Below are 70,786 nucleotides of genomic sequence, written 5' to 3'. Positions count from 1 at the left end.
ACTGGCCCTAGATTCAGGAGGACCTGAGTTCAAATCCAGCCTCGGACACTTGACACTTACTAGCTGTGTGACCCTGGGCAAGTCACTTAACCCTCGTTGCCCCACACACAAAAAAAAGAAAGAAAGAAAGAAAGAAAGAAAGAAAGAAAGAAAGAAAGAAAGAAAGGAAGGAAGGAAGGAAGGAAGGAAGGAAGGAAGGAAGGAAGGAAGGAAGGAAGGAAGGAAGGAAGGAAGGAAGGAAGGAAGGAAGGAAGGAAGGAAGGAAGAAAAAGAAAAGAAAAGAAAAGAAATCAGTAAACACGGGATGAAAGGGCCAGCTTTGAAGTTAGGAAGACCCAGGTTCAAGACCCACTTGTGATACATATGGGTTGTGAGACTATGGACAAGTTGTTTAATCTCTCCCTAGGCAAATGTTGAAGATTATTAGTTGCAGATTGGATGCACATATGCAGGAATTTCCATGCTGGAAATGCACTATACTCATGAAATCACAGATCTAGACCCTCAACGACCCCCATCTTCACCTCCCCTCCCAGAAAACGCCACAGAACCTTCTGGAGCTTTCAGTCTCATCGCTCTTGTCCGATTATCCCTGAGCCTCTCCTCAGGTCCTAATCCCTGAATCATGGAAGTCGTTGAGACTATGCAGGGTTAAACGTTATCACTGAGCCTCATAGCTATCTGATGTGCTACATGTATGAGCTATGTGAGTTGCTAGGTCTGCCAAGGTCACTTTGACCCTATATCTATGTTAGGGATCCTGGCAGATGGACCTAGAGACCCGGCCAAAGATTGCTTTAATCCCTTCAGAAGTGCTTGCAGGGCAGGGATGAATCCAGGACTCCTTGTACTCTTCTCTCAGACTGAGTAATCATAATAATCCATTGACCCATAGGGGAGGGGTCCTGGAAAAGAGAGAGAAAGAGAGAGACAGAGAGAGAGATAGAGAGAGACAGATCTTTGGGGCTCATTTCCACCACTGCTGGACTTGAGAAACCTCCAAAGTAGAGCTTAGGCTCTGCCTCCTGGCTGCATTTGAGTGAGGAGTGTTGTAAACCTCCAGGTTGGGAGAGAAACACACAGACAGACAGATAGACAGAAAGTCAGAGCCCTTGAACCTCTATCTCCCCATCCTGTTCACAACATTTTTGGAGTCTCTGTCATGTGGATTCTTTCCTACCCCAAATGCCTTAAACATCCAAGGCCATCTCCAGTAGTCCTGATCTATCTATCTATCTATCTATCTATCTATCTATCTATCTATCTATCTATCTATCTATCTATCTATCTATCTATATCTTGCTACTGGACCCAGATGGCTCTGGAGGAGACAGTGAGGTTGGTGATCTTGCACAGCCCTCCCTCACTTCAATCCAATTCACTGCAAGTCATGACATCACCTCCTGACATCATGGTCCTCTTCAAGAACAAAGGACAAACAACAACTCTAAGGTAAAGGAGTATTACACAAGGCTTCTACTTTGGAAGCTTTCAAATGTCACAAGATTGAACCCCCAAAGGTCTAGTAGCTGAAGTGCATCATTGTGTAGAAAGTCAAGCCCAGTGAGAAGTTCCAGCATCCTGAGTGATCTGTTTGGCCCAGCCCAGTAATACATCTAAGGCAACAAAGAAGCAGTGACAGTAGCTCATCTATGAGCTCTTCCGAATTTAAAATGAACTTGGCAGGGTAAAGGTATTACAGCAACCGCCTTAAAGGAAGGTTGAGCCCATTCTCCTCAAGGACCAAGGCAGTAGAGGGGAGAATGCACTACTAGGTGTTGGGGGATAATACTTTCTAAGTTCTGCTCTTGCTATATCTTCTCAGTAAATTTCCCTCTGTAATGTACAGCTTGTACATGTCAAGTATCTGAGGCCAAATTTGAACTCAGGTCCTCCTGAATCCAGGGCCAGTGCTTTATCCACTGTGCCACCTAACTGCACCCCCCTTTTTGTGAGGCAATTGGGGTTAAGTGACTTGCCCAGGGTCACACAGCTAGTAAATGTCATGTGTCTGAGGCCAGATTTGAATTCAGGTCCTCCTGAATCCAGGGCCAGTGCTCTATCCACTGTACCACCTAGCTGCCCCCCCTTTTTGTAAAAACTTCTTTTAAGTAAAACTTAGGCATAGTTTGTATCTGAGTCTTCACAAATGTGAATATCAAGGTTCCCATAAAGGCACTCCATGTAAAATATGGGTACTGGATATGTGACAGCCTATATTTCTTTTTTTTTTTTTTTTTACTTAGAATAAGGTGATAGTTTATTTAGGAGCAAGGGAAGGGAAGGGTGGGGGGAGGGAAACCATGAAAGAAATCCTTGGACTTCTCATGGGGAGATAGGCACAAAGCACATGGCTCAGGGGTACCAAATCTCCACGGTCTATATTTCTTGCCCACCAAAAATATATAAAATTCAAATGTCTCACAGGAGCTCATGAATCAATATATTGGGATTGGAATTTGGCCTAAGCCTGTGATTTAATTGCTCCAGATGCATATTAAACGTAATTGGGAAATATTTAATAAAATAAATAGAAATGCAGTAGAATGTGGACAATGCTAATATGTGGTTTTCTAAGTCTGCGACACATATGAGTTGAGTTTGACACCACCGCTCTGGAGAAATCCCAACTAAGGAATCCTCTTCAATCAGTGTAGGTCAGCAACCTTCTCTACAATGTTTAGTCTTAGAAACTTAGAAATTCAGAGTGCTGAGAGGTTAATTAAGAGGTGACTTGGGCAGGGTCAACAGCCAGTATTACACGTTAGAAACAAACTTTGTAAGTCTTCCTGGCTTGAAGACCAGCTCTCTATCCACACCCACACTATAACCCCACCTCTCATAGATACATAAAGCATTCAAATATTCCATTGGATCCCCCCAAAAGTAAACATACTGTGGGGGCTACTAAAAGAATCTCCCTTCGCCTTGGACATTTGTTGTCAAAGCAACTAACAGCAACAACAAGGAAGACTGATGAGGTCCAGACCTCCTTGGGTCTACCCCACCAAGCACTCTAGCTGCACGGGGCTATGTTAGCTTTCTAGTTGAAGAATCTATTTCCTTCTAGAAGGTCAATGCTGGGCCTCTCAAACCCAGGAAGTCTTGCACTTGGGTTTACCCATGAAGCAACTAGAAAAACTGGTAATTGTCCAAGCTATCCCCCTTCTCAGGCTAGAAGACCAGACTACAGGATCACGATGCCTAGGAAATTCAAAACATTCCCTCCTCTCTTCAGGACATTAGAACTCAGGAACAGTGTCCTCAAACTCCCCTCTCAGGTTTCATGCCAGCACCATATATTTCTGGAGAGTTGCTATTATTTCTCCTGGGAGTGAGGGAAGGGGGTGGGGAAGCAACGCTGGTCCTTCCCTCCGACATTGAAGGTCTACACAGTGTGCTCCAGTCTGGAAATCAGAGAGAGTAAGAGGGAACGCAAAAATTTTAGAGTACCCCTAGGGGACAGCAATCTGGACAACAGTCATTGGCTCCCCATCCCTCTCTCCTCGACTTTCAATCAACAATCATCATAGACAGTCCCAGTCTGGACACCCCCAGTTTGGAAACACCCTAAACCAAAGAGGGGAGTTCCTTATGCCCTCTCAACAAGGTACACCCAGCATGCATCTCCCTTAATAAGTCATGCCCTTCAGACAAAGGACCACACTCTGTAATGTCATCAAGTTAACCAGGGAATTCATCAATTTGCAGAGCACACTACCCTCTCCCTACCATTTCAATATCTTACATTTATAAAGAGCTTTCCGATTTGCAAAGCACTTAAATTTTTAAAATTCTGAACAAATACCAAATAAAATGACAATTTCCAGATACAATGTAGAACAGAGAAAAGATTATGCTTGAAAATATGAATCTCGGGGCAGCTAGGTGGCACAATGGATAAAACCCTGGCCCTGGCCAGATTCAGGAGGACCTGAGTTCAAATCCGCGCTCAGACACTTGACATTTACTAGCTGTGTGACCCTGGGCAAGTCACTTAGCCCTCGTTGCCCCGTCCCCCAAAAAAGGGAAAAAAGAAAATACGAATCTTTACTATGTAGGATTTTCTTTTCTTTTAAAGCATGTAAAATTTTTCATATATAACTTTCAAAGCTGCCCAGCTTGTCTGTGATTCCTTCTGGCCTTCCTTCTGTTCTCTTATCTTTTAGGGGTAGGGTGAAACGGGGGACTCTTCTTAACCCCCATCTTCATCCCCCCCATCTCTATCCCTAGCCCTCCTTAAAAAACGCCCTATGTACATATGCATGTATAATATTATTTGATCTTTTCATTAACAACCTTGTTGAACAGGCACTAATATAATTTCTTTCTTTACCAGTGAGGAAACTGAGGTTCGGATAGGTCAATGACTTGGTCAAGTTTGTAGGGCTCTTGAGTGATTGGCAGAATTCAGATCCAGGACTTCCTGACCGCAAGTCCAAGAAAACTGTCCGCTGAAGTGAGGCTCAGTACCTTCATTGCTCAAACAAATGTTCTGCTGAATGGAACGTAAGAACTTGCAGCCACTGACACAGACGAGGTGACATCTTCTAATCTAAATGTGGAATTCTGTGTGAGATATTTACAATCACCCCTCGACGCGATTCCAGAGGCACATGATTACCAAGGAAATCCAAAAACTGCTGATGTGGGCTACCTGCGGTAGTGAGCTCGGGTTTGTAGGAGTAAAAAAAAAAAAAAAAGGTTTGGGGGAGGCAGAGCAGTTTTTTGAGGTTCATAAGTCTCCTGGGAAATAGAATGTCTCTGCTTGAGACATATTTCCTCCTTTTGCCCTACTCCCCGCCCCCGGCCCACATTTTCTATAATTTTTCATGCTGGAAACTTCCAAGACCATATTGTATAGTAATGGGGGTCTGGAGCATGGGCAGACCTCGTCAGCTGGCTAAGGTAGTTTCTCCATGTGGAGGACACTAGGTAACTGCTTGTTTCTGGGAGAATACAGATGATGTGTGAGGGGAGTGCTTTGGAAAGATGGGAGCCTGCTTTGATGTTCTGTAACTGGTTCTGCTTGACTAACCACGTGGTGAAGAGGAGGCTCTTAATACGCTTTGTGATTGCAGCTACTCTCTCTTCACTTAAGTCATCTGAAGGAGCCCAGCCACTAGTGAAGCGGGTGGAGTCTATAACTTTGTAAATTCCAAAGACAAGCCCTGAAGAAGAAGGAGAAAAATCTTTGGGAGTGATCTTCAGGACACCAGTCCACCTGTACAGAGACACAGGCTCGGGCGTCGGTCATGCCACATCTGGATGTGAACTCGGTGGGACCGAGGCTTTGCAGAAACTAACCAATCTACTCCTGAGACTAAGATCGTGCGGGGGCGCGGGGTGTGGGGGGGTGGGGATTATGCCCCCAAGGTATTCGGAAGAAATGTGTTCCTATATCTCTGAAGGAAACATCACTTTGTAAAAAGTCTAGCTGATGTTATGTGATTAAATGGAAACGGAGGCGATAGTTACTAGCTCACCTCCCAACAAATGTGGGGAACACAGATGGTGAGAGCTTGTGCTGACAGTAGAAAAAAAGAAAAATCCACAAATCCCTCAGGGTACCCTCTGAAACTCTATAGGGTGATGTAGCCAGCCTAGCTCATGAAGAGCGGGGCTGGAGAACATTCACTACATATGTAACCAAGTCTAGCCGACCAATCCTTGGCTTCTCCCTGTGTGTAACATCAGAGCCAAGAAACCAATCAGATGCACCTCCTTGGCCAAGATCCTGCCCCATTCCCTATAAAAGGTCTGGCCCTAATCAAGGAAGAAGAGTTTCCTTGATGGATGAAGTGATGGATCACTCAGGCACCATGTCCCTCGGAACTCGAGGAAGTAACACTATTTGTATTTGTAAGAGAGCATATTGCAATGGGAACGGCGCTTGATTTGAGAGCTGAGGGAATTTGAGATCACTTGCTTCTCTGTGGAAGAAAAGTGGAAGGTTTCTAACGATCTCCAAGCTGCTACATTTGCTGACCTTTTTCCCAGTCCTCATTTTGCTCAACCTCTCTGCGGCTTTTGATACTGTTGCCTTTCCCTTCCTCCTTGGATATTCTCTTCTTCCTTTTTGCTCTTACATGGGTCTTTTCCTACTTACCTGACGCCTTCTCAGTCTCCTTTGTTGGATTCCCATTCATGTCCTAACCATTAACCTTCTACAAAGCGTTCTGCCCTTTTCTCTTCTCTATCTACATGAGGGTCTCAGATCTTTTGTTCTGGTTCATACCAAGTTGGACTAGGAAGCCTTTGAAGTTCCTGCCAACTCAGAGTGGAATCACATGAGTTTGGAGACATCAATCAACTCCATTGAGCCTCGTTTCCCCATCTCAAACAATCAATAAACATTTATTAAGCACCTACTAATGTGCAAGGCACATAAGTCCTGGGTATACAAAAAAAAGGTAAAAGACAGTGTCTGCCCTCAAAGAGCTTACAACCTAATGGGGGAGATAATAGCCAAACAAACATGTTCAAAGAAGCTATAGACAGGATAAACGGGAAATAAAAAAGGAAGGCACTAGCATTGAGGGGAAAGGCTTCTTTCAGAAGGAGGGATTTCAGCTGAGATCCAAGGAAGTCAGGCAAGCCAGAGAGCATTTCAGACATGGGGGAAAGTCAGAGAAAATGCCTCAAGTGGAGAGATGGAATGTTTTGTTTGAGGAACAGCAAGAAAGCCAGTGATGGGGAATACGATGTAAAAAGAGTGGAAATGTGGGAAAGGGGAGGGGCTAGGTTATGAAGGTCTTGGAAAGCCAAACAGAGCATTTTGTATTTTCTCCTGGAAGCAATAGGGAGCCAGTGAAGTTTATTGGGTAGGGAGGTGACATGACTGGACCTGCACTTTAGAAAAATCATTTTGGTGGCTGAGTGGTGGGTGGATTGGTGTGAAGAGAGACTTGAGGCAGGCAGACTATTGTAATAACCTAGACTTGAGCTGATGAGGTCTTGCACTAAAGTGGTGGGAGTGTCAGAGGAAAGAAGGGGAGAATTTGAAAGATATTGCAAAAGTGAAATGAAGACAATAACTAAAGCAGTTTATTGTGAGGAAAGTACTATGTAAATGCAAACTATAAGAATTTGCTAATTCATCAGATTCCTTAGCTCCAAGTAGTTTCTTTGGCACAAGTTTTCATGATATTTACAAGCACCTTTTCTAAGCTGAGAGGGAGTGACAGAAGGCCTTTTTATGTTCCCTTGGCTCTTCTCCCTGAAGAGGGAGGCAATCCATGTCCCCTCAAGGCGTACTTTCTCCTGAAGAATTTGTTTGCTAACTAAGGCAGTACAAAATATTTGATGCCCCGATAGGAAAGGGACCCACCCCGTCACTATGTAAGGGCTTCCCCAGTCTATGCCCCCCACCTTAGTTCAGGACCATATCACCTCTTGTCACCACTACAACAGCCTCTTAATTGGATTTCTGGCATCTAGCAACTTCTCTCTCCACATCATCCTCCGAATAGTCATCAAAATAATTTTCTTAAAGCAAAGCAAAGTATGACTATGTTATTCACTGGCTCAAGAATCTTCAGTGGCTCCCTTCTTCATTTTAGAATACAATACAAACAATTCAGTATGCCACTCCCAGTATGTCCTTGGTCTATGTTTCCAGATATATTTCCAGATAATCCCCCTTTGTGTACACTCCACTCCAGGCAAACTGACCTTTAGCTCTGAAGGGGAAACTGGACCCAAATGAATGCACCTATGAATTGGACCTCCATGCTCAGATACCCCTCATAAATAGGTGGACTCAAGCCTACCACTGTTGCTAAGGGTTTTCAGGCTGTGTTGTTTGAATTTCTTTTGAGGGAGCTCTGAAATGTGATAATTACATACTTGTTAACACTGTAAAATAACAAATCTGAAGCCTACATTCTGGAACCAATGGATTTCCTGCTGAAATCAGTTTAAGGGGTCCCCTTGCTGACTGGAGCCAAGGTTTTGCTGCAAAAGCCTTCCCAGGTCTTCAATTGAATTTAATGCTATTCCCTTAAGCTATTGTCTGATATCTCTCCTCCATTTCATAGGCAAACCTATAGAAAAAGCCTTCTACTTTTATTACTTCTACTCCCTCACCTCTCACTTCTTAGCTCCTCGCAGATCTGGCATCCAAACACATCCCCCACCCCTCCCAGGGGACAGAATCTGCTTTTTCCAAGGTTTTCAGTGATTTCTCAATTGCTGAATTTTCATCATGAAAGGGAGAAGAGAGTATCTGGGGGAGGGGACAATCAACAGTGTCCAAGGGAGACAAGAAAGCAAGTCAAGAAAGATGAAAGCTGGGAAAAGAGCAGAAAATTTAGTAATTAGGTTCTGTTCTTATCTATTTAATTGCTCCTTCTTTTGTCTCTTTTTCTAGTTGGCGACCTGTCTTGAAGACTCTATACTATGACTTTTTCTGTGTCTACACATTCTCTCTTGGAAATCACCAATCTATTTTGCCTGTGGCTCTGGTCTTGGAGTCAGAAAAATCTGGGTTCAGACCCTGCCTTTAGCACTTTCTGGCCCTGTGACCACTGACAAACCACTTAACCTTTCTGAGATTCAGTTTACTCATCTGTACAATGGTTACAATAATAGCACCTGCCTCACAGGGTTGTTGTGAGAGGCAAATTAAATCATATATATAAAATGTTTCCTAAACAGTTAAGTGTCTTATATCAGCTTTCTTTATTATTACTCCAAAATATTTTTTTAAACCCCACACCAAGGGTGGGGGGACAGCTAGGTGGCGCAGTGGGTAAGGCACTGGCCCTGTATTCAGGAGGACCTGAGTTCAAATCCAGCCTCAGACACTTGACACTTACTAGCTATGTGACCCTGGGCAAGTCACTTAACCCCCATTGCCCCACAAAAAAAAACAAAAACAAAAACAAAAAAACCCACACCAAAACACTAACCTCTAATCTTTACAAAGCCTTAATTTTTGTCTCCTGAGCTCCACATCATCAACTTCCTGCTGGACCTTTCCAACTACAAGTCCTTCAGGTGTGCATCTCAAACTCAAAATGTCCAAAACAGAACTAATTAACTCCCCTCCACCACTTGAACCTCTCCTCTAAACTCCATTCTTTCTGTTGTGGATACCACCCATCTTCTTGGTCACCTGGGTGTTATAATCTGGGAAAATCATCCTTGAAACTCATCATTCTTCCTCACCCCAGTGTATTAAATCAGTTGCTAACCTCATCAAATTACTACTCTACAATATCTCTTACATCAATCTCTACTCACATGGCCACCATCCTAATTCAGACCCTCACTGCCTCCTATTGCAATAGCTTTTTAATTGAATTTCAGACCTATATTATCTACCCATTCCAAAACCATCTTCCACACAACTGGAAAAAAATCTTCCTACAGCACAGGTCTCACCGTGTCATCCACAGACGAATCTTCAGCGGCTACTTACTGACATCTAGGATACATACAAACTCCTCATCTTGCCTTTCAAGGTCTGGCTTCAGTCTACATTTCCAAGCATATTTCACAATGTTCCGCTTTGGGTATTCTCTGTTCCAGTCTAGACAATCCACAAAGGAATAAATCAAACTCTGATGTGTAATATTTGCTTATTTCTGAGATAACACTGAAAATTTAACAATCAGGAACCTGGATAAGAAGATGCCAACATGGGCAGCTAGGTGGCGCAGTGGATAGAGCACCGGCCCTGGAGTCAGGAGTACCTGAATTCAAATCTAGGCTCAGACACTTAACACTTACTAGCTGTGTGACCCTGGGCAAGTCACTTAACCCCAATTGCCTCACTTAAAAAAAAAAAAAGAAAAGAAGATGCCAACATATCCTTGGTTGTTAGTACTCATTAGCACCCATTTATATTTCGTTTCTTTCTCTGTGTAAATGCATTACCCTAAATAAATTATAAGCTCCTTAAATGAGGGACTTTTTTTTTTCTGCTTTGTGTCATTGGTACAGTGCCTAGCTGTCAATAGGTGCTCAATTGTTTGTAGAATGTTGTTGAATTAGCTCCATTCCATCCCTTCAGTTGGCATGTACAGATAGAATTAATGAAACTACAACCCTAAATTTATAGACTGAAAAACTCTTAAGAGTCCATTCAACCCAAACTCCTTATTTTACAGATGAGGAAAATGAGGCTCAAGGTCACTTGCTTAGGGTCACACATATAAGTGGCAGGGCTTGGATTTGAACTAAGGTACCATAACTGCAGATTGAATGCATTAAACATTCTTTTCTACAGGAGCAGCTAGGTGGTGCAAGGGATAGAGTGCTGGGCCTGGAGTCAGGAAGATTCCTCTGGATTCAAATCCAGCCTCAGACACTTAACTAGCTGTGTGACTCCGGGCAAGTCACTTAACCCTGTTAGCCTCAGTTTCCTTATCTGTAAAATTAGCTGGAGAAGGAGCTTCAGAAGATACAAAAGACTTCATAGGAATGCATGAGCCATTTGCAGACACATCAAACACTCATTAGACTCTCAGAAGGTAAACACACTTTGGCTTCTGCTTAAACAAGTGATCCCGTTCACCTCGGGCCATTCTAATGAGGTGGCAAAGGCAGTCAGTCCAGACTTGCTGTCCAGAGGAATCTCAAAAGCCAGGATCCTCAGCTAATATTCTGTTCATTAAACTACCTCCTCCAACAAGAACAGAGCCCCAAAGCCTAAGTGGCAGCCTGGGCTGCCGGAGCTGTGGCCTCCCTAACCGAGGAGCAAAGTTTGTTTTATAGGATGAGGTAGAAGAGCCGGATCTGAAGATTTATTTACTCTTTCTGTGTCTGACCTTCCAGGAAGAATGTTCCTAATGGGAAATAAGCTACTTGGGTTTTCTAGACCAGATTTCCCAGGAGAATCTATTGAAGGTTTCAGCATCTGAACTGAATGGAGTGAGTGTAATACCAAGTACCTTCCCTTTGGAGGAGCCCAAAGCTATGAGTCTGCTTCCCTGATTCCCAAGATTTGGGGCAGAGAAGCCTATCCTAGCTTGAAAGTCAGGTTGTCCAGTTAGGAGAAATAGATTATATACTTAACTCTTAGAGACCCCCCGGGGAAGGGTGACTCAACCTCTTTGAACTTCAGTTTCCTCATCTGTAGAATGATTCATTAAAATTCTATGTAAGTAAAAAAAATAATTAAAAAAAATTCTATGTAAGTGTGAGTTATTAAGGTGAGGAAAAATAGAGAATGGACATTACTAAAAGAAGTTAAGAAAAAGAAATTTTTAAAAATAAATTTTGGGGCAAAATGTTTGAATCTGGGACAGCTAGGTGGCAGAGTGGATAAAGCACCGGCCCTGGATTCAGGAGGAACTGAGTTCAAATCTGACCTCAGACATTTAACACTAGCTGTGTGAGACTGGGCAAGTCACTTAATCCTCATTGCCCCGCCAAAAAACAACAACAACAACAACAACAAAAAGATAGCCAGAGGTAGCATTTCTAAAGCACTTCAAGGTGCGCCTTACAAATGTTCTCTCTTTTATCCTCACTGTAACCCTCGTAGGTAAATGATGAAGAAACAGAGGCAGGCAGAGGTTAAGTGACTTGCCTAGAGTCACATATAGTCGGCGTCTGAGAAAGGATTTGAATTTGTCTTGCTGGCTCCAGGTCCAATTGCTCAATTTACTCAATTAGTGTGGTATAGTGCCTGGTATTTTTATTCAAGTGAGAAGAAAGAAGCAATTACTTACATAATGATTACTTTAAGGATGTGAGTGGAGCAGCCAAGTCCCAGGACACTTAATGATTGGCTGAGATGGAGCTTTGGATTGTAGCATGAGGAATGAATGTCAAGCCAGTGAGCTCAAAAATCTGTTCAGAGGGCATCATTATGTGGTGAAGATAAACCCAAGTGATTTTAACTGGAGAGCAGCTTAGCAGGTTAGGCACATCACTCCATTTATGCCAGGTACAGTATTATTGGTGTTTTTTTTTAATTACCCACTTAGGGGGGCAGCTAGGTGGTGCAGTGGATAAAGCACCGACCCTGAATTCAGCAGGATCTGAGTTCAGATCCAGCCTCAGACACTTGACCCGTACTAGCTGTGTGACCCTGAGTGAGTCACTTAACCCTCATTGCCCTGCAAAAAAAAATTACCCACTTAGGGGGCAGCTTGGTGGCACAGTAGATAAAGCACCGACCTTGGATTCAGGAGGACCTGAGTTCAAATCTGGCCTCAGAAACTTGACACTTAATAGCTGTGTGACCCTGGGCAAGTCATTTAACCCTCATTGCCCCCCCAAAAAAAATCCACTTGTACCCACAAATGTATTCTTTTTTAAAAAAGATTTAATATATTTTATTTCCCCCAATTACGTTAAAACAATTTTAAACATTTTTTAAAGTCTTGAATTCCAAATTCTATTTCTCCCTCCCTTCCTCCCCATGATATTTTTACATATTACTCTCTCTCCTTGTGAATAAACCCTAGAAAAGATATATTTGTGGCCTGGAGTCCATGACAGCAAAAGGGCTAGTAAAATTAAATACTACTGGTATTGGTGTCCTAGTAATGTAGCATATACAGGGATGGGATCAGGGGTTCCATTCATTGAACTGGCTCCCCAGACCAATTGGACACACCAGATATCCTTTGGTAGCAAAGGTGGAAGAAGATGGGGGAAGGGGCAGCAGTATCAAGCAAGGGCCAGGGCTCCACCAAGGTCAGGGATCTCAGTGAACAAATCAGTGTTTAGAGATCAGTGGAATTAAGGGAGATGGCTCTGGGACCAAAAGCTGGACTTTCCAGGATCATCTTGAAGAAGATCCTGAAGGTCCCAAAAGACATTATGGTTGGCTCGTCACATGGGCCTGGGTGCATCCTTTCTAAAGAGTATTTTAGAAATTTAGGAAGGACTTCAAGAATTGCAAACCCTGGATTACTTGTTCTAATCAATCCACTCACCCCTCACCCCCACCTCATCTGAAGGAAAAACTAGGAATGTATTTTCATCTGTTGCAAATTAAGGGAAGTGGAGGTTAAGGGAGAATCTAGAAATTGAGGGTTATTTTCTCAACTTTGTGAGTCTCAGACCCAGAAGCCAGATTCTGTTCTATTCCCCATCCATTTGTATTGAGAAATTTTCTCCCTACCCCTACTTGGGTTTTTTTTTTTCTAGAATAGAAAACAGATATATTCATATAGGCAAAGACAATCATTCAATAAGCATTTATTAAGTGCCTACTTTGTGCCAGACAGTGTGCTAAGTAAGCACTGGGGACACAAAGAAAGGCAAAAGACAGTCCTTAACTTGGAGAGTTAAGTCTTGACCATTTAGCCAACCAGTCTAAATAATTCTTCTATTTTCTTCCACAATATGGTGCCTTTGCTATTATTGTACTCTGGTGTCTGAATGATCTGGATGCCAACTCCCTACTTTTCAGTGGACTTGGTTAGAGGATTGGACCTGGAGTCAGGAAGACCTGAGTTCAAATCCCACTCTTACTCGCTATGTGTCTTAGAGTAAGATACTTAATCAGTACCTACATCCTCAGGGTTGTTGTGAGAATAAAATGAGATAATATTTGTAAAGTGTTTAATAAATGAGAGCTATTATTATTACTATTTCTATAAATAATAATAATAATCACAGCTTGTCTTTTGTCACATAGAATTGAATTGAGAGAGGAGGAAGGGAGACCCAATATGTGGTTACTAATGTGGGATGTGTTTGATGGTCTTTTTCCTCCAAGGGCATTCTTCCACCTGACTGCACAAGAAGTCACTTCTTGTAGGCTCCCTGCTCTCTTCCCTGAGCCACCCATGGGAGATAATCTTTGAACAGAACTGGCTTTTTAGTTTAGTGTCAGTACAGGGCACCAAACAACCCCATGTACTTCTAGAGATGGAAAACCTTGGACTTCAGACTCCTTGCTGTGTGACGACCCTTTGCAAGTCTTTTTACTTCTCACAGCCTCAGTTTCCCTATCTATGTAACATAGCATTTCTCACAGGGTTGTTTTTATCAGGATCAAATGAGATAATAAATGTACAGCTCTTTGCAAACATTAAAGTGTTATATAAAGGTTAGGTATTCTGTAAAGTGCTTTGCAGACTTCAAAGTGCTTCATAAATGTCAGTTATCATTATCACCTTCTTTGGAAGTACTCTTTCCACAGACCTCAAAGCACTCAGTAGAAAAGAGCTCTTTTTTTTCTCAGGGAGAAAGATAGAATCTCTTTCAGCAGGGAAAACCGAAGCCAGAGTGCTTGATGAGGAGAGGTGGAATAGAGGATCTCTAAGCCTCCAAAGCCTCCCCTTGCTCTAAATCTCATCATCTATGAGTAACTGTCCTTCACTCCTGCACCCTTCTCCATCATGCACTAAATGAGTCATTCTACAAGTCAGTGGCACAGCTGAGAAGAGGATCCAGGAGTTAGCAGATGACTTTACTTCTTCAATGACCAGTAACGTCGGGAGATCCCTTCACATACTTCTTTACAACACACTATTTGGGCTCTCCACAATACAGCTGGGTCAGTAGCTGCCAGAGTGTAGTGTCTGCTAAGCCGAGGGACCAAATTAAATGGAACGGTTAACACCTGAGATGTTTTATTATCGAGACTGCCAGATGTGGGGAAAAGTTTTAAGAGAGTTTGTAAATTCATGCTGTTTCATAACCAGCTGGATTGAAATAGTTTATTAATCTAGTTACTGAAAACCATGTCTACACGGGCAGAGTGAAGTGGGGAGTTGACAGTTGTATGTAGACCATCCAGGTCTGTCTTTTATGTAGCAAATCCTGGGCCCAGCCACCCAAGTTAGCCTTTAAAGGTTTGAAGAGTAAAAGGACAAATAACAGCCTAGCATGGGAGGAGGGGAGACTGCTAGTGTCTAGAACCTCAAAGCTTCATATCCCTTGACAAACATGTTAGATTCAGATAGGGAAACAAACCAGCATCCAATTGGCTCCAAAAGGAACACAAGGAATCCTGGTGCCCAGCTCCCATCTCTGTATATTTTATAACACTTATTTGGGCATATGTCTTCGACTAGTTTTCATTTGCAAATTAACCTCTTCTCTTCAACTTTAATCTCATTAAAGGGTGAGAGCTTTGTTTTATATTCTGGTAACTCATTCTCTTTTTTTATTATTTAATTTTTTTTTATTTTTTTGTGAGCAATGGGGTTAAGTGACTTGCCACTTAGGGTCACACAGCTAGTAAGTGTTAAATATCTGAGGTCGGATTTGAACTCAGGTCCTCCTGAATCCAGGACTGGTGCTTTATCCACTGTGCCTGACTCATTCTCTTTTGCCTCAACCCCCACATTCCTAGAGATATTTTGTTCATTCAGCCCTGTGATTCCATTGCTGTAGAATTTGTGAACTTATGGACCTGCCTGGGTGCCCTAACAGGGTAAATGTCTTGCCCATGAGCACACAGCTAATATGTGTCAGAAGCAGGGCTGGAACTCAGGTCTTCTTAACTCCAAGTCCAGTCCCTATATCCATCACGAGATCCTGCCCTTTCATAGGGGGTTAGTAAGCTCAAAAATACTTCTATTAAAGAGGTACCCAGAGCCCACTCTCCTACACATTGTTGCCCAAAGCCCTAGTTATAGGGAAAAATAATCCATCTAAGCTTAATTGTCCAGAGGGATTCCAGGAACTAGGGTCACCTCCCAGAAAGAGAATTTTTTCTAGAAAAGAATGAGAAATCCAGAAAAAGAATTTAACTCCTATTCCAATTCTGATTCCCCTCCTGCGCTTTTTTTATTTTTCAAATGCATTTATTTAGAATTTTCCCACCTTACATGTAAAAAACAAATTGTAACATCAATTTTTAAAACTTTCTGTTCCAAATTCTCATCCTTCCTCCCTATCCCCACTTAAGAACTCAAGCAATTCAATATGTCATACATGTGCAGTCATGCAAATCATAGCAGACAAGAAAAACTTTAGAAAAAGGAACTAACAACGACAATGAAATATACTTCCATTTGTATTCAGATACCATCAATTCTCTCTCTGTAGATGGATTGGATTTTTCATAAGTCCTTCAAGTTGTCAAGTAATAACTGCCTTCTGTTCTGCTGGTTACCCAGCCTCACAGTCTGGGTGTTATCCTAAACTCCTTACTCTCCCATCCCACCACATCTAATCTGTTGTCAAGTGCTCCCTATCTATTCTACTTTCATAACATGCTCCCCTTCTCTACTCTGCAATTATTATCACCCTAGTTCAGGCACTTCACGCCTGGACAATTGCATTACCCTGCTGGTTAGTCTCCCTGACTCAAGTCTCTCCACACACCAATCCATCCTCAGCTCAGCTGTCAAATTATTCTTTCTAAAGTGCAGATCTGACCATGTCACCCCATTCAATCAACTTCCTGCTGCTTCCAGTATCAAATATGAAATATTTTGGCATTCAGAGTCCTTCCAAATCTGGTCCCTTCTCACCTTCCAGTCTTCTTATGCCTTATTCCCCACCCCTGGTGACACTGTCTTCCTTGCTATTCTTTGCACAAGATACTGTATCTAAGAACTCTGGGCATTTTCATTAACTGTCTCTCAAGCCTGAAATAGTCTTCCTCCTCATCTATGCTCATTTCTGATCTCCCTTAATTCTAGTGTTTTCCCTCTGTTCACTATCTACAATTTATCCTGTCCATATATTGTTTGTACATCATCAGTTTTTTTTCTCTGTCGTTTTCCCTATTGGACTGTGAGCGCCTCATGAGCAGGGGCTGTCTTTTGTCTTTCTTTGTATCTCCAACACTTAGCACAGAGCCCAACACATACTGTGTGTTTCATAAATACTTATGAACTAACTGACTCTATCCTGTAAGCCTCAGTTCCAAGTGCTAGTGTGGGTCTGCCACCCTGTGATTAGGGGCTCTAATGATGGTAATGCCTCTAACCCTGTTTAAACCAATAAGGCTTCAGAGAAGTCCTGGTATGTTTAATAATGGCTTAATGACTCAGTGAGGCTAGGGGCTTCTGGTTTCTATTTAGCTTTGATTTACAGCCCAGCCCTGGCTGAGGACAGCCAAGAAGCCCCCTTTAAGCCCACAGCGGAAGAAGGAGGTGTTCACAATTGAGCAAGACTTGATTTTCTTTAAGAAATGAGAATCAAACTGAAATACAATTTCTGCCTTTCCCCATCACTTTCCTTTAGTCTCTGGAGGCCTAGAAGCATTTCATTCTAAGCTAGATTTCAGTAAGGGAGTTGGAGCAATAAAGTCATTATCCCCTGGGGAGACTTCTGCCCAGTTGCTCTGGCTATTTGTAATTTTTTTTCCTCTGAAGAACCAAAAACATTGCCTGATTCTCCTCCTTAATTCTTTTTTTTTCTTTCTTTCCTTTTTTTTTTAGTGAGGCAATTGGGGTTAAGTGACTTGCCCAGGGTCACACAGCTAGTAAGTGTTAAATGTCTGAGGTCGGATTTGAACTCAGGTCCTCCTGACTCCAGGGCCGGTGCTCTATCCACTGCACCATCTGGCTGCCCCTCTTTTTTTTTTTTTTGCAAGGCAATGAGGGTTAAGTGACTTGCCCAGGGTCACACAGCTAGTAAGTGTCAAGTGTCTGAGTCCGGATTTGAACTCAGGTCCTCCTGAATCCAGGGCCAGTGCTTTATCCACTGTGCCACCTAGCTGCCCCCCTGCTTAATTCTTGCTATGGAGACAGCCATCCAGGGAAGAGCTTGCTTTGTTAGAATCACATTGACTCAACACTCTTCCAAAAGGAAAGGGAGATGCCTGGTGTAGGTGGAGAGGGCTCAGTATCCTGCAAGGTCCTCTTCTTCAGGGATAGACAAGCATTCCAGATCTTGTGGGCCCCCAGGTGAGTGGCCTTGCTCCTTTTAGCAAAGAAATAGCTGAGCTAGACCTCTCCACCTTTTCCAAGATAAATAGGAAAAATTGTGATCCAAACCCAGCTCCTCTGAACCCCAATCCGGTGCTCTTTTCACAACCCCAGCTACCATCATTACAATCCATATTTAGTCCGGAAGAGAAGGTATCCCCAGAATACCCTCAGTTCTTCTTTCACAGAGAAGCACACGCTCCCAAAGCATCGGAGACCTTTGGGCTAGGCTTCAGAGACTACTATAGTCTGAGGCTGGGGAGCTGCCTCCCTTAGCTGACCCCATCAGGGATGCAGAGGCAAGTAAGTACTGAGAGCCACGTCTTGCCTTTGCACAACATCGGTCACTCGCCTAGGGGTCTGTGTCTTTGTGGCGGCCAGGGACCGACTGACTTTTCTGCTTTCCCTGTGTTCTGGTTTGCCAGTGTCCCGTAGATCAGAGGCCAAGCCCTTCAGTAAGACGCGGCTCGTAGCAAGCAGTAAGCAAAGTTCTCTCGTGGTGCCCAGGGCTAGGACTGGAAGGCTGTCCTGCGAGGGGTGCTGGCTAGGCAGAGACTGAGGGCGGGGATGGAGTAGAAGGAAAAAAGACCCTTCCCGGACCAAGCGCACACGTTATACCTCCCACCCTACCTCCCATACACAGCTCCCGGCTCCAGCTAGAACCTGGGTAAGGGTCTTTCGGTCGTTCCCACACTCCGCCCACAAGCTGCGCTCACCTCGGAAAACTTGGGCGCAGGGTGGCTAGGGAAGGATGTATCCGGCCTCCGAGGGGTTAATCCCCGCGCGGGGCACCGCCGCACGTGACGTGGATAGTTAGTGGATTAAGTCAGGAGGAACACTGCCCCCCTCCCCCTCCGCCCCCCGCGGCGCGCGCCGCTCTCGGGGTCTCCGGGGCCCAGTTCCCAGGTCCCTCCCCCCTTGGCGCGCACAACCCGCTAGGGCAGCGCGAGCCCCAGAGCCGGCCGGCCCGGCAGCCAGTCCCTCGTAAGTGCATAGATTCCCCGGCCCCAGGCCCGGGCCCCCAGAAGGCCTGCATGGAGCCCGAGAGCTGCCTGCCTTATGGCGCGGGTCCCGGTGCTTACCCAGCGGCGGCCGACAAGCCCCCGGGACCTCCGCCTCACCTGCACCCAGCTCCGCTCCCCGGGCCCCGGATTGCTCGCTACGCGACGGCCTGCGGAACCCTGGAGCCCTATTCCCCGGAGGCGGCCAAGCCCCCCAAGTACCTGCAGGAGCCCGGGCCTGGGCCGACCCTCAACGGCAGGCGCTTTTACGAAGCCCCTGCGGAAGGTAACGCGGGGTGGGAGGCTACGGGCGGACGGGGAACAGAGATGACGCGGGGACTCCGGGCTAAGTTCTACGAATTCTCGGGGCAGCGAGAAAGCTAGGGACACCCGGGGTTCCTCTCTCCGCTCCTCTCCGGGGGCCTCCTTTTCTTTTCTTTCCTCAACCCTGGAAATCGCCCACATTTTCTCCCCGTTCAGGTTCCGATTCGGAGCCACCAGAAGGGATTGGTTCCCATCCCCTCACCCTCAGCATCCGTCGGACCTGGGTCCAGGAGAGCCCGGCCGGGGAGCCGAAATCTGCTGCCACGGGTCTGGTGGGGAGCTTTGAGGACCAAGACTGGGAGATTCTGGTGGGGCTGCCGGCGAAAGCCGCCCGAGGGGCCGATTGAGGCCGGCAGACTGAGAGAGACAAATTAGGCGGAGGGGAGTGGCGTGTAAACCGCCCAAGATCTCTGGATTTGGCTGGTCCTGTCCATTCCAGCCCAGCCAGGCCTGGTGCGAGATGACCCGGGCCAGGAGCAAGCAAGTCTTTTGTGTCTCGGTACTTCCTCTAGTCCCAGCTCCAGCTTTCCCTTTCTCTCTACCGGGGCGCGGGCCAGTCCTTCCGTGCCTTCTCCACTCTGCCTTGATTTCTTTTACCCTGGCCAGCATCAGAAGGGCCTGGTTTTCTAGATAAGCAGCGACATGGACTTGGCTCCTAGGGGCAATAGTCCAGTCGGGTTTTCGCTTATTTTCGCCCATACCATTGATGCTTTTTACCGTTCAGACACTGGCTAGCGGAGGTTAGAGTTACTGTCTTTCTGTTTCTACTTACAACTCAATCTAGGTCCAGGACCCGGGCTTTTCGAATTGGATAGAGAGAGAGAGATCCCAGTTTCTCCTCGGGCTATGCCCAGGGCCTGGGTTTTAGAGTCGCTTCTCGGTTACCGGCTTGTCCTTTCCCGGGAACTTGACTCTTTCTTGCGGCCGAGGAGGCTGTCGATCCGAGCCTCAGGGGTCGTATCTCAGGAGAGCAGAGCACAGAGCAGCCAAAGCCGGTACCTCTGGAGCCAGAGCTTCCAGCTCTGCGACCTCTGTCTGGGCCCAGGGAAATCTGACCCAAACAACCCTTTGTCTGAGTCCTGAGCTCTCGGAAGGCTCTGGCCTTTACTGTACTAGCGTTCGGCTCTCATCTGCAAGTAGATCTCCGCAGATCCTCTTGGATAACTCCTGTCTGTCTTGCGCTTTGCTGAAGGAGTCAATGAGGCCTGGATCCTCGGGCCCTGGATCCTGCCTGCTGCCAACCATAAGAGAGGAGAGGAAAGAATGACCCTCGGAGAGCGTCCTCATCCTCCAGAGCCTGTGGCCCAACCCGTATGAGCTGCTAAATTAGAATCTTGAGTTAGAGCTCCCAGGCCTACGAAGGTCCCCAGCCCAGGTCATCCTACCCAGGACAATCCCCTCGCCTTGCTCTTTGCTTACTTTCCCCAACCTGGGCTGAGCGCAAGACAGAAGAAGGGGGTTGGGGGTCAGCTGTAGGAAATGATTGACTCCTCGGTCCTTCATGTTTGCGTTCTTTGAAAGTGGCTCTCCTGATAAAAACCACAGTTGGGACTTAATGAAAAGCAGTTGGCCTGGCTCCTCAGATCCCCGAGCAGACAGAGGGGCCCGCCTGCTTTGTAAACAGTAGAGGTGGAACAGGTACAGCGGCCCGCACCGGGGTGGTAAAACCTGGCCTGATACAGCAAAGAGGGAGGGGGGCAGAGGACCCAGGAATTCCCCTCCCCTGGCTTTCCACCCTTGGCTACCCTCAATGGGGCTGCCTGCTTGGCCTCAGGGTCGGCGTTCACGCAGTGCTCCGGCCTGGGGAGCCCCTACGCTGTATGTGGATGATGCAGGGCCAGTGAAGGGACAGAGAAATGAGGGAACAATGCTGAGGTCACAGGCAACACCTGAGCAACTCAAAGACCTGAGCTCCAAGAACAGCAGGAAAAGTGGGGGAAGAATCGGTAGAAAACCAACTTCGAACAGCGAGGATGGGAGGAGATGAAGAGAATTTACAGCAAAAACGAAAATTAAAACAAGCAGAATAAAGATAGCGGAAACAGCGAGAATGTGGACAGAAAAAAAATTAAAGGCGAACACGAAAGAAGGAAGAGGAAACGAAAGGAAAGGAAAAGAAAAAAGAAAATTAAGAGAAAACAGCTGGGACGGAAGAAAAAGTAACAAAGCAGGAGAGGAAAGAAAAAAAGAAACGAATGAAAGAACGAAATAAACGGGAAGAAGAAAGGAAGAGAGAAACAGAGAACGAAAGAAAGATGAATAGAGAGGGCGCGTAGGGATGGAAGGAAAAGAAGAACGAAAAGACGAAAGAAAAAAGAATCAGAGAGGAAAGAAAACAGCGGGTTGGGTATAACGCTTAAGGAAGAGAGCGAGAAAGAAATACTTCAAAGAAAGATGACAAGAAGGATGGAAAAGTGTAAATAATGGGAAGCCTTGGATGGCCTCGGCGGACGCCTTTTTCGAGGCCGCGAGGATCTGATCTCCCCACGGTTTGGGTGCAGACCCGCAGGAGCCGGGAGTCGGCAGAGAGGGAGGCAAAGGGTCAGTCCCTAGTTCCGATGCTCGGTAGCCAGCCCGAGTCTGCGGCTGTGGCTCTTTTTGGAGTCCCAGTCCATTTGCTGGGTGGTGGAGAGAGATGGGGAAAGCCACCTCATTTCCCGAGCCTTTTAATAAGGGGCTCGAAATATTTCCAGTTCAGACCAGTAATTGTGCAGCTGTTCCCCATCTGGCCCAATTGGTGTCTTTACAAATCGGGTTAATTTCTCCAGAAAAATGACTCCGCTTCCCTCTGTCTCCGCCCGCGCCCGCGGCCGCGGCCGCTTCTTCCTGTTTCTCCCGTTCCCGGGTAGGTTTTTCCTTCTGCTCCCCTCTCTGGTCCGGCCCCGAGTCCTACTTTTGGCTCTGTTTTCCTCCTCCGGGTCTCGGATCCTCTCTATCTAGAGAACCATCTGGAGGAGGGTCAGGAAAAGGAAGGTGAGGAAACTGGCTTCTTGGTGAGACTTTTTTTGGGAACCAAAAAAGGTAGGAATCTTTACGCTACTTCTGCGTGCAGGCCCCCCAAAACGCCATGGACTGGACTCAGAGCTCGGGGATCAAGGCTCAGCTCCCCGGCCTCGAGGCTAGAATCCAATCCAGAGCTGGAAGATGAATTCCGGACCAAAGAAGACTAATCCGTGATCATTGTTTCTTCTTATTCCCAGCTCGGCCTCGGCCCCCGGCGGGTGGTTAAAAGGCTGGCCCAACTCTGGGGACACAAGGAACGAGGTTCTCCCTCTAAGACAGGAGTTCCTTACGTTTTCTTTGTCGCAGACGCCCCCCCCTTCAGAATATCATTTTCAAATAATTGAAGGAAATGCTAAATTCTAGTTAGAGGTTAGTGAAAATAAAGATGGAATTTTTTTCTCCGTCCAAGTTGAAGAACCCCCTGCAATCTGCCCACCGACACTGCTCTATGAAAATCTCGGTTTGGCTTTTCCTCCCTCGCTCGGCCCCCAGCGGAACATTTTCCCTTCCAGAGTGCTCTTTCCAGCCCCGAGTCCAGGCCCAGGTCGCCTCCTCCCAGCGCTCCTGCATTCTCTTCCTTCGAAACCTGCAAAATCGTGGCTCACAGTTGGGGTTGGACGGAAAGGGGTTTGCAGGGCACAAGAAGAGGTGAGGAAAGCCCCCGGGAAGAGAAAGCCCCCTCCACTGGGGCAGCACAAGGCGGAGTGGGGCGGGGGGGGGGGGAGAGGATGGAGTGGAAAGAAGAGAGCGAGACATGTCCGGGCCCTTTCGAGGGATTAAAGACAACCAGACCTCAGTCCCAGAACTGCGTCTTCTCTTTGCCAAACCCACTCCACAGGACACCACCTTCCCCAGCACACGTGCACACCCGACTCTCGTTCCACAGCTCACATCCAGCGTTCGATGTTCGCTGTCCTTCCTGAGCACCCCATCCAGAGCCGGTTCTGAGCTCGATGCCTTGTCGGGGCTGCCCTCCAGCCCTGCACTCCAAGGAGCACGTCCCCTCTGGCTCGGGATAAGTGTTCCCTCTTCCCTAACGGACCAACACTTCTGTGATCCACTCCTCAGTCCCTGTCCGAGTTCCTCTCCTAACCACCCCTGCACCCCCATATTCCCCTCCACACCGCAAAGGACGTGCTTACCCTCTTCCTCTGGGCCACTTCCCCCCTTTCCCAATCTCTTCTAGTTCCTTTCCGCGTACTCCCTGGGTTAGTGCGGGTTTGGAAGCGTGCAGCTAGTCCAGAAGGTAGGGGAAGAGACCTACCAGAGGTCTGCAGGAGACCTCATAGGTCATTTAATTAAGCGGTACCTGCCACACAAGCATCTCCTCTGCATCCTCCCGGCGCGGGGCCAGCCAGCTTTTGCTTCCTCACCTCCAATGAGAGGGGGCCCACTACGTCTCCTAGAAGTCTATTCCACTTTGGAACGGCGCTCCTTGTTAAGACTTTTACCCCCTTACATCAAGGCTATATTTGCGGCTTTGCAACGTCCACCCTGGAAACCGCGCTCCCCAGCCGCTGACCAGGAAGAGAAATTTGTTAAAGTGCCTTCCGAAAAGAGACAGGTCTGGAGCTGATGTTATGGGGAAACTGGGGCGCAAAAGGAGAGTGAAGAGGTTTAACCTTCAGGTTTAACACTGCGGAGCTGTAGGGTGCGAGCGGTACAGAATTCAAATATTGTAACTATACCTGCATCACCCCCAGGGTGTCTTCAGGTCCCCCCCCCCTCACCTTTTCATGTCCACACTTTCGATTTCCAGCACATGGTATAAAGTGTCTACTTTTTCCTTATGCATGGACTTGTATTACTAATTTGTCTGTTACATGTTCTTTCAGTTCTTGCTTTCTTTTGGTACCTTTTTTCTCTCACTCCAGCCCTTTACATCAGTTTTTTTTTCCCCTTTCCATCCTCCACTGGCTGCTCCCAGAGAGAGGATTTCCTTGGATGTCCTAAATCACCAAAGGAAATCCCTTGAGGATTTCTACCCTGAGCCCTGTTTTCTCCCCACACCCTTGACACAAAAGCTGAGAGGGGGTCCCCGAGATGGGGAACTTTTTTCAAAGTTCTCATTTTCACCAAGACTAGCTGGGGAAGGGGGAGGGGTGCACCGAGTCTATGTCTTTGCTGTTTGATCCTACCTAGGACAGCTAAAGTGAGCTGTGTTGTGTTTGAGGTATCCCACGGTGGAATTCCAGACAGTCCAAAGGAGGACATGTTGGGTGGGAGATGAGGGGGGAGGACGTTTGGTCCCGTGAGGAGTGCTTATAAAAAGGATAAGGTAGATATCCCTGGGACCTCTATTTCAAGGTCAAACACTCTTTCTTTCCCCAACCTCCACCCCTTTCCCCCAGTTGTGAAGTACATTTCACAACGTTGCAGACTTTGCCTAAGCTGAGTCTTTGGTCTCCTCTAGACACCTTCTGGAGTCCAAGATCCATCTGAAACTGGGGGCCCCCGATGGATCTCCAAAATAGACACTTTCCTTGAACCAGAGTCCCTATCCTCCCAACTAAGCCCTATTCTCAAGCTGCTCTCTGAACAATGGTGTCTGCAAGTTTTTGCCAGGAAATGGAGATGTATTCCCAATCCATTATCCTTCTGCACATATTCCCTTGTTGTTAATCAAGTTCTTATGCCTGGGAAATGTTGTTGTCCTGCTGATCAAGACCTCCCCAAAGTAGGCTTCAACACTTGCCCCTAAGATGTCAGGCCTGTAAGCCCTGTCCTTCTACTTCAGAATATGGGAGCAAACCGAGATTTGGTGCTTTCAGGCCAATGCTGCTTCCCCTAAATTCCCCAATCCCCCCAAAAGAATACTCTACAAACCAATCTCTAGTTCACCAGGCAGATTTCTGTCTGCCCCTAAGAAAAGTTTTACCTGCTAATGTTAAGAAAAATATGGCCTGGTTCATCTAGATGATTGTTCTTTCAGGGAAGAGGGCATAAAAAACTAGGAAATGGAAAATCTGGTAATTCCACCTAAAGCCTTCCCTAGCCTGAAGCTGGCCGTGTGATCTTGTCACCAAAATTCCCAGGAAACTGCCTCTCCCCACTGGACCTCAGAGGGGTGGGGCTGGGGTGGGCCCCTGCTGGGAATGGGGCCAGTGACAGGGAAGGGGGATGCAAGAGTGAGAGAGGGGTACATTTTACCTATAGCTCTCTTGGGATAACGGAGAGGGGAATTTTACAGAGGCACTGCTGGGGGTCTGTGGTCCATGGGAGTGACTGGAGGAGGTGACTGGGACCTATTTTTTACCATTCTCAGGATATAGTGGATCTCCCTAAGTGCTTCCTGAGAGAGAGTTAACATGTCAGAGTGGGGCTGCTGGGAACAGTTCCCAGCCTGCAAATGGACTACCCCTTGTTCATTAATTTTTGGGTTGTGGGGGAGAGGCTGGACCAGCTAAGAAAGAAGACAGGAGGGAGAAGGGAATGGGACTGGAAAGGGAAGAGACTTTGCCACCATTCCTCAATTTGTCCCCAACTGTGCTCCTTTTGTGTTCCATTTACCCCCTTACTGTAGGTCTTGTCATGACCCCAACACTTCCTGTATGCTTGTGACTTCCTTTCTAGGATGGGCCCATTAGGAGATCTCAAGTCATTTAGAGACCCTGCAGGGACTCAGAGGACTCCATTTCTATTGAGTTGGACTGCAGTGAAGAGAACCCCAGTTTTTAATTTAGTCAACATGGTCAAGATCCAGGGATAGGGATAGAGAGAGACAAACTCTCAGAAACCCCATCCCCAAGGCAGAATCTTCTGGTTTGGCTTGAGACTTTGGGTCAATCCTGAGAGCCTGGGGCTCAGAGTTTGTCCCTAGGGTTTTTTGGCCTACCTGGTCATGATGAAGAGAGGATGTCAAGGGGATGGGAAGTAAGGTTGCATGAAATCAGGATTTGGCTTCCAGACAAGGCAGGGGCGGGAGACTCACAGACTGCACCATTCCTGCCCGGGGTGCCATTCTCAGACATAAGCTTCAGGCCTGGCAACCCATGAGAGATCCCAGCATGGAACATTTTCCTCAGGCACATCTCAGTGCCTCCCACCCCAGGACTTGCAGACCCTCTAGGACCTTCTTCCTGTTGTTTTACTCTTCCTTAGACCACAGAGCACATTGCTCCCCCAGGGCCCCCTCCACAGGCAGCCCTCCAGAATGCCAGGCGCCTAGTGAGGAAGGAGGGGGAGGTGGAGCCAGGAGACGTCAATATCCCCCCTCGCCCCCCTCCACCCACAAAACCCTAGAGTCCCCTTTCCATCCCTCCCTTTGTGTTTTCCATTACAGCAGAAGACAAGGTCTCCAAAGTCACCAGCTTCCACCCACTGCCTCTAGACTGTCCAGGAGGCCCCTTGGAGGGACCCCCAGAGCTGAGAGGCTCACCAGTACCCTGTCTGGCCAGGCTCCGGGGACCTCTGAGCCCCCAGCTCACTGACTCAATGGAACTGCCCAAGAGCAAAAACAAGAAACGGAGGAACCGAACCACGTTCAGCACCTTCCAACTGGAAGAGCTGGAGAAGGTTTTCCAGAAGACCCATTACCCTGACGTGTATGCAAGAGAGCAGCTGGCTCTCCGGACCGACCTGACTGAGGCCAGGGTACAGGTGAGGAGGCCCTCTGGAGGCTCATGTCACCCACCTTCCTGCCACTGCCTGATTGGAATCCCTTATCTTTACAGAGCAGGGGATGGGAGTTATAGAGGGGTGGAGATCGGGGGTGGGCCAAAGGGAGACCAAACAGGTATGGGTGACATCTCTGGGCCATGGTCATCAAAGGAAATCCATCTAGGGGGTTTCTCTGACTGGACTGTGGTGACATACTCAAGTCCCTAAATGGAGAAGTTTGGCTGTTTGGTGGGGGAGAAGGGGATAAAAGATAAGTTCATGTCCCACCCCAGAAGTAGTTGTATGGAAGAGTAGGGTCCCCAGGGACAGGAGCATCTTACACTGTCACTCTCATTGGCTTCTTGACTCTTGCAAAGACACAAGCATAACAAGTCTGGTTGACCTGTTCTCTTCGGAGACTCAGCCCCCAGGATTTGGTTTAGCTTCTCGGATAGGGCTCTGGTACACATGGGAGCTACCTGTGTGCTGGGAGGGACTTAGAATCCTATGCCCAAGATCTGAGAAAGTGGAGGAGTTAGAGAGTGGGGGAGGATGGAGCATGAGACTATGAGAATGAATAAATGGTGACATTTCAAACCTACAGGAGTACATCTCGTAAATAAGGCTGGGGTGAGAATGGTCAGGGAAACTCTTCTGAATTAAGAAGTGCCAACCGCACAGAGACAACTGAGCGGGGTAAATGCCATATTTGTCACAAATCCACTGTCAGGCAGAGAGAGAGAGAGTGACAGAGAGACATAGAGACAGACAAGGAGACAGAGAGGGAGACAGAGACAGACAGATACAGAGAAAGAGAGAAAACCCCTGGCTGGAAGACTGCTTTGAAGACAGGGATGAGGGAATGGTGTGAGGGAAGAAGGCAGAAGCAAGAGGAGGAGGCTTATGCCATCTACGAGTCCTTGGTGCCTCCTGGAAGAAGAGTGAATAGTCATGGGACTCAGAGAGGAAGGAGGGGGAGCCCATGTGCCTCTGGGGTGCTGAGTCCTATAGGCGCCCATCCTGAGGAGCTCTGGTGCATCCCACTGTCCCAATCCCTCCCAAAAGCCAATCCTTGCATTATGGGCCAGCAAAGAGCCAACACTATAAGGCAGGATCCCGGGTGTCCCATAGCCCTTGGTGTGAGAAAACTAGAGATAAAAACAACTTAGAAACCTGGAGCCCTGGGGAGCGCTCAGCTGGTATCCAAGTACATGGACACAAAGCAACTATTTTTTCCTGTTCTAGACATGAGGAGACAGATGGAGACATTCCTTTCCCCCACCCCCACCCCCATTCCTTCTCCTCAGACTCTCAAATAGGATCATAGATTCAGAGCTGGAAGGAATCGTAGAGAAAACTTAGTCCAGTCCCCTCATCTTACAGACAAGGAGACTGAGGTCAGAAGCAGGATTTGAATCTGGGTGCCCTGCCTCCAGACCTAGCACTCTTTCCACCGTCTTAAGGGGATATTTACTAGAGTTTCCCAGCTCTGTGGAACTAACTGGGAATCTTTTGATAAAACAATAACAATAACAATAACAATTTCAATAGCAATATAGCAGTTTCAGGTAGATGTTACTACCATACTCATTTTACAGATGAAGAAACTGAGGCTGAGGGAGGTGAAGTTACTTGCAGCTAATAAGTAACTGGAGAATGATTTGAACTTAGGTCTTCCTGACTCCTGAGTCCAGTGCTCTATGCACTATGGAACCTAGCAGATAGATAATACATACTCCCTGGTAAAGGTATTCTTTTCCTTGTTCAGGATTCCCACATTAGCCCCATGGAGTCGAGTAATGAAAAGTTACACAAATATACACACAAAAGTTCTCGCCCCTGAGGTAGGGATAGGTGATAGTGTAAATGCTGCCAGGGCTGGGTTGGACACTGGCAGGTGAGTAATGAGAAAGGGAGTCCAGAGGTACAGGGGAGATGGTAGTAAATGCCTCATTACACCCTTGCTCCTGGGGATGTATTGGGTTCTCTGTCTGCTCCACACATAACTCCCCAGGGTTGAGGTACAGAGTAGTTGTTTCCTTACTCTTCAGCAAGTGTTGTTGTTGTTCAGTCATGTCTGACCCTCTGTGACCCCATTTGGGATTTTCTTGGCAAAGAAACCAGAGTGTTTTGCCATTTCCTTCTTCAGTTCATTTGACAGATGAGGAAACTGAGACAAACAGGGTGGAGTGACTTGCCCAGGGTCACACAGCTCTTAAGTGTCAGAGGCTGGATTTGAACTCAGGTCTTCCTAACTCCAGGTCCCAGCTCTCTAACCATTGCACCACCTAGCTGCCCTGTAAGATGAGGGGGTTGGACTAAAGGACCTCTATGATCCCTTATTATCCTATATCAATGACCCTTTCTGATCAGAAATGAGACGGCATTCACTAAACATTCAGTTACACAAATATACACAGATACATCTATGGATACGCCTAGGTAGACATCACGTACACATATATAGGCACAGTCCCTCTACATACACACACACACACACACACACACACACACACACACACACCGATAAGTGGTTAGCAATCTTTACACCAGGGGCTTGTGGAAACATCTAGAAGAATGAGTCAGGTCTAGAAGAAGCCAATAAAATCCTTCCTCTATCTTGGACCTCTCCCAGGTCCCATCCCCTTACTCACATGGTTGTGAGTGGTTTATAGATTTATTAGCCCCTGTGGTCCAAAGCTGCATGAAGACACACCCGCCTCCCACTCTATCCCTTCAAGGTTCTGATTCTGGCTATTTGCCCTCTGGGCTCTCCACCCTTCAAAGCTGGCTCTGGGATCTCCAGGAGCCCATATTCCTTTCCCAATTAGCTGCCTCGCTAGGGAATCTTCCCATCCTCACTCTCCTTCTCCATCCTCCTCCCTCCCCGCAAAGGTCTGGTTCCAGAACCGAAGAGCTAAATGGAGAAAACGGGAGAGATACGGGAAGATCCAGGAAGTGAGGAACCCCTTCACAGCCACTTATGACATTTCAGTTCTGCCCAGGACAGACAGCTACCCCCAGGTAAGGTGGAGGACAGAGAAAGCCCCTGGGAACCCTGGGATATAGCATAGTCTTGCCCCCTTCTCCTCCCACCCAAGCCCACCTCCCTCCATTGGGAGTTGGGATCTTAGGGAGCTGATCTAAGGTTTCAGGGCTTCTGTGGAGGGTGGGGGGAGAATGTGTGCCAGGAGGGTAGGGGGAGAATATGTGCCAGGATGCCCTGTGTAATTAACCATTAAGAAGGGGAAAGGGAGGGGACAACTAGGTGGTGCAGTGGATAAAGCACTGGTCCTTAGTTCAGGAGGACCTGAGTTCAAATGTGGCCTCAGACACTTGACACTTACTAGCTGTGTGACCCTGGGCAAGTCACTTAACCCTCATTGCCCCACAAAAATAAATAATGAATAGATAGATAGATGAATGAATAAATAAATTTTAAAGGGGGCGGAGCTAGATGGTGCAGTGGATAAAGCACCTGCCCTGGATTCAGGAGGACCTGAGTTCAAATATGGCCTCAGACACTTGACACTTACTAGCTGTGTGACCCTGAGCAAGTCACTTAACCCTCATTACTCTGCCAAAAAAAAAAAAGAAGGGGGAAGGGTAGGAAGAAGAAAAAGAAGGAAGAGGGGAAGTCAAGTAAAAGCCCTGATGCTGAACAGAAAAAAAAAATAATAATAGCAGAGCAGGGAGAAAGAACCCTACGCAATATAGTAAAATTGACTCATCCCCTGTTCATTCTTGGAGATGTTCAGCCTTCATCAATATGTAGAATTTGAATAGACACAAAATAAATGGCTATATTCCAGGGATAGTGGAATGTCCCCCGCATAGAAATAAGTACATTTATAAGGGGTGATATTAGAAAGCATCTCTTCCCTGTGGGCTGGACTCTAGGTGGCTGTCTAGTTCACTTAGGGGATATTGTTTCTTCCCTATGCTGGGCAGCTCCACCGACTGCTAGGAACAAGGGTTGGAAGAGTACTCACCAGGCTTTGTAGCTTTGTTGATTGAAGGAAGTGGATGCTTCAAACCTGAAGAAGAGAAGGTCAGGGGTCGGTAGGAGGAAGGAGGACTAGCTGCCTTCAGGTATCAGAAAGACTGTCTTGTATAGAAGGGATTAGGGTTGTCCTGCTTGGCCCAGAGGACAGAACCAAGAGCCACCTGTGCAAATTAGAGAGGCAGATACTGGGGTGAAACTTCCTGACAATTAGAACTGTCCAAAAGTGGAATTGGTAGCATATAGCAGGTGGGTCCTCCACCTCACCCCACCCCTGCCCCACCTTTCTGGAGTTTTCTGGGAAGACACTGAGTAACCATTTGTCAGGTATGTGAGAGAAGGGATCTTTTTTCCTCATTGGATACATACAACGTCCTTTTTTACAGAAAAGGAAACTGATGCTCAGAGAGATTAAGAAGCATGCCCAGGATCAAATCCAATCCCAGCAATGCACCTACTTCTCTCTAAAGTGGTCCCACTTCCATCCCCCTTTCTCTGTTTCCATATTCTGCAGAACAACATGTGTTTTCTAGGCTCAATTTACAGCAGAATAAGGGAGTAGCATGTGAATTAAGAAATAGCATATGGGGTATGGCCATCAGGCATGCATAAAATTATTTATTTATTTATTTGTTTGTTTATTTATTTATTTATTTATTTATTTATTTTGCGGGGCAATGGGGGTTAAGTGACTTGCCCAGGGTCACACAGCTAGTAAGTGTCAAGTGTCTGAGGCCAGATTTGAACCCAGGTACTCCCGAATCCGAGGCTGGTGCTTTATCTACTGTACCACCTAGCTGCCCCGCATAAATTTATTTTAAAAATCACCTCTCCATTCCTACCTTGAGAGGCCATGCAAGGTTTCTAGAAGGTTTCTTAAGTAAGGTCTAGGGAATCATGACATTTCTTCAGGCTCTTATACCATTGGGAAGTGGGGGCTGGGGGGGAAGGGAGAGGAGGTCTCTCTTATGGCCCCCGAATGAGACAGTGCCCTGAAACACCCCCCACCCTGACTGATTTGGAGACCAGAGAAAATTCACTCTCTAATTCTACCATCTCCTCCTGACTCTCTACCAATCATTGTTGCTTCTTTCATATTTCCTTTCCTTCAGCATCACCTGAAAGAATCAGTCAGAGGGACATAGAAGCTTTAAAATCATTTGCTTAATTAAAGGTCTTTAGGACAGTGTAGCCCAACAACACAGAAGACACCCCAAAAGTTTAGATAAATATTTCCTCCCTGCCACTTCCCACATTATAGCAGTTCCCCTTCCTAATCCAGCCAGGGGTTGAGGCATCTCAAGTCACTGGAGAAATCAGAATAAATCCTCTTGGGGTATTTTTTAGATCCTGAGAGTCATCGGTCCTCAGGGCTTAGCCCATTGACAAGTCAAAGCTAAAAAGGCCCTTTCTTTTTTTTTTTTTAGTGAGGCAATTGGGGTTAAGTGACTTGCCCAGGGTCACACAGCTAGTAAGTGTTAAGTGTCAGAGGCCGGATTTGAACTTAGATACTCCTGATTCCAGGGCCGGTGCTTTATCCACTGCACCACCTAGCCGCCCCAAAAAGGCTCTTTCTAAGAGAAGTCTTCCCTGATTTCCCTAGTTGTTAGTACTCTTCTTCCCAGGCTTACATTCTGTCCATCCTCATCATGGTGTCAGGGGGAAAAACACAGTAGGAGTGGGACCAAACCAAGTCACCGATGGCCTCTGAGACTCAGTTTTCTTTGTCTCTAAAAGGAGTTAGGCTGAATGCTTTTGGGGGGTGGAGGACTGGGGGAGGATGACATTAGATAGCTGGTAGTGAGTAGCTAAGTGGATAGCCAGATTTGAACTCAGGCCTTCCTGACTCCAGGCCTGAACTTTGTCCACTTGGTGACCCAAGCTGCCTAGAAGCCTCAGCGTCCTAGTCTGAAGATGTCACAGAACTGTGATTTCTTTGTTCTGAGAGCTTCCGCCATCATTATATATATATATATATATATATATATATATACACACATATACATATATACATATATATGTATATCCTTTCTATGAGATAAGAAATAAGTCCTAAATATGTTTAATATGATTATAATGTATAACCTCTATCAAATTGCTTACTGGCTTCGGGAGTGGGGAGGGAAGGGAGGCTGGGAGAAAAATCTGGAACTCAAAAAAAAAAAAATCTTTAAATGTAATTGGGGGAACAGCTAGGTGGCGAAGTGGATAAAGCATTGGCCCTGGATTCAAGAGGACCTGAGTTCAAATTTGGCCTCAGACACTTGACACTTACTAGCTGTGTGAACCTGGGCAAGTCACTTAACCCCCATTGCCTCACAAACCCCTCCCCAAAAACAAACAAAAAAAAACAATAAAAAAAGAGATAAATCCCAGAGACTTACCTGAGGCCCAGAGAGGTTAGGCTTTTCAACCCTACCACAAAGTTGACAAGTGTCAGGGTTCAGGTTTGAACTTAGATCTTCCTTTCTCTGAGGCTGGTACCCTATTTCCTCTCTCCATATGCCTTTCTCTTCTGTACAAAATGGACTTAGTAAGATTTGTTCTACCTACTCCATAGCATTTTGGGGAGGAAGTATGTGTGTGTGTGTGGGGGGGGGGGTTGACGGGTGCTTTGCAAACCATGAAGCCTTATGTATACATGTCTTTCTATTATCATTTCCCAATGGGTGGAAAGAGGGGCAGGCAAGGGCCTAACTTCCAGCTACTCTGCCCTGGTATTTATCCCAAGGGTTCACCAGACTTGCATGGTGGAGGGTGATGGGGAGAGGGCACTGATCTGAGAGTCAAGAGAGAGAGAGATGGCATCTGGCCATGGATGCTACTACTAATTTGTATGTGACCTCAGTTTCTTCAGATCATCTCAAAGAGCTATATCATATCATTGGGGTTCTCCCTGAGCATCCCTGTGTGTGGGCAGTGCCACAGGTGGTGGGTAGAGAGTGGCAAAGAGGCACTTGGCTCTGTTTGGAAAGATCCAGAAGACAGGAGGTGTGTGGGGGGCGTGGGGGTGGGGTGGGGAATGACTACATTTTTGTCTCTTTCCAGAGCCTAGCATTGCAATGTCTTGTACATAAAAGTATCAATGAGTGCCTTTTCACGTGCTAAACATAAGGACATTGAACTGAAAAGCTAATATGCTACCTATCTCTCATTTCAGCTGCAGAGCAACCTGTGGCCCAGTCCCGGGTCGGGGAGCCCAGGAGGCCCCTGTCTGATGTCCCCAGATGGGATTCCATCCCCATGCACATCACCCTACTCCCATTCCCACAGTAATGTGGCTGGTTTTATGGGTGTGCCAGCCTCCCCGGGACCTCCCCCGGGCATCTATTCCATCCATGGATTCTCCCCAGCTCTGGGGGGCCACAGTTTTGAGACAGCACCTGAAGGTGACTACAAGTCTCCCAGCCTGGTTTCCCTGAGGATGAAGCCCAAAGAGCCGCCTACCCTCCTCAACTGGACCACGTGATCAGGCCACCCCAAGACTGGACTGCCCCCTCCTTGGACTTCCCTAAGGGTCTTCCTCATCAGATGCAGCCAGTCCTCACTCTTAATCTAACCTCCCCCTGTACCCCCAAACCCCATATACAGGAGGGGAATAATTTCTGCTTCTATTAATTTCCAGACACCAAAAAGGGCACACTGTCCACACCTGGGCTGCCACTCCCTTGCCCACCCCACTCCTCAGACAGAGAGGTCCAGAGAGAGAACAGCAGTGCCCACCCCAAGTCCAGCAGTAAACAGACTGGTATTCCTTCTTCCTTTTCCCTCTTCTTTCTTTCCTTCCTTCCTTTTTCTTTCTTTCCTTCTTTCCTTCCTTTTTCTTTCTTTCCTTCTGTTTCCTTCTTTCCTTCCTTTTTCTTTCTTTCCTTCTGTTTCCTCCTTTCCTTCCTTTTTCTTTCTCTCCTTCCCCTTCCTTCCTTCCTTCCTTCCTTTTTCTTAATTTTCTTTCTTTCCCAGGTAGCTCTGCAGAGAAGATAGGACTTTTCCACCTGTCTGGGAATTTCAACAGCTGTCTGGGCCTCTTCCCCTTCATCTAGACTGGTCCTCATCTCCTCTGCTCTGGGGGGAGATGCAGGCTGTCCCTTCTTTGAGGCTTTGCATCATTCAACCTGCCACCTCCCAGATGTTAGGAGTCCTGGCTCCAGGGAGGGGCAGGGCCCAGGTAAATGGGGTAAGAGCTGCTTTGGTTGGATGCTATAGAATGTTAAGAATTTCTTCCATAGGGGCAGCTAGGTGGCGCAGTGGATAGAGCACCAGCCCTGGAGTCAGGAGGACCTGAGTTCAAATCCGGCCTGAGACACTTGACACTTAACTAACTGTGTGACCCTGGGCAAATCACTTCACCCCCATTGCCCCTTACAAAAAGAAAAAAAAAAAAAACAAAAGCAAAAAAAAAAGAATTTCCTCCATCAAAAATGAGGAAAAGGGGGCAGCTAGGTGGAGCAGTGGATAGAGCACAGGCCCTGGAGTCAGGAGGACCCGAGTTCAAATCCAGCCTCAGACACTTAACACTTACTAGCTGTGTGACCCTGGGCAAGTCATTTGACCCCAATTTCCTCACCAAAAAAAAAAGAAAGAAAGAAAATAAAAACCAAAAAAAATAAATGAGGAAAAAGAGGAAAGGGAGGAACTGATGAACCCCACTTGGAAGAAAACGAGACAATGGGCAGCCAGGCTAACACCGTGGTACACCCCACTGTGCCAGGGACGATATCAATGACACTGAGTATTTCTATGCCCTTTGCAGCTTCTTGAATGTTTTCATGTACGTCCTCCTGAGTGGTAGGGAGGGTGCTGAAAGAGCAGAGGGCACTCCCCTCCAACCTGCTTCATTCTTTTCTGATGGTAGCACAAGGCCCTGAGGTTGGCAGGGACAGTAGGGGTCTTTTGGTACAATTCTTTGTTCCACACGTGAGGAAAGAGGCCTAGAGAAGGTTAAGTGACTTGCCTGTGGTCACTCAGGTGATAAGGGATGGAGTTAAGATTTGAACCCAGGTCCTCTTTAGGCCCACTCTGTTGAGGATGGGCATAACCATTTTCCAACCTCAAAAGCTTTCTTATCCCGTAGCAGGAGAAGGGGAAGTAAGGAGGATGGGATGGGATGGGGGTGGGGAGGCAGCCGAGATGATGACCGACATAGCTGGTTCAGATCCTTAGTCAATAGAGTGGGAACCACAGCCTGAAGATCTTCAAGGATGAAGAAAAAAATTTCACCATGTTGAGTTTTCCTTACCCCGACTCTTTAAGCTCTTGAGCTCTGCTCCCTCCCAGAGGAATAGGAATGGTATTTAGGGAGCCTCTTCCTCTGTGCCCCACCCTGCCCCCCATGCCTGAGCCCCCTTTCCCCATTAGTCTGTGGAAGCATCTCCCTGCTCCCCGAGGAACTGAGATTCCAAAGGAAATCACCAAATATGGCCATTCTGGTGAGCCCTCTGGTGGTGTAGGGCCAGGGCCACCACAGAACTGTGCCAGGCTGTTGCTATGAGAACGGCAGTGGTTCCCAAACCCCCTCTTCCCAAACCTGGGAACCACTGTTTGGCTCCTTCAGTCAAGAAGAGCTGTGACCCAATTCCACCATGGTCTCCCCATCAGGGGACACCAAATAAATGTTGATCCTATGATATTCTAACCACCCTTATTTTGTTAAAAAAAAATACATCTGCAAAGATTCTGTCGTCTGTCTTCAACAATAAAGGGCTTTCTTTTTTGTTTTTTTCCTTTAAAAAAAGGGACGACTGGTTTCTGGTGCCTTCAGGCTAAGTCCTTGGTTCTTTCCAATCTAGTATGGCAGCAGATGCTTAGGATGGATTGGGACACCATCACCCAGGAAGCGGAGGCCCCCCACTGGTCCCTCTGTGCCCCCTCCCCTAGTGGGAGCATGAAGAAGTCAGGGTCTTAGAACCGCAGAACTTGAAGAGCTTATATAATCTAGGCCTCTTGTTCTATAGATGAGGGAATCTTCTCAGAAAGATGACATGATGTGTTCCAGCTCCCATGACTAGTAGATATCAGAACTGGGAACAGAGTCAAGGCCTCCTGACTAGTCACATTCTGACGTTTGTTGTTTGTTGTTGTTTGTTTTTTCTTCCCAGACACATACATATTCCTCAGTTCCTCTTTCGGGAGATCCTGGCCCAGGCCCCAATGTCTTGGGCCTAGATTGACATTCCCACTCCTGGTAGAAGGGAAAGGCTTGATGGAGGGACCGGGAGGTGGTGGATAAAAGGCCAGACTTGGAGTCGGGAAGTTGTTGTTGTTCAGTCATGTCCAAATCTTTGTGACCCCATTTGGAGGTTTCTTGGCAAAGATACTGAAGTGGTTTGCTATTTCCTTTTCCAACCATTTTGCAGATGAGGAATGAGGGCAAACAGGGTCAAGTGACTTGCCCAGGGTCACACAGTTAGTAAATATCTGAAGTCATATTTCAACTCAGGTCTTCCTGACTTGGTTTGGCAATCTATCCATTGGGCCATCTAGCTGCCTCAGACCTGGGTTCAAATTCTGCCCCAGACATGTACTAGCTGTGTGACCCAGGACAAGTGATACCCTCTCTGCCGTTTTCTCATATATAAACTGAGAATGTTGGACTCGGTGGCACTTAAGGTCCTTTTCAGTTCTAAATCCATGACTCTATGGTTTTGGACCTTGCTGATCCATTTTTCTTGGCCATATCTTGGACACTACTTACCAAGTGCTCCAGGAAAAGCCCAAAGGGGAGGGTCGATTAATAAACTCTTGTTGACTGAGTCGAGCTCTCTAAGCACAGAGTTGTCACTAGGGGGAGCATCCAGCTATGCCCCACCGGCTTAGTGCCTTGGCCCCAAGTCCCTTTAGCCATTGATGGCTGACCAGGGACTAAGACTATGGCTTCAAATATTTGAAGGATTTTCCTATGGAAGAGGAAAGAATGTGTTCTCCTGAGCCCTAGCAGTCAGAACTAGAAGCAACCAATAGAGGCTGCAGACAGATTTCATTTGGGACACGGAGACACTTCCCAACAATTCTGACCGTTCAAAAGTAGAGTGGGGGGCAGCTAGGTGGCACAGTGGATAAAGCACTGGCCCTGGAGTCAGGAGTACCTGAGTTCAAATCTGGCCTCAGACACTTAACACTTACCAGCTGTGTGACCCTGGGCAAGTCACTTAACCCCAATTGCCTCACTAAAAAAAAAAAAAGTAGAGTGGGGTTGCCTTATTGGAAAGTGGGTTCCCCACCTTTGGAGGCTGGAAGGGAATGTCATCCACTTCCACGCCCTCATTCTACAGATAAGGAAACTGAGGCCCAGAGAGGGCCTCAAGTTGCTAAGGGATATTGGGAAGGGAGGGGTGTGTGTGTGTGTGTGTGTGTGTGTGTGTGTGTGTGTGTGTGTGTGTGTGTGTGTGTGTATTTAGGGTTTCCTTTCATGCATGGGACAGGAGAGCAGTTGGCTGTTTCCTGCTCCCAGACAGCCCTAAGTCTCAGCCTGTCTGAGACCACTCCAAGGCCCTTGAAGCCATAAACAAAAGCCTGGACTCTTTCCTGTGGTTTGAAGGTATTAACTATTCAGTCCTCTGCCTTATCTCTTCAGGCGAGGGAGATGCAGGCTCCTGGGTAAACACAAGCAGATTGCTCAGAAAATCTCAGCTTCCCCTTCCTTTACCACTCCCATCCTAACTCCTCATCTTTCAGGCCTGGAGAAACCCAATGGCACAAGGCCGAACAGTCCAATTTGTATCCCCTGTTAGGTCCTGGAGAGAAGTTGGTGCGTATTTGGGAACCAGACCAGATTTCCTGCCCAAGACCTTCCTGTTGAGGAGACAGTAACAGGACCCGGGCATTACCCAGCTTCACCATCATTGCCATGATACACACGTTTGATCTCTGGAAAAAACTGGCATCTTCCCCCCCCCCCATTCTCCCTCCTCTCCCAACTCCAGAAATCAGTGCCAGAATTCAGTATGGGAATGCCTCATCGATTCTGAGGAGTCTTCTTGCATTTCTGGAACTGGGCAGAGGGTGTGTGTGTGTGTGTGTGTGTGTGTGTGATAGCTTAGGTTATGGGAAGGACTTGGGAAATGTATCACGTGGCCCTAAAGAACATGGGTTCTGGGGGTTAGTGGGAAGGCCTTACTCGGCAACTTCATTCTGAGGCATCGCGGACAGAACTGAAAACACCAGAATGGAGGCCAGTGCCTTTCGGCAAATCCCCATGGACTTGATTCAGTGGATTGAAATCAGCTGCCCCTGAAGGAGCTATTACCCCCAACTCCCACTCCCCTCTAGGCTTTAGCATGGAGGGAGGTGACTGTGGTAGCTGGGGACAAAGACCTTTCACAATCTGCCTGTGAGGGATGGTTAAGAAGATTTGGAATCAATCCCTTGGAGTCATTTTCCATCTCTCCCAGTCACCATAAGGACAAAAGCGTTCCTCGGAGCTCAGAAAAAGGCCTGGATGAGACAAAGGGGATGTCCCATATGCTCCCCCCGCCCCCGCTCCAGTTCTGTAGACCTAAGCTCACCAACCCTCAATGTGTCAATCCCTTCTACGATCGGGGCTTCAATTCCAGGACCCCCAAGTATTTACATGAGGCCAGGAGACCCGTAGTCCTGATCTATCCAATTCAATTCAATTGGATTCAATGCAACATTTATTTGATTCCTAGTGGAAGGAAAAAGCGTGAATGATGAGAGTCCTCAGCATTTTCTTGCTGGAATCTTCCCCATTCGGGAAGTGGCCGATACCGGCGTGCCTACAGAAGTTAGAGAAAAAGGACAGACAGAGAGACAGACACACAGCAGAAGGAGATAGCGTTCAAAAGACACAGTCTGAGAGAGGTGATGGGGGTGGGGGTGGAGCCAAGAGGGAACAAAGAGCCAGAAAGGAAGAGGACAGGAGAGAGTACTAAGTGTCAGGGAGACGGAGAGAGTGACAGGTACAGAGGGAACAAGATGGAGACAGTGGGGAGGGTGGGGAGGCCAGAAACTAGCTACTGGCTCCGGTCCAGGGGAGATCTGCCCACAGTTCATATTTCTTTGTCCGGTGACAGCTAAATGAACAGAAAGCTAACTTTACAATCACCCGCTTCACACATAATGAATATGAATGGGCATCCCCAGAGCTTGTTTCTCAGGCTTATCTCTGAATTGACGGGTCTCCCCCTCCTCAGGTCATCTCCAAGCCGGGAGTCAGGCCATCCTCCCAGGCCAGGGGTGGCTGGAGGGGCTTCCACCTGCTTTTCATTAGCCCTTGGCTCCCTTTCCCAGACTGCTCTCCCCTCTGCTCCCCCAGAGTTATCTGTCTGCACCCAGGAGAACTCAAGCTAGTCTTGGCTAGGTCTTGGACTACAGGCTGCCTGCCCCAATGTCTCCCAGAAGCCCCCTCTTTCCAACCAGACTCGGGGAGAGGAGATGGTGAAGCATGTGGCTCTCAGATGAGCTAGGGCCCCTTGACCTCACACATCACTCCTGGGGCCTGGAGATTTGAATTTTAATCCAGTCTCAGACACTTACTAGTGACCCTGAGCAAGTCACTTAACCTCTGTCTGCCTCAGTTTCCTTACAGGTAAAATGGGGATAATAGTCACACCCATCTCCCAAGGTTGTTGTGAGGATATAATTAGATATTTGTAGAGCACTTAGCATAGTGACTGGCACATACTAGGTGCTTCGGAAATGCCTATTTCTTCCCTCCCTCCCTTCCTTTCCTTCCCTCCCTCTTTTCTAAAGTCTTTCTGCAAAGATGGTGGGTGGGGAATTTAACATTTTTATCTTTCTTGCCTCTGGATTAGATGATAGAGAAGCGGGTTCTGAACTAGGAGTTAAAAGTTCTGGGTTCAGCATGTGTGGAAACTTCAGATCTTAGCACCAGGTGGCCCTTACCCCTTACTACAACCCACCCTATCCCTGGGTAGGAGAAGTAGGGTGAGGGATTTAGGGAAGGGAGAGAAAGTGTTTGAAAATAAGAGGCAGGAATGAGACACCTCCTACACACTCAATTCTCAAGTCTTCCCATTCTCCCCTCTCCTTGGTTTTAGGCTTCTGAATGTCAGCCTCAGGGGAATGAAATCTCAGGAAGCATTTGAAGTTGCAGGTCAAGTCTTCCCTGGCTCAGACCAAGAATAGGAACTGCTTCTTGTTAGAGATATTTAATCCTCTCTCCTCATTCCCAACCATTTACACATCAGCCTGAATTACAGCTCTAAAGACTAGACTTTCTGCAGTTCCCAGCCCACCCTTGGGGCCCCCAAGGACTGGAGTTAGCAAAGGCCTGTTGCATAGAGAGGGAACAAATGCTTTGAGTGGATTCCTGGTCCCAGAGGGTACACCTTCTCCAAAGGGCTGGCTGGTTGGGGAGGCCAGTCCCGGCTTCCTGTTTCCTTGATGTGCTCTAGGGGGAGTTACATTTCCCAAAATCCCCCAGTGTTTGGGCTAACAAGAAATTGGTAAGCCCCAAAGAGGGCCTAGCCTGTACTTAGCCATTTCTTGTTAGCCTACACATCTGTCAGTGGTTTTCAGCCCGATGAGCTCATATTTGATTAGTCTTGCCTCCTAAGGCACCTAATTTGTTGTCGTTTGTACTTCATTCTCAAAGAGAACCATGACGTCAGGGTGATGTCAAGGCTTGCGGTGAATTGAAGTGAGGGAGGGCTGTGCAAAGTCACCAGCCTCACTCTCTCCTCCAGAGCCATCTGGGTCTATGTGCAAGATATACATCAGGACAACTGGAGATGGCCCCAGACATTTAAGGCAATTGGGGTTAAGTGACTTGCCCAGGGTCACACCGTTAGTTAAGCGTCTAAGGTGAGATTTGAACTCAGGTCCTCCCAACTTCAGAGCCAGTGCAATATCCACTGTGCCACCTAGCTGCCTCAATACCCAACCTCATTTAGAGAAAGGAGTAAGGGCTAGGATTCAACCATGGAAAAGCCCAGGGGTTTCTGTGCCCTAATCCAACTATGTTGATCAGTAACATCAAGTGCTTAGTGCCTATTCTGTACCAAGAACACACTGGACCAAGGTAAAGCTGGGACTGATGTTTGCAAGGCATGGCTAGCACAGCATTGCACAGAGGTGGCAGAGGACATCCCAGCTCTCTGGCTGCAGGGTACCTGGTAACACAGGACACTGCAAAGAGGCCAGGCCTAGAAATCTGGAAACCTGGATTTGTGCCCTAGCTCTGCCACTAACTGGCCTTATGATCTTGGTCATTCACTTCCTCTAATGGGCCTCAGGTTCCTCACCTAAGAAATTAGGTGGAAAGGATTAAATTACCTTTAAGGTTCCTTCAGGTTTCACATTTTAGGACTCTACTGTATCCATCAGGGAAGGGATGGGGAAAGTTGAGATGGTCAGGCTTAAAGAAGCAGGAAACAATCAGGCTGAATGAGCTCAAGGGCACAGACGTCGTGGCAAAGCAGAAACAGTAAGACGCTACCAGCTGCCCACAAGTGAAACCCAAGGCTCTCCTTCCTCACCCTGGCAGGGAGTAGCAGAAATTCCATCATGCAACCCAGCAACATCAATTTCCCTTTTCCTAAGCAAATTTCATTTTTGGGCAAATGGCCACCCAATCGCTGCGCCTTTATGTTTTATGCAGGCCATAACTGCAGAGACCACAAAATTGGCACCAGCTTCTTCTCCCAATGGCTCACAGAAAGTTAGCTCTGCTTCTGAGAGGTGCTGAAATATTGGATCATCTTAGAAGCCCCAGAGGAACGTGCCCATTTTGGATCTCAGAGATCAGGGGCACAGCGGGTCTTGGGCTGCAGACTGAGGAGGGAAGAGATTTAAGGGCTTCAGTATGGCTCGAGGGCTCTGGATGGGAACAGGGCAGAATGGAAGAGGCATGCGTTTATCAAGAGCACAGTAGCTGATCCCTGGAAGGCAGACCAGGCTGGGCTACCGGCTGCTTGATCTGAGCACATGCCACCCTTGTTTTTCCAATGTCCAAGGGGATTTTAGGGCCTGTTGGACTCAAGTGGGCTTCCTCCCAAGTCCCTGAGGGGTCACAGGGTACCTCATCCCGATGAGACGGTGGGAACGATCAGAACAGCTACAGTATTTCAGGAGCTGTCTAGTTCAATCCATCCACAGGAATCCTGCTGCCCCAGGCCTACAAACGCCTCACCCTGGGGGTATGGGCACTGTTTTAGGGGAATCCAGCCCAAGTCACCCCCCCAAGGGAGGGCTGAAGGGCGATGCCAGTTAGCAGAACTGATGAGACAGAAAGACAAGGCAGGGAGGCAGTACATGGATAGATCCCTAGGTGCCCCTCTTCTTCATCTCCAATTCTGTCTCGACTATCCACCATTTCTTACCCAAAGATCAAGTTCTTTGCACTCTCTGGAAAAGAAAAGTGGGTGTTCAGAAGGGTTAGCATAGAAGACAGCCATGTTAGCCCCAAGGACTAGGAGGCAAGCTCCGAAGTCATCCGGAAAGAGCTGACGTCAGGGGCCCAGACTCGGCATAGGTTTCATTATTGCCCAAAGCTAAAGCAATGGTCATTTTTTTTTTGGCTTTTTAATGTAAATAAAATACACAAATACATTTAAAACCCCAGAGTTACACAACAGAACACACATATATTTTATATATATATATATATAGATAGATAGATAGATAGATATATATATAGATATGTACAGGACATTGCAAATAGAGGGGGGAGACAGTGCCCCCGTCTGAAGGTAATGTCTGTTTCCCACCCTGACCCCGTCCAGGGCAGACGTGCTAAGGCAGCAGCGTCCAGGCCTCTGCAGGAGCTGCTGGAGGGAAGTGAGGAGGAAGCTGGAGATGAGTCTGAGAGCAAAGAGCCCGACAGTGCTTTCCTGGATGACCTTGCCCCCCTCTCCCAGGCAGATCACCATGCTTAGTGTTTTGGCGGAGCTGGTGGATTACACCTGAAATCTGGAGGATGCCGTGGGAAGGGGCCAGAGGGCTCTGCTCCCAGCACATGTTGGCCTGGGGCTCCCTCCTGATGTGCAGAACAACGGCCCTCCTGGGCAGGACACTGGGAAACTACCACCAAGAAAGAAGCCAAGCCTGGAAATGTCCCCGCATCAGGCCGGGGCCTGGAGTTCTGCCATGATGAATCTGTGAAGATGGTGCACAAAGCCACACTGCCACCTGCAGGAGAAGAAGCAGCACTGCGGCAACCTGGGACATGGGGCCTGGCGCCAGGAGCTTTGGGCAAAAAAAACCTCACTGCAGCAGCTCTTCCCAAGAGATAGGCTTGGAGAAAACCTCCCTTTCCAGCCAGAGGTCATAGTTCATCTGGAAGTCCTCCGGAAGGTCCACCCGCTGGCCCAGGACACTCTGCAGGCAGTTATCCACAGGCAGGAAGTCGGGGTTGTTGTGGGTCCGGTCATAGCGCCGAGAGTTGAAGCGCTCAATGTTGGCCCGAAGAGCGCACTCTTCCGCCTGGAAGTCCCAGGGTCGGGCATCCAGATCTGGGGCAGGAGGAGGAAGAGGCAGAATTAGGAACGGTGACGGCCACCCTTGCTGGGAACTTGCTGCAGACACCATCCACAGTGGGCCCAGTGAGCAAAGGCAAAGGGGCATGCTCACTGCTGGTGAGGAGGGGCCAGGGGGAGGGTCAAGGAAGCCTGACAGAAAGGAAAAGGATGCAAAAGATCACTGTGGGGAGGGAGGAGAGGCAACACCGAGGTTTTCCATGTGAATCCAATTTAGCACCTATTGAGGAGTGTCTACTCTGTGCAGGATGGGTACCCACTATAGGATGTGGTTGGATTTCATAGAAAAATGTCCAGACAGGAAAGTGGAGGCCCACAAAGAAGTCATCAAAGGGGCGCAGCTAGGTGGCACAGTGGATAGAGCACTGGCCCTGGATTCAGGAGAACCTGAGTTCAAAGCCGGCCTGAGACACCTGACACTTACTAGCTGTGTGACCCTGGGCAAGTCACTTAACCCTCAATGCCCCGCCAAAAAAAAAAAAAAAAATCAAAGGTGGGGCCAGGGGAGGTGGAGAGACAAGGCCAGGCTACACAGTGCGATTCAAATCTAGTTCTGCTACTTACTACTGTGTGAGCTTGGGCAAGTAACCTAAGCTTTCTGGGCTTCTGTTTCTACCTTTGTATAAAATTCAAGGCTTCTGCTCCATGCTCTCCAAGGTACTTTCTAACTGAAAATTTGACCATCCTCCATAGGTCGCTGAAGATTTTTAACGTGTTCATCCATCCAAGGGGCTTTAGTTGCCACCTTGGCATAGAGGCAAAACCAAAAATGGAGAAGATGTTCTCTACGGTTTCTCTCCTGTGCCAAGATTCCGCTTCGGGGAGGGGGGGGGGCGGGATATAGTGTCCTCCAATGAGTTAGAGGGAGATGGATGACCAGAGTCCTCCAGGAATGGAACCAGAGGCACTCAGCCCCTGCCCTCCCCTTCCCCAGCAGCCTCACCATTTCCATAGGCCCAGTCATCGTTCAGCCGGTGTCGGACTTTTTGGTAGATGGCCGACATGGTCTTCATGTTGCTCTTCCGCCACTGGCGCCCCAGATACTTGGTCTGAACCTTGAGCAGCTTGAGCACATAAAGCTGCATCATGGCTTGCTTTACCTTCAAGGCCCGCTTCAGGATGGGCGCTGACTTGAAGACCACCAGCATCTAGAACCCAGTCCAGGGGCAGCAATAAATATGTTAGCTAATGGCCCTAATTCATCCAGTCCCCTCTATGTGGCAGCTGGCAGAGTGAGAGGGCTAGCCTTGAAGGCAGGAAGACCTGGGTTCAAATCTTCCCTCTGACACCTACTGGCTGTGTTGCCCTGAGTAGGTCAATGAGCCAGCCTCTCCGGGCTCCAGGCATTTCTCTAAGGCCATAAATTGCACAGATGTTGTCAACCTGCATTGGCAGAAGGCGTTTTCTCACCCGGAAGCTCCTCACCCAATGAAATAAGCTTAGCTCCTATCCCTATCCCTATCCCTGAGTGATGAAAAGGTCTGTTCTCCAGGCTTATTTCAATAAGCTGAGCTTCCCTTCATCACCTGACTCGGGAGAAGGTCAATTAAATGGAAAGAAGTTGGATACAGGAGACCTTGAGGGAAAGAATTTGGTTCTGGGGACCCAACCCGGCTCAAGGCTTCTGGCTCTGAGACTCCCACCTAATGACCCCAGTGCTCTCAGAGCACTCACCATGGTCCTGGAGTGCTTCCATTTTGTCAGCTTGTTCAAGATCCGAAGCAAATTGATACAAGAGAAGAGGTTTCGCCAGCAGAACTGGTTATTGTCGCCGGCTTCCTGCGGGACAAACCCAAGGCCAGGCTATCAGTGGTGAAACTAAGGGGCTTTGTCAGCCACGTCTCATGGAGTACCCAGAGAGGCCGAACCCTGTGGAGAAGCACCTCCCTGGGAGGAGGAACAGGGCAGGCAGGGCTGTGTGCCAGTGACTCAGAGCCGGGGGGGGGGGGGGGGGGGGGGGGGGGGGCAGGGGGCCAAGCCAAGGAATTGATTTCCCTCCTGCTGGCTTAGTCACCAAGGTCCCGGAATCACACCCTATGGGGAACATAGGTGGCCTTGGTGCGTTTACTGCCTTCTACTGCTCTGACCCCAGGAGATGTTACGCCTGGTACTCCCTGAATTCTGAGCTTCCAGATAGAAAAAGCACAGGCCTTGAAGTCAGAGAATGCAGCTACATTGATTAGCTGTGCTGCAGTGGCACATAACTCTGCTTTCTTTGACCCTCACTTTCCTTGTACATAAAATGGGGAAAATCTCACAGGGCTGGTGTGGGGATAGGAAGCCTCAAGGCCCTAAAGGCACGTGGATAAGTGTTACTATTAGCTCAGGCCCCTCCATAGAAGGGCTTTTGCAGGAAACAGGAAATAAAGAGGGCTGCCTTGTGGGACAAGGATTCCATCCTTAGGACAAGGAGAGGGATCTCTTCCAGTTGGCTCCAAGTGGCCAAGGGCCAATCCAGCTGACTTCCCTCTTCCTTCCCCATCAGGGATAAAAACAAACTCACTCACCAAACTCTCTGCTGTCAGCTCTGGCAGTTCATGAACCACACAGTAAGGGTAATCCAAAACGGAAATACTGTAGGGGTCAAGAAAAAAAAAAAAAGACCCACCTCCATAAGGGAAGCCTTTTGGGGAGAGCACTGTATGAGGTAACACTTATCCTGAGAGGGTGTCCTGGGTCCTCTTGTGTTTTCCCTTTATACTATTGTAGAGCCCTGGCCTAGAGTCAGGAAGACCTGAGTTCAAATCCAACCTTAAGATACTTTCTAGCTATATAACCCTGGGCAAGGCACTTCACCTGTTTGCCTCAGTTTCCTCATATGTAAAATGGGGATAATAATAGCAATTACTTCCCAGGGTTGGTGTGAGGAGCAAATGAGACAAGATTCCCAAAGTGCTTAGCAACTTAAAGCACTACACAAGTGCTAGCTATCTCATTTGGTGATCTCATCAGCTCCCCTCCAGCTCTGTAGATCAGCCTGAATCTCTCTGGACTTAGAGCATCATTTCACTGCCCCTTTGGACTTCTTGTATTGGATATCCTTTGGGCATCTCAAACTCAGCTCGTCCAAGATGGGAACTGTCTCCACCCCTGCCCCCTACCTCCCACCTCCCGATCGCTGCCAAGAGCACCACCAGCCTCTGCCTCGGCCAGGCTCAAAGCCTGGGTGTCAGCTGTGGGGCTCTTCCCTCCCCCATCCCACACGCCCAGCGTGTTGTCACGCTTTGTCAAGTCTCCCTTTCCCACGTGGGCACCCGTGTCCCTTTTCCTCCCTGGGCAGCACTGCCTCAGGCCTGGACTGGGAGCGCAGCCTTCCCTTTCTACTCCGCTGCATGTCGAAGTGCTTCCTCTCCAGTCCAAGGCTGATCGGTTACTTTGGCTGCCTGTCGCTGTGGCCCCCATGCCTGGCAGGCTCTCCCTTGTCACCCCTGCCGGGAGGGGAGCTTTCCTGCACCAGCTCAAATTCCTCCTTCTGCTGAAGGCTTTGCAGCCCCTGCCTCCCTTTCCTCCAAGATTATTTATCATTCACACTGCACGCTTCTTTTATGTACATAATTATCTGCACTGTCATCTCCCCTATTACAAAAGGATTTCCTAGAGGATAGGGACTGGTTTTGACTTCCTTGGTCTATCTGGCACTTAGCTCTTAGTAAATGTCTGCTAACTGACTGATAGATACCTTTGGGAATAATTCCCGGCTGTAGGAAAGTCTTTTACCTTCTACCCCTCAGTTTCCCTGTTAGAGATAACATCGGACACAAGATACTCCTGTCAATTCCTGCCTTCTTTCAGTCATCAACATTCCAATCACCTGGTGTTTAGCCAACTTTGCCTTATCCAGGTGGAGACCACATCCCAGTCCCTGGTAAGTGGTGCCCTGGGGGTCAAGGAATCAAATTTCACAAGGCCCAAATAGTGTGAGCAGTTCTGGTACTGATAAGAGCTGTTTTGTGGAAGGCAGGTGTTTGAAGGGTGCTCGGGGCTGCTGGGACCTAAGGCTATGGATCAGTTCATCTGCCTTGAGATCAGTAACTGGTTCTTGAGCAGAATCATGAGCTTATTGCTGCCCATGTGAGATTGATAACTGTGGGTCCCGCATGTCCTCACTCCCACTTCGCCCTTCCCTGGCCCCTGTTACCTGTTTTTGGCAGTGATGTACGACATGATGGTTTGATTGAAGAACTTCAGAATCAAAGGAATGCAGTTGGCAAACACAAGATGTTGGGCCATGTACTCAAACTGAAACCACAGGGAGACAGTGAGGGGGGCATTTGTTAGACAGGGCCTTTCTTAGAGCCAAAGGCCCTAGGCTCAAGGTTACAGGAATGGCAGGGCACAAGTCGGGGAGGAGGCCGGAGGAGACCCCAGGTACCTGGTAGACGTGGTTCAGCTTGAAGTGCTTGAGTAGCAGCAGCAATACCGCAGAAATGGCCTTCACGATGATCTCTTTGTGGCGGTTCACATCCACCCCCAGCTTCATGCTCTGTAACACAGTGGTTCTGCAAACACAAGGCAGGGACGACCAAATTAGACACACAGTGGTGGTGGCAGGGCAGAAGGAGCGATGGTGCTGCACAGTTCTCTCCCATCCACCTTACTACTACCTCGTAGCAACTTTTGGGCTCCCCAGAGACGCTCGGCTCTTGGCCGCTCTTCTCTCGGTGCAATCTCGCTCGCTCAAAAGAAACGTTTTGGTGAGGTTCCCCACTGTTCCCCGGTCGGATCTTATTCTTGTCTCTCAGGACCTCCCTAGTACTTTGACCTCTTCTATCACAGAATAGGGACAGATTCCTTTCTTTCTCTTTCTTCTTAAGGAGCAGCTCCATTTAGAGATGAACCATGGCGCCAAAGCAGCATTGGGCACCCAAGCCAGAGAGACCTGGGGCTGAGGCTCACCCTGACTGAGGATAAGTCACTCCACCCTCTGGGGCCTCTGAGAGTGGGGATGATTTGGGGTTTTTTTGCGGGGCAATGAGGGTTAAGTGACTTGCCTAGGGTCACACAGCTTATAAGTGTTTGAACTTAGGTCTTCCTGAATCCAGGGCTGGTAGTTTATCCACTGCGCCACCTAGCGGCCCGAGAGTGGATATTATAACCGCAGCGGCAGCTTTCCCTCACAGGGTTAGGGGTATCAAGGGATTTGTCATGCCTCTTGCATCTGAGCCCCTCTCTCCACCCAACAGTCCTGAGTTCAGGCCCTCATTACCTCTTGCCTACATTATTCCAACTGTCTCCTCAACAGTCTCCCCATCTCAAAACTCACTGCTCCAGTCTATTCTACAGACTGCTGCCAAAAGCAAAGAACTGGCCATGTTCAAACCAAGTCCAGTGGCTTCCTACGGCCTCTAGGATAAACTGTGAACTCTTCTGTTTAACTTGTAACCCCCACAGCCTTGAACCAGCCTCTCTCCTCACCCTCGCTGGGCACTGATCCAAACTGTCCATCCTTCTGCTGGTCCTCACACTAGCCCTCTCTGGGCCTTCACACTGGCCGTCCCGTGTCTGGAATGAACTCCCCTCTTTACCGCTGCCTTACGGGCAGACAAAACCTTTCCTGATCCCCACCAGCTGCTAGTGTCCTCCATCCCCAGCTGCCTTGTATTTATCTACTCTGCAAACAGCATTTATTCACTTTATATTCCTGCTGGATATTTGTGTTCTCTCCCATCAGAATGTCAAGTCCTCTGGAGGAGAGACTGCCTCCTTCTTTGTACCTGTGGCTCGGGGGGTGCCCCATACTTGACTGACTGATTTAAAACGAAGGGAAACTGGAAAGTACTAGAGCTATCATGACTTTGCTGACACACAGCAGCCGGAGCCCAAGACTCTGCCTCAGATACCTGCTAGCTCCGTGATCCCGGGCCAGTCAATTAACTTTCCCGAGCCTTAGTTTCCTCATTTGTAAAATGCAGATGGAAATACTTGAACCCCAGATTAGAAGGGACTGTTAGGAGAAGACAAGTCCTGCCAACTCTAGAGTGCCACATAAATGTGAGTAAAACCATGGGCAAGTCCCTTAGCCTCTCTGAGGGCCGATGGTCTCATTTGTAAAATGAGGATAAAACCCCTCTAAGTGTTTTCCTCACAGGGAGACTGTAGGTGAAATAACCAATCAGCTAACAGTTATTAGGTGCTTACCATGTGCCAGGGGAGAGTCAGAACAGAAAACAAAGCCCCTTCTGTCACATGCACAGAGCTTGGCAAACCCTAAGGTACTTTACAAATATCAGCTGCGATTACTGACAAGACTGAATAGTTTATAGAACTTGAATTTTCTCTCCTTCTAAGCTGCCTGCCTCCCCCACCCCCCACCCCATTACCACACAAGATCTCTAATCTGAAAAAAGGCACTCTTAGAACACTAAGATGAGGGGTCGCAGGGTGACCAAGGAATTCCCTCTGTAACTTTAATCAGAACCTAAATACCCTGCTTGCAAATGCACTGGCTAAAAGGAGACACCTTGACTGAAACTGGATCACCCCCTTGGTTGGCAAGCTAGAAGGAATCTTAGAGATCATAAAATCCCTGGCCCGGCCCCTCTTCATTTTCCAGATCATGAAATGGAAGCCCAGAGAGGGTGGGTAAATGTCTTGTCCTTGGGCACCCAGCCCATCTGGTTGTAGGGGGACCAAAATCCAGGTCTCCTGAATCCTAGTCCAAATCCCTACTCCCACGCTGCCTCCCCCTACCAGCCAATGCATTAAATTCTACCCAGGGACGCCCACAAAACCCTCTCTGTCTTTCCTGGAGATCAGAAGGTTATCTGCCATCTGCCCTGTCCTACTCCATTCACAGGGATGATACCTACGGCATCTCCTCAGGTAGGACGTCAGCCAGGATGTTAATGGAGTCTGTTTTGGCTTTGGAGGTCGGAGCAGCAGCCAGCAGGATCTTCAGCAGGGCGATCTGGAGTGCGGACGAAATATTAAGGAAAAAGAGCATGGGACGGTCTGGGATCAAAAGGTAACATCCTGAGGGCCAGATAGCTGTCTCTGCACCCAGGAAGCTGAAGAAGGCAGCAGTGAGCTGGCTATGGAAGTTCACTGAACAAGGGAGAACAGGTACTTTTCATCTACTGATGGAGACTGAAGGATGTTATCACTTGAGGGGGCCCAGGAAGAACATCCTTGGGGCAAGAGAAAGAATCACTCACCATGTACTGAGGCAGACTAGGGAGGAGACCTTGGTAGAGGGTTTCTGCAGGGACTTGTTCCACTTCCTCTTCTCCCTTTTAATATAAAAGGTCACAGAAAGAAAACCTGATCAATCCTGGGCAAGTCTGCCTTGTTTTCCCTCTAGCTAGGGTTCTGTGAAAGCTAAAATACCGGTGGAAAGACTGGCTCTAGTTGACCTGCTGCCTCCCCGGGGGAGAGGGACCTGGGGGTTTGGAAGCTGCTGGACATCTCACACTGCACATCCCAGAGACAGCCTATGTGGAGCATGTCCAAAGCTCAGCTGGGTCCCTTTCCCCCTTGTTTCCCCATGCTCCTGGTCCCTTGGGCTCACGGGCTAGAAGTGACCCTAGATTCCTCACTCTCTCTCATCTCCACATCCAATCAGATGACTTGGCTTTCACCTCTTCAACCTCTCTCAACACTCCCCCTTCTCTCCCCTGGCCCGGGATGATTTCAACAGCCTGCCTCAGGGGTCCCCTCACTTCACTCCATCTTCCATTCAGCCCCTAAAGCACAGGCCTGACTGAGTCACCTTCTGCTCAATCAGCTCCAGGGGCTCCCCTGATCTCAGCTCCAGGCTTTTATTGTTTGGTCTTTGGGGCCCTCACAACCTGGCCCCCCTCCCTTCATCATACGCTTCTCTGTGTACTCTGTGATCCAATGACACCGGGCCTCCTTTCTGTTCCCCAGACAAGACACTCCATTTCCCAACTCCAGGCCTTTGCTCTGGCTGGGCCTCACACCTGGAATGTTCTTGCTGCTCATCTCTGATTCCTTCAAGTCCTAGCTCCAATCTCACTTTCTACAGGAACACAGGAAGCCTTTCCTGATGTCTCTTGATGCTGGGGCCTCCCTCCCCTTGGTTGGTTATCTCCTGTTTATCCTGTGCAGGCCTTGTTTGGACACCACCTTTGATGTGCCATCGTTCTACCTTGGGGGGAGGGCCTGCTTTATATCCCCAGCGCTCAGCCCAGTGCCAGGCACACAGTAGGTACTTCATAAACGCTTGCTGCCTAACTGACTGCCTTGCACTTACCCCCGAGAGGGGAGAGCGAAGGTATTCTTCCTCCATCTGGGCTTGGACTTCTGCGATTGACGTGTACTTGTGCTATTGTGGAAGAAAGGAAAGAACATGCTCGTGTATGGGTGGGGGGCTCTCCAGATACCCCTCCACTGTGCTCTGAGCAGGAGGACACCATAAAGCAGCTGGTCTCCCAGAAATTTTCCTTCGAAATGACTCTCTGAGGAGGGATGAAGCCCCTGCTGCAAAAACCTGGTCCAAATGGGCATTTCTGGCCTCCCACTCCCTACCTGCTTTCCTACCCCAGAGCAGAGAAGCAGCAAATTACAGTGGAGGAATGACTGTGATGGGTAACAGGGAAGGAGAAGGAAAAACCACAAAAGGCAAGCATAAAAACACAAAAACAGCAGAGTGGAGCCACTGAGGGTAGCAGCAAGGAACCCATGGCCCTTCCACAAGCCTGAAGGCCTTTTAGCGGTGAAATGTGTTTGGAATGATCACCCTGAGCTATAAAAACAAGGTCAAATTCAGTGCATTCTGCTTAAGCAGGTCAAGAAGCACATTGTGCTATCTGGGAGAAAACTGCCTACCAAGGTCAGAATGTAGCATCTGGGGTATGTGAAAGTGTGAAAACATGAGCTCAGGTGGCTGGGAAATTTACTTATGGGGAACTAATCCTCCAAAAAATGAGGCTCTACTAAAACTAGTCTGAAAAGTATGTCTTCCTGGCTTCCTGCTCCTCTCCTTGCTCTGGGACCAGGCAAGCAGAAAGCCCTTTGGAGGCACTCACCAGCTTCAGAGTCCTGATGCTCTCATGAATGGGTCTGGGCAGCCCCACCACTGTGTTTGTGTCACTAGAAGGGAGAAAAAACAAACCATTTCCTGTTCTTAAGTCTAGAATCTAGTCAGTCTAACTTTCAGAGGGACAAAGGCCAGAGGAGCAGGACTCCAAGGATTCTACTGTGTTGGACAAGGGGGAGGAAGCTCCCAACCAACCCCTTCCACCCACTACTAAGGCAAAGATAAACATAGCCAACACTTACCTCCCGAGTGTGTAGCCAATGAATTTACTTCGGCTGGATTCTAGGAACATCTCAATGTCTTTTTCTCTGTTGTAGATGGAAAGGGGAGATACATTATTAGAGAGGTTAAAATGCACGTTTTCTGGATGGGGGGGCTGTGTTGGTAGCGGGGGGTGTTGGGACCACCTTCTTCCTTGTTTTTCTCTCGGAAAAAAATGGGAGTGGGGAGGGGACTCGAGGCTATATTTACTTTGTTAAAGATTCTCTTACAATCGGATCTAAAGACACTGTTAATTTAGGGCCATGAAATATATTACATAAACCTTGTTTTGCTCTTAAAATGACATTTAATATGTTAAGAATTTGTGCAGTTAACAAATTATAAAGTTATTGATGGCTTTACTGTGACTTAGAGTTACACATCGCTGAACTCTGAGGAATCCAGCCTCTCAATTTCTGTCAACTTAAATGAATAGGAAAACCTTCAGAAAAGTGTTTCCCACACAGTCAGATACAGAAAGCACTCATTCAGTTTTGGAAGGGCAGCTGAGAGGAATCTCATGTCTCCTGATGCTTTCTTTCTATCATTTTTATAGACTTCTGGAAACAGGAAGCCTGCCTGGATTGAGAAACCCTTCTCCCCCTTTTCATATGTTCCTCTTTTTCTTTGTTTTGTGTATTTTCAAAGACATGCCAATTTCTATGTTATCCAGTAACGTATGTGTATATGCACACGTATAATAAAGACTTTACCTTAAGCATTTTATTCATCATTATAAAAAATTCATACTCCATTTTTAATTCTTCTACACACTGAACCCCTGATGAGAGGCAGGATGAACTCCTTTTCTCCAGGTCAGGTGAGAGAAGGCTCCTTGCAAGGGTTCTCACTACGTGGAAGCAGATGCTCCCTAAGGGCCATCACTGGGCAGCATTTTCTGAAGAAGTCAGCTTTCATGCTTTGTCCCTCTCTCCATCCCACACACAAGCATGGCTGATATGAACATTATTTCCTGCTAGTGGGGAGGTCAAAGGAAGCTCCTCTCGGGGCAGGGATTCAAGACTTACCTCACCTTGGGGGCCCAAGGCAGCCCCTTGGGGCAGGTGAGTCGATCTGTCTGAGGGTGCTGCACGGGGGGAGGCATCACCTCATCCCGCTCAAGGGGGAATGTCTCTCCCTCTAGGCTGTTGTCGTCATCATTCTCCTCTTCCTCCTCACGGGAGTCATCGGCCTTATATGGATCCCGCTCATTGAATGCATCGAGGTTGTCTTGTTTTATGAGAGCCTGAAAACAGGAGCCGAACAGAAGAGGACAGAAGAGATCCAAGAACGAGTGATAACCAAAAGGACAAAAGGGATATGAGATCAGAGTGGGTGAAACGGTAAGACCATCAGGGACAAAGCAAAAAGGATAATCATTCACTGCCCGGACCACATGAAATCTTAAAAGCTGCCAGGGATTGCCCCATGTACACTGACTTCTCTGAGGGACCCCTTCTGTTACTTTAGACGTTTCCTACTTCCCTGGAGGCATTCCTGGAGCCCCTGTCCCACGCTAACCTTGTGCTCTCGACGACCCCGTTTCTGCTGCTGTTCAATGAGGTCGGAGGCAGAAGCTGGGGGGGAGGCCGCCCTCATGTTGCGAATCACTTTGATGCTGTCTTCGGGCAGAGGGGGAAGGCCCAAGATCTCACGCTTTTCTGCCTTCATGCTCTGGAGCTCCTCGAAGCCCCCGAGTGTGCACTAGGACAGAGAGCGGATACCATGAGCCTCTCCAGAGCTAGATAATTTCCAGGAGTGACACCAGGGCCAGCACAGACTTTCCTTAAATGGTTTAAGGAGCCCTTTTAACCTTCATCTTTATGCAGTCCCACAACCTCTGAAGAAGAGTACAAATCCATTCCAAGGGTAATACAATGGCACCAACAGTGGGAGAAGACACCACAACACTAGGACACGTGGAATGATAAGCAACTAAGGGGGAGGAAAGAGGCTGAGGAATCATGTAAGACCTGGGGGCTTCTGGAGCAGGAGAGTTGGCCTGTCAAACTCAACTAGGAGTCCATGCCATCCTAGAGCAGTGGTCTCCCAAGGGAAGGGCACAAGATGATCCACTGAGGTGCACATACCCCAGACTGTAACCGATTTGGCGGGCAATTTCCTCCAATATAGCACTGTGCACTTCTTGACCTTCTTAAACAAATGCACTAAATTTGACCTTGTTTTTATAGCTCAGGGTAATCATTTCAAAATGTTTAAAATCCTATTAATAGGACAGCTAGGTGGCACAGTGGATAGAGCACCGGCCCTGGAGCCAGGAGGACCTGAGTTCAAACCTAGCCTCAGACACTTGACACTTACTAGCTGTGTGACCCTGGGCAAGTCACTTAACCCCAACTGCCTCACACACAAAAAAAACCCCAAAGAAAAAAAATCCTATTAATAGCTCTCTTTTAATCTAACAAAATAAGAAATTAAGATGAACTAATAGTTAAGAGATGGGCTGATACTGACATATTTATACAGCATGCTGGATGGCCATGTGTGGCATGCAGATATACTCAGGGAAGAATGGGGTCCACAGCATGGAGGGGTCAATAGTGGTGCCCTCATTTGTTTTTGTTTTTGTTTTTGTAGGACAATGAGGGTTAAGTGATTTGCCCAGGGTCACACAGCTAATAAATATCAAGTATCTGAGGCCAAATTTGAACTCATGTCTTCCTGAATCCAGAGCTGGTACTTTATCCACTGTGCCACCTAGCTGCCCCCCTCATTTACTTTAAAGGTATTATTATAACATATTGCGGTTGACATGTGCCAATTACCTGGATTTACATATCACTTTAATATGTTTTAACTAAATTAATCTTCATAAAATGGGCAAGTAGTTTAAGAAGATTCCAGCAAAGGAAAGTTAAATTGAAACTTACACTAGTGACGCAGGCACAAGTAGACAACAAGAGAACATGCAGCTGACCCTTCTACCAAGCTTCCTCCATCATACTGAGTAGTAAGGACAATGAAAATCTATTTAAAGCTGACAAGGAGTTGGCCAAATTATCAAAAGGATTATCTGAAATAGGGACATCCCTCTATTATCGTCATTCATGGATCCTGTATACTATGTATATCCTGCCTTATCTATGAGTAGCCAGACGTTTGAAACTAAGGTTCTGTTGCTGCAAGTGTCATCAGCCATAAACACACTCACACATGTGTACCTCAAAAAGCTTGTCATCACTTTAAAGACCTTTCAAATGGTTTCAGTGATTTTTATGTGCATTTGTTAAAATATAAAAATACAACATCTTCCAATTAGTTTGCAAGGACAGCTGATTGATCTGGGAAGATGGAAACTTTCAAGTCCAATTTCAACAAGAACTATGTAATTCATAGGGAGGGTTGAAAAATAAGAAATGAAGTAGCAAGTTCAGCCAACCATGTGCTTTTTTCATTGGATCTATGGATCACTGTGAATCATCCTTTCTAGTGATGACAGATATTAAAAGCAAGAAATGAAATAAACTGAATTTATTAGAACCAGACTTTTGAATCGCTAAATAACAAAGTGTTAAACCAAGATTAAAAAAGTTACAAAGCATATTCCATCACACTGCTCTTATTAAAATATTATTATATAAAATATCATTAAGCATATACTGGGGGGGGGGAAGCAAGGTGGCACAGTGGATAGAACACTGGCCCTGGAGTCAGGAGGACCTGAGTTCAAATTTGGCCTCAGACACTTAACACTTACTAGCTGTGTGACCCTGGGCAAGTCATTTAACCCCAATTGCCACACACAAACACACACACACACACACACACACACACACACACAGGAAAAATATACCAGGGGGCAGCTAGGTGACACAGTGGATAACAACACACCAGCCCTGGATTCAGGAGTACCTGAGTTCAAATCCAGCCTCAGAAACTTGACACTTACTAGCTGTGTGACCCTGGGTAAGTCACTTAATCTTCATTACCCCCCCCCTCCAGAACGCCTCTCCCCCACACACAAAAAGAATATACTAAAGGTACAAATACTTTTTTGCTCTCACTAACAATAACATAAATTAGGGCAAAAAGGCTTTTGTACCATTAATAAACAATTTTAAAATAATTTAAAATATTACTCTACCTTTATCTTGTCTTTTAAATTCTGTTTTATGTTTAAAATATATACAGTATATAAGCATAATTGTATAAATATACACATATTGTGGGTATCTGGGCATAAAAGTTTTACTGATAAGGGTATATAGATTCTGTTTTATAGAATCATAAATTAACTCCAACTTCAGGTTTTTGAAGAAATGACTAACTAAAATCTGACAAAGACATGCTATTTCATAATTCCTCCTAAGTTTAATCTAACTGGTCCCCAGCAAGTCAAACTGTCAGGCCTGAGAGGCGTAGGCTGATTCTCAAGGCCCCACTAACATCTGGGCAGTGTCTTTGCTTGGGGATGATTCCATTTTCCTACACTGTTGGAGTAAATTACAAGGAGAACACCAAGAGCATGAATGCTAACGATGAGATGGGTGTAAGAACAACTGGGAATGCTTGCTGGTGCTTTGGGTGAGGCTTCTCCATACTTAATGAGCTGCCCGTTAACCTTGTGAAGACTAGGTGCCATCTAAAGCGAGAAGAGCCATTTCCTGAGTGCTCAGGTGGCAGATAAAGCTCGAGCCCCAATCTTTCACCCAGTTACTTCTCAGGTGATGGGAAAGGCTCTGGGCCTGGCTGTCTCTGATTGCTAATGAGAGCTCCCAGTTGTGTGAGGGCTGGTTGGCCCTCTCCTCTGGCATGACTCACTCTCCCCTCTAGAAACAGGTCAGCTGTCACTGTCCAGACTGAGGATGCTGTTAACTCTCAGTCCTCTCAGATGACATTTAACAGGAGCACATATTTACATTAGATTTTCTCTCAGTCACTTTTGTCGCCAAACAAGCTACAGGTCCAAGTACTTCTCCAAAAACAGCTTTGTATGGAGGACCGACAGCCTCCTGCCACATTCTCCCCACATTCTCCCATCGTGATCTGCATCGTGACCAAGTGTTCATGGGTCCCCTTAGTCAGATGGGGCATTTCCAGGGACGAGTCCCAAGGCAGGATTCTTACCAATACTGTTTTCCAGAGAAGCAAAAGAACCTTCTTCATGGGAAAGTGAGGCGCATGTCCACTGCAGAACTTGGTCACCATCCCAAAGAGCATGATGGAGAAGGGCTCGTTGTTGTACAGGGGAGAGCCTGGAGGCAACGAAAGACACCCCTTGGTCAGGCAGCCCTCAGAGGTGCCACCCTGGGAGACTGACAGCACATTAAGAGGAGTCATACCTAGCTCTGCTCGGAAAGTCTGCCTCATGGTCTTCCAGTCAGCTTTATCACCCTCACATTCTTGGTGAACGGTCTCAACAATCAGGTACATGATATTGAGCAGCACCCTGAGGACGAAAGTCAGGTCAGAAAAAGAGGAGGATGTGGGAAATAAGGACCTCTTCATCACATGCTACTTTTTTTAAAAAAGTCCTTTTAAAATCTGCAGAAACACATGTAATGTACTGATGTGCAAAGGGGTTGAAATGGGAGTCTCCCACGATAAAAACAATCTGCTGTTCATCTCTCCTGTCTGGCGCCTCAGTTTCTTAACCTTAATTATGAAAGCATTTTAGGAACCTAGTCTTTCTTCTTAGAGGTAATGCCCAAAGGGACTAAGTCAAAGGAAGGGGAGAATCAGTGGAAGCTAAAGCAAGGACTGGCTGGGGAGAGGGCAGAGGCCACGGCTGGGTGGGAAATGACACTAGGGAGGAGGAAAGGGCACTGGCCATAGCGAGAATAGTGGCAAGAACAGGGTGCCACTCGGGCCTTAAACCACAGTGGAAAAATATGGTATAAACCTACTGTGTTTTTTTAAATTCAGAGAAAGGCTCTGCCCTAAGCTTCATCACCCTTTGAAATTCAAAAGTGATCCATGGGGACAGCTAGGTGGCTCAGTGGATAAAGCACCAGCCCTGGATTCAGGAGGACCTGAGTTCAAATCCAGCCTGAGACACTTGACACTAGCTGTGTGACCCTGGGCAAGTCACTTAATCCCCAGTGCCCTGCCAAAAGAAAAAAAAAGTGATCCATGGCAGTCAACAGTCATTTATGGACCATCTACAAGGTTTAGAGCACTATGTGGCTGTCACTGCTATTCTATGCTATTCTATGCTATTCTATTCTATGCTATGCTATGCTATGCTATGCTATGCTATGCTATGCTATGCTATGCTATGCTATTCTATTCTATTCCATTCCATTCCATTCCATTCTATTCCATTCCATTCCATTCTATTCCATTCCATTCTATTCTATTCCATTCTATTCTATTCCATTCCATTCTATTCTGATTGTATTGTATTATAATGCATGTTATATGTTTTTATATATACATAATATATGTGTGTTATATAATATATAATACATATGTGTGTGAGAGAATAATGGGATTCTATGAGACCCAGAGAGCCTGGTCAGACCTTTCTTAAGGCCAGTCCAGAGTCAGGAGAATTTCAAAGGAAATGTGGTTGGACCTTGGACTGTGAATAGGGATTAAAACCACACCTACCTGAAGGCTTTTTCCCCTCCCTGTGATGAATAACCCTCAAATCCAGTAAACCAATAGATTTGAAGCCAATTAGCTTTGAGCAATGTGTAAGGGCGGGCTCTCCTCCAGCCCACAGGAAGCTTACACCGTCACTCATTTTCTTGGCCCTGGAACTTGAAGGGGCAGATGCAGCCCACTATGGCTCCTCACTATTTCTTCTTTTTAACTTTCTGAGCCATGTGCTTTCTTTACTAATATTTAATATGCTTTAATAAATGCTTAATGCCCCCAAACTGGTGTAGTAGCCTCTCATTTCTAAGTAGCAATACATTAGAACACCAGTTAAATTTTCTCTAAACTTGGGACAGTAATAGGGTGATTCCCATATAATTGTTTTTATTTTGTTTTTTGGGGGGTTTTTTGTAGGGCAATGAGGGTTAAGTGACTTGCCCAGGGTCACACAGCTAGTTAAGTGTCAAGTGTCTGAGGCTGGATTTGAACTCAGGTCCTCCTGAATCCAAGGCCAGTGCTTTATCCACTGCTCCACCTAGCTGCCCCTCCCATATAATTTTAACTGCCACATGTGTTATATATGTTATTTCTTATGTGTATGAATATAATATAATATATGTGTTATTTTTATATGAGTGTGTGTATAAAAATAACTGCCCATAGAAGAATTCGGGAGTGTCTCCCTAACAACCTCTGTCTGGCATTTGGCAGCTTCTTTTGAGCACATCTACTTCTAAAGGCTCTGTCCCTGGGAACAAGAGTGTGCTTTACAAGACAGGCTCATATAGCACATTTACATTTACGTTAATTTCACACATAGCCCTGACTACCCATGGCTCTCACCATCCCATTAATTGCTTACCCAGAGTCCCATCATACCCTGAAGATAAATGTACATGGGAGAAATATAAATAGAAGAAATGGAAAGAAAAAAAATGTCCTCTGACCCCTGCTGTAGTTAGATTTCCCAACCCAAGCTAAAAACAGCATTAGCCTCAGGCTGGCCAGACCCTCATCAAAGAGAACAGGCAGGAAAGCTCACCTCAGGTCGGTGCTGTCGGCCAGGGAGATGGCGGGCTTCCTCACAGCGTTGCTGCAGGCCGCACTGTTGCTAAAGCAAGAGAGAGAGTCAGATTCCTAAGGGTGGTACTGCCCTAGCTGCTCCATAAAAGATGAGGCTAAGTAATTCAAATAATGGCAACAGTTAGAGTGCTAATCAGATGGATTGCTGCATGTACCAGGTTAATTTTAGTTATTTACTTTTATTATTTTAGCCAAGAAGCAGCCACTTTAGACTCAAACCCTTGGACCCCACAAAGCAAATGTAGCCATAACAGAGGTCGAAGACAAGCCTGGGCTCAGTCTGTATAGTAGGTATTTGCCTTGTCTCCTTTTCCGTGAGGGGAATTATCAAGCCGACATAACATCAAGTCCTCTACTAGACAGCAGGGTTAATAAATGGTGTTTCAATGACATCTCTTTGGGGACTATCTCTACTCCTGAAAATCTGTTGTGACCCAGGAATGAGAAAAGGCCTGGAGGGTGAAGTCATTCTCTGGGGCTGATCATCTATACCCAAGGTGTCTAACACAGCTCATTGTGGCCCTTGATGCTCCAAAACCAGAGGAAAATGTCATTGGGAAAATGTTAACACAACAAATAAAAACACAGTATCGCATTAACATGTGGTTTTCTCAGTTAATGGGTAGCTACTTTAGTGGGGTTTGACCCCACTGATCCAGACTGTTCAGTGGACTCTAAGTCAGTGTGGGTTCTGCATAGGCCTCCTTTATTTATTCACTCATTTACGTATTTGTTTGTTTGTTTAGGCTTCCTTTATTTAAACCCTGAATAAAAAGTGCTCACTCGATCTCCATGTTCAGCAGCTCCACCAAAGCATTGAATGTGCCCACCTCCAGGAGCAGGAAGACATTGTACCTAGACCACGACTGAACTTCAGATTCAGAGGTGCACTCCCCAAAGGTACCTAGAGACATACACATAGGACACAGGTCACCGCCTGCTCCCGGCGCCTCTGCAGAGAAGCCATGTGTCCTCTGATGGCAGGCCCACTGACCTTGGGCAACATAGAGGATCGCTCGGGCCACTCTGAGCCTCTTCTCCCTGGCAGTGACTTCTAAGCCATCCAGGAGCCTCATGGCATGGGTACGGTGCTGGTTAATGTCCAGTTCGGTCCACTTCTTATCTGCCACTATAAAGCAAAAGCCCTAGTTAGTAGCCTTATGGCTGAAAAGCCGAGTTCTTTGGAGTGTGTGTAACTTTAATATATTATAGGCAGGATGGCCAACACAGCCAGAAGTGTCAAAGAACATTGCCAGGAAATGAACCCTTATGCAGAGAAGCTCGAGCTGCTGGTCTAAAGATATGAATGCCCAGACCAGAAAGGCTGATCTTTTCACTAGTATTATAAACAGGAAGGGGCCTCTAGGTGGCTCAGTGGATAGAGCCCTGGGTCTAGAGTGTGGAAGACTGGAGTTCAAATATGGCTTCAGACACTCACTAGCTGTGTGACCCTGGGCAAGTCATTTAACCCTTCTTGCCCCAGTTTCCTCATCTGTATAATGAGCTGGAGAAGGCAATGGGAAACCACTCCGGTATCTCTGCCAAGAAAACCCCAAGTGGGGTCATGAAGAGTTGGACGTGACTCAAAGGACTAAACAACAACATAAACAGAAAGGGGTTTAAAATGTTATTTTTCCAATGTGCTAATTTTTCGAAGCTCCTCCCAGAGCAGAGAAGGGTATAAGCCGCGTGGGGTCCAGCTGAATCATTGCCTGGTGATTTGTGAGGTCATGTGGGTATATATGTTCAGAGGCCTGAAATCTAGAGATGGCTAAAGAAAACAGAAGCTACTCTATCCTTTAGAAGACAGGCTGAAGGCAAAACAAAGACAGGAAGGGAGGAAATCTCACCATGGATCCTGAAGTCTTCCTCAAAGCATTTTCGGTTCATCTGGAACTCAGGCCCTTCCGTGTAGCTATAAAGTTCTGTAAAAAACAAAGGCTCGTTAGCTGTTTTGACAATTCAAGAGGAAAGAGAAATACCAGAGGTCTGTGTTTCGAGCCTGTTTCTTCAATGATACCCACTGAGCTAAGCCACTAACTAAAGAGTGATCTGGCGCAAATTTGATCCAAAAGTGCCAGGGGAAATGGAAGCTTCACCAGATGCCTGCCTTTCACCTCCTCACTTCCAAGCAGCCTCCTCAACAACGGGGTGATGACTAATGTCTGGGCTGTCCTTCGCTTATATGATCCATTATGGTAGAGAGGTTTTTCTAGCAGGGTGGATACTACTGATTTCCCTGATTCATCCTTCTTTCCTGGCTTGAGATCAGAAGCATTCATCTTTGAGTCGAATCTCTAAGATCCTTGTGATTTCATCTTCAACTCCTGTGGATTCAACTGTCCTCTTAACACAGATGATTCTCAAATCTATTGATCCAGTCCTGATCTCTCATCTCATATCTCCAGAGGCCTACTGGATGGCTGCTGGACATCTCAAACTTGACATGTCTTTGCCCCAAGCCCACCCTTCTTTCCCTCTAGTAAGCCTTTATATAGCACTCTACAAATGTATCCTCATGATAATAACATATTGCATTACCTTCCTAACAACTCTGCAAAGTAGGTGCTATTATCCCCATTTTACAGATGAGGAAACCAGAGGCAAACACAGGTGAAGCAGTTTGCCCAAGATCACACAACTAATAAGTGTATGAGGTCAGATTTGAACTCGGGTCTTCTTGACCCCAGGTTCAGCTGACACTTGATTCATTTAGCTCCTCAGACTACTGATGGCACCTCCAACTTCCCAGTCACCCCAGCTCACAGCCTAGGTGTCATCCTTGACTACTCCTACCCCCATATACATTCGTTGTTTTCCTATCAACTCCATCTTCACGATATCTCTTGTATAAGGCCCCTTCTGTCTGATGACACTGGTCACTACTCTCCCTGCCTCCACACCAGTCCATAGCCTCTCAGCTGTAAAGCACACACTTCTAACCATGCCACCCCTGTACCTCTCAATAAACTCTAAAGCTCCTTATTACCTCCAGAATCAAATTAAGAACATGCTGTTTGGCTTTTTAAATGCTCCCTCTCTTTCCAATCTGCTCACACTCTTCTGCCCCCACATACTGGACATTTTAGTGACACTAGCCTTCTTGCTGTTCCTCAATCACGCCTGGCCACCTCTCCACTGGCTGCTTTTTCACTGGCTGCCCCCAATGCCTACGTTTCTCTCCCTCCTCAGCACCACTTCCCTACTTCTTTCTATACCAACCCTTCCCATCTTCCCTCTGAGACCACCTCCAGGCCTAGCCTCCCTACGTGTTCTATGTACACAGCTGTCTGTAGCATATCTCCCCCATTAGAATGTGGGCCCCTTCAGGGCAGGGGCTATTTCTTTCTTTGCATGCCTAGTCAAGATTTAGCACAGCGCCTAGTTCATGGAAAGTGCTTACAAACTGTCTGCTGACTAACTTGAGGGATACAGTCTTTGGGCTTCATTCACATGGTCTAACTGGATTAAACATGCACCAAGTGGGTATTTAATAACAGCGGAGCAATAATCTATGATCATGATAACCGGGAGCCATGATATATTCAGCCTCTGCCCCAAATAACCAAACATTTCCCCAAAACATTTACTGGGGGGGGGGGTGGTGGTGGAATTTATTCGTTTATTCAAGGCTGTGTTCACATCACCACCTATTTACAGTCAGGAGAAAATGTCCACCAAATGAGAAAGGTCATCCTTTACCTGAGAGTTCTGCAGCCCACTTATCTGTATCAGCATATTCAAATTCTAAGTCTGGGGACTCAGAATAGCCCTGTTGAAAACAAGAAAGACTTTAATAGAAAAGGCACTTTTACATTCTAAGGACTTTTTAAAATGGAAAAACATAAATCCTCCTAAAATTCACTCAAATGATACAGTGACACAATCTTCTGTGCTTTATAGATACCCCTAACACTTCCCAATAGCCTCTGACATAGGATCTACCAGAGGCCCCCAAAATTGAGGAAGCCTCTCCTTCCACCTTATCCCACACATTTTTCTCCACCTAGTTCAGTCCTCAGCAGCAAAATGTTGTCTGAAGTATTCTGGTCTCAAGTGCTCCTGAGATCTGACTGACGGAAACACAGCAGCAGTCACACAGAGTGGGCAGAAAAAAATGTCAATTATCTGCTGAGAGTTAGCTAGCTGACAGGTGCAGGGATTAAGCACCTACGCTGTGGGAAGCCAGTTGGGGATGAAAAGAAACAAGCTTCCCACACTCATTTTTAGTCTAGTTCAGGAGACAAAACACATACTAAGAAATGATAAGACAAATATTAGGTTAGAAATAACAAGCAGAAGAAGCAAAGTCATTATTTTACCTATTTATATAGTCAGTCCAAACATGTAGTTGATATTTATACAATGCTTTAAGGTTTGCATAGTGCTTTACATATATTATTTCCTTTGAACGACTATACAGTAAGCCTGATATACTCGGAGACTCAGTTTCCTCATTTGTAAGATAGAAAAAATCTATTTTTCACTAACTCTTCACAGGTTTGTTGTGAGAAAAGGAATTTTATAAACTGTAATGCATTATATAAGTATAACCTGTTATTATAATTAATAATTGTACTTCCAACAGAATTAGAGAGAGGTACCACTGTATTACCAAGTATTTAATTAAATGACTACTACCTAGGGTACCCAGCAATGTGCTTGGCCCGAGGATACAAAGACAAAATAAATAGTTCCTGACCTCAAGAGCTTATGTTTAGGGGGAAGGGTAACAACACGTACATACAAAATAATCATTTACTGGAAAGGGGCTAATTTGGGAGGGGTACTAGCAACTAGGCAAATCAGGGAAGGCTTCCTGTAGAAAGTGGCATTTGAGCCTGAGTTCTGATGGAAACAAGCGATTCTGAAAAGCAGAGGGGAGGAGATCATGCACTCCAGACATGGGAAGCTTTTGGGGTACAAAGGTAGGGAGAAGGGAGATGGGAATGCAAGGTAACCAGTCTGGCTGGATGGAAGAGTGTGAGGAGCTGTAACAACAAGGATGGGAAGAGAGGCTAGGACCAGGAAACAGAAATTTGTAGTTGATCTTAAAGACGACAGAAAGACATTGGAGGTTACTGAGTGATATGGGAAGGCTTCTCCTGTCTGGAGCATAAATTGGAATAAGGAAAGGCTTGAGAGTGGGAAGACCAATTGGGAGCCTATTGCAATAACCCAGGCAAGAGGTAATGGGAGGGGGGTCAGAGAAGAAAAGTGGTGTGGTCACAGTCACAAGATTTGGCAAGGAACAGGACATGTGGGGTACAGGAGAGTGAGAATCTGAGGTTAATGCCAAGACTGTGAATGGGAGAATGGTCAGGTCTTCTTTAGAAAAAGATAAGGCAGAGGAGAAGGTTTTGGAAGAAATGTCATGAGTTCCAGGATTGAAAAACCTGAGCTCTAGGCCTAATGACTTTCAGATAAATCTGAAGAAAGGTAGAAACTATTAGTAAATGGGGGAAAGTATCTATATAGGGCCTTGTCTTCTACCTTTAGATATAGGTGTCTGGACTTCGGTGTCTCCAGAAGAGAGTGAGGCTGATGACTGTGCAACTCTGCCTCCCTTAAATCCAATTCAAGATGTCACCCTTTGATGACACCTGAACTCTTCAAAATAAAGTATGAGCAACAACGTTTGTCTCCCAATTGTCTAAACTTTCACCTGCTGGATCTTAGTAAAAACTGAGGCACACAGAGGGAGATTCAACAAACATTTCTGTTGCTTGCTGCCAATATCTAACTAGGGAGAGGGGCAATTGCTTTTGAATTCTGATGAAGTATAATCCAGTATTATAAAGGCCATTTCAACAGCCTCTTCTCAGTCTGAATCCTTCCCAGAATGTGTGTAACATCTGACACTGCTCACCTTCCCCTTCCTGAAATTCTCTTTTCCTTTGGCTTCTACAACATCGCATTTTATTTCGATTCCTACTTCTTAGATTATTCCATTTTCTTCACTGGCTCTTCTTTCTCCTCCACCTCAGTAAGGTCACAGGATTTAGAGCTGAAGAGTGCCTTACAGATGATCTAATCTAAACTCCTCATTTTACAAAGGAGGAAATGGGGGCCAAGAGAAATGAAAAGGCTCATACTAATTTGAGTAGCAGAACTAGGGTTCTAACATAGATCCTCTGACTCCAAATTCAGCATTTTTTTCCAAACTGCCTCCTGGGAGTCTCCCCCAAGGATCTTCCTTTCTAAATATGTTTATCTACTCCTATGACTTTGGCCATCACCTCTAAGGGGATAACTGAAAAATCTCTTTTCAGTTTTAATTTCTTATATGAAGCTTGGACCAGTTTTCAGCTCTCTTCTGGACATCTCTAAATCAATGTCCTCCTAGCACCTCAAAGTCAACATATCTGAAATCAGATTCATCATTTTTATCTCTCCTTCCCTCAAGGATATAAGCTCCTCTTCTGATTTCTCTATTTCTAATGGACCTATGAGTTTCCCAGTTACCCAAGGCTCAAAACCCTGGGCAATTAGCTTAGATTTCTCTCTCTCCTCCCACAACTAGCCAATCACCAATTTCTATGGTTTCTATTTCCATAAGCCTCCGTTCCATCATTACCAGGCAGTTCAGGCCTTTCTAGACTATTACAATTACCTGCCAATTGGTCACAGAATCATGGATCTGGAAAGAAGCCTAGGGAGTCATCCAGTCCAAATCACTCATTTGGCCAAGGCTCAGGGTACACGGGTAATAAGTAGCAGAACCAGGATGCAAAGCCAGTGAGTGCTCCTTCTACCGTCCCCCCCCTTTCCCCCTTTCTAGTCTACCCAACACATCACTGTGTTGTTAGTGTTCCTAGTACACAAACAATGCTGATCGTTTCCATCGGCTCCCCACCAGCTACTAGATAAGAGCCAAACTTCCTAGCCTAGCATTCAAAGGCCTCCAGGATTTAACTCTGACTGATCTTTTACGATTTTCTATACTCAATGCTTTTTTGCTCAACTTGACTACTACTCCCTGTTCCCCAAACATGGCTTCTATTCTTCCTTTGCTCACACACTACTACTTTTGTCTGTGGTGCCCTCCTCAGAACTGCACATCTCCACCTGCTGAAATCCTATTTCTCCTTCAAGGCTTAGCCAAAATATCATATTGCCTTCCCTGACCCCTCAGCTAGAAGTGAGCTCTCTCTTCTGAATTCCCATGGTGCTTTGTACTTCTTTTAAAGTGACAATTACCTGTAATATAAGGTGCAGAGATGTCTTCTTTCCTCTCTAAGCTGGAGAAAGAACTAGGGCCCGTGTCTTACTCATCTTTGTAACCCTCATGGTCTAGTACAGTGCTCTGCACAGACAGGGTAGGCACTCAATTAAGAACTCACCAGGAAGATCCCTTTCTCTTCCACCCTAGCTCTTGTGAGAAGTCAGTCCCTTGGCCTTTTCCCAATAGCCCACACCAAATCGTCCAGCCACCTGTAAGTCTACTTTAAGATCAGCCAAGTTTTTTGTTTGTTTGTTTGTTTTGTTTTGTTTTTTGGTGAGGCAATTGGGGTTAAGTGACTTGCCCAGGGTCACACAGCTAGTAAGTGTTAAGTGTCTGAGGCCGGATTTGAACTCAGGTCCTCCTGACTCCAGGGCCAGTGCTCTATCCACTTCGCTACCTAGCTGCCCCAAGATCAGCCAAGTTTTGAATGGCTTGCTGCACATTCTGACTTAAAGACAAAACCATTCAAAATGTGACAAACATTTACTAAGAACCTACAGTGTGCAAAGATTAAGTTACCAGCTTATTAAAAGACACTGGTTCCCTGGGCCAGGATGTAAGAAAATTCCTGGGGAATGAGGAATTCACTTTGCTACAGTTCCCCTCACTCCTACCTCCCCAGCAACTGTTTCAGTAGGTAAAGTTCTTTTAGAAAGGAACATCAAAGTACTGGGGAATATGCTGATTACAGCGACCTGATTTAAACGAAAGAAACCCATAATGAGTATTTTCATTCATGAAACTGGCAAAGGGGAGGCTAGTGGGAGGAATTACTCCAGGAGAAGGTGAATGACTCTGAAGAACTAGGGTGGCACTGGAACAGAACGAGATGCAAAACCATGCTGGTATTTTAAGCAGCGCCTGTTTGGGGTTTTTTCATATATACGTCCAGAGGGTAGGGGGTAACCTGCCACTGAATGGCTCCATGGAAGAGGAAGAGGAGCAGGAGGAGGAGCAGGAGGAGGAGGAGGAGGAGGAGGAGGAGGAGGAGGAGGAAGGTCAAGAGGAATAGGGGCAGCAGCAGGAGGAGGAGGCGTGTCCCTTCCAGGTGACCTGCTCAGGGACAAGAGCAGGACGCTGACAATGACCTCTCGTCCATCTCAGAGCACGGCACCATCCCGAGCTCTAAGGAGGCCGGGGTCCCGGCGCCCCTCGGGGACCACCCACGGCCCCGGGCCGGCAGCAGAAGGGCCGACGGACGGCGGGGTCCGGCTGCTGCTGTCCGAGGCCCCGGAGCCCGGGCCGGTCGGGCTCGCCCGCCCGCCCGCTGAGACTGCGCCCGCCCACTCTCTGGCCCGGCCCGGCCCGGGCCTCGCTTCCTGCTCCGGCCCAGGCCCCAGTGACAGCTCCGGGTCAGCGGCCGCTCCCAGGCCCCGCCCCAGGGCCTCGCACACGCCCACCCCGGCCCGGCCTCGCCCTCGGACCCCTGACCTCCGAATCCTTGCGCTGGTTGCGGTTGAACTCCCGCCCTTTGCCCCCCGGCAGGACGCCCCCGCCGCCCCCGCCCCCGCCGGCGGGGGTCCGCGGGGCCACGGCCTGGGGCTGCGGGGACGCCGGGGGCGGCGGCGGCGGCGGCTGAGGCTGCTTGTTGTTCACGATCAGAGGGCCTGGCCCACCGCCTCCCGGCTCCATCTTGGTTCCTGCAGCCCAGGCCCAGCTCTCGCACGGCTAGAGGGCCGCTTCTCTCGCGAGACTTGACCCCCGCCCCAGCCGCGCCCCCTCACTTCCGCCATAATGAGTGTGGCGGCGAACGGAGGAAGCCATCTTGAGAGCGGCAGCCTTCTGGGGTCTCAGCCTGGGACACCTCCGGAGCTGCCGGCAACACGACTCAGGGTCAGATTGTTGTAGTTCAGTCGTGTCCGACTCTTAGTGACCCCATTTGGGGTTTTCTTGGCAAAATACTGGAATGGCTTGCTCTTTCCTTTTCCAGCTCATTTTACAGATGAAGAAACTGAGGCCGACAGGGTTAAGTGACTCGCCCAGGGTCACACGGCTAATAAGTGTCTGAAGCCAGATTTGAAACTGGGAGATAGGCCCTGCCCTCCATCCACTGCACTGGTTTTTTATCAGTGCCCCTAGTGTGACCTTGGGCAAATCACTTAACCTGTAAGTTGCCAAGAAAGTGTCAACCTGCGCTGGTAGAGGGAGTTTTCCCACCAGTGAGTCCCCTATACCAAGGAAATGAAAAGCCCTGTCCCTGTCCCCTAAAAGGGAAAAAGGTCTATCTTCTAGATCAATTTGGGTGTGTGTGTCTGTGGAGGTGGCGGGGGCGGTATTTCCTTTTCCAATAAGAACACTGGTGTAGTCCACACCCTAGGTCCTGGGGGAATATAAGGGGTAGTACCAGGAGTTTACATCCTCATGGAGAGATAACACGGGCATACATGCATACAAAATACATAAACAAAAGATAATGGGGGAGGGGGGCACTGCGTTAGCAGGAAAGGTCTGCCGGCCTAGCTGGTACCCTGAG

General features: G+C 47.3%; 2 protein-coding genes across 2 annotated transcripts; one reads left to right on the top strand and one right to left on the bottom strand.

The window, feature by feature from the left end:
• The first annotated feature begins 18,832 nt into the window (after positions 1 to 18,832).
• Positions 18,833 to 34,197, top strand: ALX3 (ALX homeobox 3). Its single transcript, XM_043963407.1, has 4 exons — positions 18,833 to 19,085; positions 26,409 to 26,725; positions 29,621 to 29,749; positions 33,889 to 34,197. The coding sequence occupies exons 1-4, from the start codon at positions 18,833 to 18,835 to the stop codon at positions 34,195 to 34,197; spliced, it is 1,008 nt and encodes a 335-aa protein (XP_043819342.1).
• Positions 34,198 to 43,249: 9,052 nt separating this feature from the next.
• STRIP1 (striatin interacting protein 1) lies at positions 43,250 to 69,951 on the bottom strand. Its single transcript, XM_044004435.1, has 21 exons — positions 69,745 to 69,951; positions 64,791 to 64,860; positions 62,939 to 63,013; positions 62,083 to 62,217; positions 61,872 to 61,992; positions 61,048 to 61,116; positions 58,745 to 58,851; positions 58,530 to 58,657; positions 54,963 to 55,145; positions 54,470 to 54,687; positions 53,423 to 53,488; positions 53,170 to 53,233; positions 52,395 to 52,466; positions 51,337 to 51,411; positions 50,992 to 51,089; positions 48,555 to 48,681; positions 48,321 to 48,421; positions 46,690 to 46,756; positions 45,857 to 45,961; positions 45,126 to 45,330; positions 43,250 to 44,158 (listed from the first exon to the last, which is right to left on the bottom strand). Exons 1-21 carry the CDS (start codon positions 69,943 to 69,945, stop codon positions 43,911 to 43,913), a joined length of 2,535 nt encoding a protein of 844 aa, XP_043860370.1. The 5' UTR covers positions 69,946 to 69,951; the 3' UTR covers positions 43,250 to 43,910.
• Between the last annotated feature and the right edge of the window lie 835 nt (positions 69,952 to 70,786).

The sequence above is a fragment of the Dromiciops gliroides genome, chromosome 4, assembly GCF_019393635.1.
Source record: "Dromiciops gliroides isolate mDroGli1 chromosome 4, mDroGli1.pri, whole genome shotgun sequence".
Taxonomy (NCBI): domain Eukaryota; kingdom Metazoa; phylum Chordata; class Mammalia; order Microbiotheria; family Microbiotheriidae; genus Dromiciops; species Dromiciops gliroides.
This window is presented reverse-complemented; position numbering and strand designations above follow the sequence as displayed.

What these genes read in the sequence shown, in the direction of transcription:
- STRIP1 (XM_044004435.1), bottom strand. Translation starts at nt 69,945, where the DNA reads ATGGAGCCGGGAGGCGGTGGGCCAGGCCCTCTGATCGTGAACAACAAG. An exon ending in ACCAGCGCAAGGATTCGGAG is followed by an intron (nt 64,861 to 69,744) that starts GTCAGGGGTCCG and finishes TGTTTTCAACAG; the next exon opens with GGCTATTCTGAGTCCCCAGA. An exon ending in TTCTCTGGAAAACAGTATTG is followed by an intron (nt 55,146 to 58,529) that starts GTAAGAATCCTG and finishes TCTCTGTCCTAG; the next exon opens with TGCACACTCGGGGGCTTCGA.
- ALX3 (XM_043963407.1), top strand. Translation starts at nt 18,833, where the DNA reads ATGGAGCCCGAGAGCTGCCTGCCTTATGGCGCGGGTCCCGGTGCTTAC. An exon ending in TTACGAAGCCCCTGCGGAAG is followed by an intron (nt 19,086 to 26,408) that starts GTAACGCGGGGT and finishes TTTCCATTACAG; the next exon opens with CAGAAGACAAGGTCTCCAAA. An exon ending in GGACAGACAGCTACCCCCAG is followed by an intron (nt 29,750 to 33,888) that starts GTAAGGTGGAGG and finishes CTCTCATTTCAG; the next exon opens with CTGCAGAGCAACCTGTGGCC.